We start from the raw sequence: 64,253 nt of genomic DNA, 5'->3' as shown, positions 1-64,253 counted from the left end.
GATTGCACTTCCAGGTCACGTGACTAGTCCTGACCAAAGAGTGTGCATGGAAGGAGTTTGTACCATTCCTGGGTGGAGCATTTAATGCTAGTGAGAGATGAGCCTGAGATATGTCTCTCTGATAGGAAAACAATAATGCCCATTAAGATGTTTCCTCCATTGAGCAGAGCCCTCTACCAAACTATCATGGTCGCATAATGTGAGCAAAACACAGATCTTTTTGATTTTAAGCCATTGAAATTTGGGGGTTAATATCTATCATAGCCTGCTGTAGTCTATCCTGACTGATTTAACTAGCCTCCTATATCCATAGTTCAACCAGTTGAGGATCAAAAACTTTCTTTAAAAAATTTCTTTGGTGGCTGGGGCTATAGCTCAGTGGCAGAGTGCTTGCCTAGCATGTGTGAGGCACAGGGTTTGATCCTTACACTGCATAAAAAATAAAATAAAATAAAATAAAATAAAGGCATGCTGTTCATCGACAACTACAAAAATAAAAGTAAAAATATTTTTTTAAAAAAACTGCATTTATGGGATAGGGTGTAGCTCAGTGGTAGAGCACTTGCCTAGCATATGTGAGGCACTGGGTTTGATCCTCAGTCTCACATTTTAAAAAATAGATAAAACAAACAAGTAAAATAAAGGTATTGTGTCTATATGCAACTAAAAATATTTTAAAAATTGCATTTTTACTGAACATGTATAGACATTTCTTCTTGTCATTATTTCCTAAACAATACATTAAAACAAGTATTTTCATAGAATTTACATTGTACTATTTTTATAAGTAATTTAGAGATAATTCAAAATATACCAAAAATAAGTATAGGTTATACAAATATTATGCCACTTTGTATAAAGTGTTGAACATCCATGGATTTGAGAGTCCAGGAGAGGTTCTGAAACCAGATTCTCAAGGATACTGAGGGACAACTGTACATACAGTATGATTGTTTACTCATTGATTCAACCATTTTTCTGCCCAAGAGTGAAATCTCAAGCCAAAGTCCTGAAGGTCCTAGTTTAATACATCTGGGATGCAGAACAGACCTGTGCAGCTTTCTGGTACACCCAAGTGATTCTAATGGTCTAGTAAGGCTGAGATTCCTGCATGGCTAAATCTTGTGATGATAGATTAAAATATGGTGTCTACACTTGAGGGCTACCTAGACTGAGAGGACAAGCTCAGAGCCAGAATAATCACACTACTAACAGGGTAAATGACCTGAAATATTCAAAAGTAAGTAAGAATACATAAGCAATTGATGAACAATAAAGCTTTACATGTAATAGAAAGTAGATATGCTTCTTGGAAAATCCATTCATCCCATGTAATAGAAAGTAGAAATGCTTCTTGGCAAATCCATTAATCACATGTAGTAGAAAGTAGAAATGTTTCATGACAAATCCATTCATCACATGTAGTAGAAAGTAGAAATGCTTCTTGACAAATCCATTCATCAACTCTGTGACTCCAGACCAGGTACCCAAGCTGTCAGTTTAACATGTAGACTATTATCTGTCACTATGCTTCCAGTTATGTAAAACAAAGCTTAAAAAACCTCTAAAGATGTGGCCCAGGGTCAAAATAGTTCGTACATGGCTGAATTGGACTCCAGATCCAGGCTTTTATCTATCTAGGGCCCAAGGCCTTGACTGATTCATTTAAGGCCCCTGCTTCTCTTTCAGTTTTCTCTCTTTTCTCCCTTTATCTTGAAGCATGTATTCTGGCTGCATTAAACTGCCTGTCACTGCAGGCCCACACCATGCTACTTACTACACACTACAGTGCTTTGACTCCTGCTGTTGTGTCTGTCTGGCATGCCTTACTTCAATTCTCACCACCTTGTTTCTGAACCCCAGCCAGGTCATTGAATACGTGATTGGGTTACCCAATCCCTGGTGCTATGACTGCCCCCATGAGCACATTCCTTTACTGGCTCACTGAGCACCTCTATCATTAGATTCCAGTTGGGTCTCAGTTTCTTTTCTCTGAGTCATGTAACTAGCATTGGGGACACTGTGCTAAAGCACCATCCATAGCCCCATGCATGCTTATTACTTCAGCTAAATCAAATCCCTGCAACCCAGAAGACAGATCCTTCCGACAAGACCACACAGTATCATATTTATGAAAGGCCTTTGTTTTCTTGTAGTTTTGTGATCACTGTACAATTCTCCACCTTTGTGAATCTCAGTTGTCAGATGTAAAATGGACTAATGGGAGTACCTGCCTCACAGTTGTGAGAATTTATTAAGATGAAAACTTAAGTGTCTTACCTGTTCATAAGGAAGATGTGAACTAAACCCCAACCACCTTGGTTGTTATGAGTATCTTCTTATTAAACCACTGCTATTATCCCTACTCAGCATGACCCAAAGACATCATCATTAATATTATCACTCATACATCCCACCAAGTCTTAGTGACTGTGCTAAACATTCCTTCCTAGAATGTATAGTATTCTCAGAATCCTCAAAATGAGTTCTTCACATTCTTGTGATGGTTCAGTGTCCCAATCATGAATTATCTCCCTGTTACCTCCAGGAAGCTGCCCAGTGCATTCTCAGGAAGTCTGTGGCTACTAAACAGTTCCATTCAAGCTCTTTGGATATGGCTAAGAAAACATAGGTTCTCCTTAGGCTCCCACTTTCACTGACATTCTCCCCACTATGGATGTTTCCAGTTCATTTATGGTCAGCCCAGGCCACTGTGTAGATGTCCCCCCACCTCTCCCTGCAAGAGGGTCAGGGTGGCAGTCAAACAGTTCTGTAGACTTCTGGAATCATTGATAACTCTAAAAGGAATAATACCTGCACCAAGCTTATTTTCTTTCTTACTAGAAGGAACTCAAAGAATGGGGATTTCAGTTGGGAATAATAATACTCCATAGGCCCTCAGAGAGATCTAATCTTGTTTCCCTTCCTTCCTCATTTTTCACATATCTGAAGCACAGTAGGCAAAATTGGGGTTTTGGTGAGGCATTCCAGTTGAGGTTCCCTGTTGAACAAGTCTGGTCTGTTTTAGAAGGATGGGAAAACAGTTAATTTTCCCACACATCAGAACAGGCAACCTATGAGGGAAACCAAAGCTCAAGCCACAAAATAAAGAAAAATGTAAATTTGGCTTTTCTGATTAAAAGGATTCTGAAGACCCAAGTTGATTCAGCGGTGTTTGCTGAGACCCCACACTGAGATGAACACTCAGGGAGTCTGTGGAAAAGGAAATAGACCCTCATTTGTAGGAAGAAAAGGAAGCGGCACTTATGTTGGGATTGTTGGAATGAGAAGAGACCAGAAATCAATAAAGAGATAAAGAGTAGCCCAAGAGGCAGGTTGCCTTCAGGGAGGCCAGTGGCCAAAGTGAGAGGACCTCAGAGTGGAAATTTTCCCCAGAGGACTGGAGCAAGAAATAACTTTTTTTTTCAGAACCATGTTGACAAATAACTGCTTAAATAAATTTTCAATCCCATATCATCTGTCTCATTTGGCTGGAACAATAAGTTTACATTCCACAGCCTGGGCTGACCCTTCTGCACCCCACTGCCAATAAAGCATAAAGAGTGTGATTAGTTCTTTTTGCATGAAGAAGGACCATTAAATCAGTTGGCTTCTATTTTATGTAGCTTCTTACAACATTATCTAGCAACCTATCTTGTGTTCTTGTGTCAGGCACAATTGAGGAACATTTTTCACAATTTAGCAATATGTAAGCAACAGCCTTTTAATTAAAAAAAAAGAAAAGGAAAAATGAATTCCACAGTCACAAGTAAGGAAAGAGGACATTTGGTGGGTGCAGTAGTGCAGACCTGTGATCCCAACTACTTAGGAATCTGAGGCAGCAGGATGGAAAGTCTGAGGCCAGTTTCAGCAACTTACTGAGACCCTGATGCAAAATAAAATAAAAAGGGCTGGGGTTGTAGCCCAGTGGTAAAGTACCCCTGAGTTCAATCCCCAGTACAAAAAAAAAAGGAAAAAAAAATATGGTGTTAGGATGAACACTGTGGTGATGAATTGAAATTAGTAGTAAAAATATGAGCTAAAGATTTTTGAAGAAAGGAAAAAGAAAACAAAAAAAAAAAGAGATGTATGTGTATGCATGCATTTACAGATTTAACATAGTTCCAAATTCTGAACACTAAGAAGACTTAAAACTTTTTTCCATAGCAATGAGCAGGACAGATCTCCACCCAGATATGGCTTCTAAATACCATTCTCCAATAATAGAGACCAGGTCTCTTTAAGAAATGGTTGATCCCAGAACTGGAGCAGGGAAAATATAAAATAATCCTGGAACTCGTTGTGGTGGCAGAAAATAGAGACATGCTTAATAAGGAATAGGGGATTGATTTTTTTTTAAATTGGTACATTACAATTACATTTATCAGGAGAATTTATTGTGACATATTTGTAATGCATGCAGCATAACTTGGTCACTATGATAGGGACTTATTGAAAGGATACAGGAAACAATCTGAAAGAGTTCCCAACAGCCAAGTTAGAAGAATTTGAGCAAATAAATAATGATAATATTTGATTATAAATCATAGAATTAAATATATAACCATAGCCTATATGAATAGAAAAAAAATAGGAAATAAAAGAATAGAGAAAGAGCAAGTTGTTTCCTTAAAGAGAATTACAGTTCATAAATAAAAAAGGATGAGGGAAATAAAAACAAAATAACATTTAGGAGACCATAATAATAACTGTTATGGATAAGATCTGTGAATGGATGCCAAAATTTAAGTGAGCAAAAGCAAAGTTGTTTTTTTTTTTTTCCTCTACTACTGGGAATTTAACCCAGGGCCTCACCAATGACAGGCCAGTTTCCTACCACTGAGCCACATCCCCTAAGTGAGTAAAAATTGAGGGAGAAATAAGATATTCTCAAGGTATCTCCCAAAATATATTTATTAATGACAAAGAGAGAAATAGTAAGTTCATAGTAAGAAATCCAAAAAGCATCACATTAATCAAATAATTGAAATTAATATTTCTCCTAACCAGTCATGCTGATGTGTTCTTCTTCCCACCAAATAATTCCATAAGGACCTTTCACCTCTGTGACATTTCCCTATAAAACCCATAACTCTGCCCAGTCATAAGTAAACACCAAACCCAAGAGGAGAGATCTTGTACAAAACATATGACCAGCATCTTTCTAAAGGGTCACAGTCATAAAAGACTAGGAGAGACCGAGGCATTGCCACAAATTTGAAGAGAGTAAGGCATCATTATGACTAAGTGCAACACAAGATCCCAGACAGAAACAGGATCTTAAAGGAAAATTGGTGAAATTCAAATAAAGTCTATAGGTTAGTTGATAGTTTTGTACCCAGTTTGATGTCTTTGTTTTGATCATTATACTATAGTTCTTTATTTATGTATTTGTATTGGGGATAGAAACAAGGGGTGCTTGGACACTGAGAGAAATCCCAAGCCTTATTTAGTTATTTATTTTTTTTATTTTGAGACAGGGTCTTGCTAAGTTGCTTAGGGCCTCGCTTACTTGCGAGGCTGGCCTCAAGCTTTCAATTCTCCTGCCTCAGCTTCCTGAGTTGCTGGGATTACAGACATGCACCATTGTGCCCAACCTATTTAATCTTTTTAAGAGTCAATATTAGAGGAAACTGGGTGAAGGGACTGTGGGAAAATTCTGTGGATTTGTAGAGGGGAGAAGGAAACTTCCAACAGCACCAAGACAAAACTAATAAATGAATATGTATTTTCTAAGATAACCCATTAAAGGTTATTTTTTATTTAGGTTGAACAAACAAAAGGTTAAGGTTATTTTGTCATAATCATAATATTGTACAACTCATGGGATTTATTTTGATAATTTTATATTGCTGAAAAATTGGTATATTACCTTAATTATTTATATTTCTTTTTGTTAATAACTAGTTGCTAGTTATATTTAGTATATAGTGGGCATGGTTTGGCCACCATTCTTTGATAAAATCAATCATTTAATCATAAATATGGCTTAAGAATCCTAAACTGGACGCTTACTGAGGCTGGGGTATTAGTGGCAAATATTGAAGTATGAAAACAATAACAAGGACTTTGGAAAATGTTTACTTTTCTCTCTCTTTTGCTGATTGATACAAGAATCTATCTATATGTCTATCCATTTATTTATTACATGTTTAATTGGAGATTGAAAAGGCAATTTGATATTATAGCTTTTTGTATGACAAGGGAGGAAACAGTCACCTTGTAATCTACGGAGGTCTTGAAGATGTGTGTTCTGTCATCTCAAGTCATCAAGATCTGAACCATTTGCTATTTGGGAACTGAGGCAATTTACTTATATTTTTCTGTTCCTATTTCTCTATCTGAAAGGTAGCAATAAATATAACAGCTTGTTTATAGTATTTTCCATTAGTTTTAAATAAATGATGTGGAGACAGCTAACATATAGTCAGTGCCCAACAAAAATAGCAACTCTTACCACTGTCATCCATCTTGTGGTCCTTTGTCATCATATCACAACAGTGCTGTAGGATCAGAGAAATTTAATCCCTGACAGTATCATTGATTCTCTGTGATCTAAATTGTGACAGCTAATCTTTTTGGGTTTGATTTGTCATAAATAAGTTGGTGATGAATGGTTCCTTTCCTGCACAGATGTTTGAAAAATTTTATGCATAGTTCATACACTGTTGGGTGATATTTTTGGAACACATTCTACTTCAGCTATTTGAAATGTTATTACTAACAGCCTCCCACATTGTCTTCATGACACCTATCTTATCTAACTTTTCTTATTATTTTCACTTACATCAGAAATTTCTTTCTAACAAATATTTACTCTTGTCACATTACTTCAGATGTAACTTTAGGATAAAAATACAAACAAAAAAGAAACTAACAAATATAATGAATTCCTTTTGTTAGTCAATAAGCTAAACATACTATAGAACTTCTCTAAGTTAGTTCTTCCAGTGATTCTTTAGTATAGGTGATTGTTTCCCGATTTTAACAGCTGAAGAGATGGGCAGAAGTAAGATGAATCATGTTCTAGTGGCATCATCTTCTTTTTCTTATTCAGACTTAATGAAGAATCTCTCAGTGATTTTCTGCTCCTTGCAACTTAGAACTTAACATGCTTTTATGTACTGAAAGTAAATACTAAAAATAAAAGCAATCTCATGTTACACATCTTTATTAAGGGAATATTATAATAAAAATCCTAAGTATCAGCAGTCAGATATAAGGTAAAAAAATCTTTTTAATATCTGCATCAGTAATTCTGGGAATAATTTGAAAAAGTGATCTAAGAATTTGAAAAAAAGCTACAGAAATTCACGGAAATAAATAGCACTGTTATTATTTTTGTGGAAAAAATAAACACTCAGAATATTTTGAATTAATAAGGAAGTTATAAAGTTAAGCTGGAAAGGATAATACTTAAATAGTTTAAATTTAACAAAAACATTTGTATAGGATGCATAAGTATTATCAAGTATAACTAATCATAATAGAGATAGCTAGAAAATAAAAATGAGTAGTTGCTACCAAATATTTAACTGTATCATGATACTATAGTAAAGCATTTTAATGTGGACGCAAGACAAGATAGCAGATCTATTATATGAGAGTAACAATGGAGACCTAGAAAATTTCAAATTCTTAAAAAATGAATCTGATAAATTAATTATAGAACTTGAAATTTTTATACTATTAACTTCATTTCTAGAAATCTTGCCAGAAGTTACAGAAAAAAAGTTGTGACAACTTAAACAGTAGAACACATTGTATATTCAAGTTTTTACAGGCATGACACTAAGCACATTGCAGCAGAAGAACAAGCTATAGGTAAATTCTTCTCAGTGACATTATCACATTTATCTTTTGTATAACTGCATAAGCATCTCAATAAAGTTTAGAATCAATGCACAATTAAAGAAGGCTGACAGTAATTTTTATGCAATTTTTCATTGGCCATATTTAGAAATGTAATTAATATATAATTTGCCTACAATAAATATAACATTAGCATTTCAACTATTTTGCAGAAATATGACTTCTGTCTCAACACCGTGAAAACTTTAATAAGCTTAGTATAATCCTTAAAGCATTTATTCATATACATATATTCATATACAATAAGCAATGTAAATAACAATAGCTGCTATTGTTTATGTTATTGCTGTAACTGTTCCACTGAGTATATATCATGAAAGCTCTCATACTTAGGAAGGTGATCTTCATGCTATAGGCAATGAGAAATCTTGAAAGACGTTTGAGCATGGAAACAAATAAATAAAATCAGGTTATTTAGGTCATTAATAAGGCAAGTTAGGAAGACGATCTGAGAAGGGGAGAGTGGAGAGAATAGCAGGAAAAAACTTAAGGATCTGATATAGTTTTTAAAGCATACAGGCAAAGAGAGTTAGGTATTGAGATGTCAGAAAAAATGGAAAACTATGTGATTGAGAAAGTACCAGTAGGACTCAGAGGATACTGAGACACTTGTGGGAGGTTGGGAGAGTGCTAGAGAGTTTCAAGACTGAGTATCTGAGAGAGAAACATATTGAGCCACACAGAAAAAAAATAGTTAATTATCAAGGAGAGGTTGGCATTCAACTCAGGATATGCATTTCTCTGCAATGCTAAGAAAGCAAAGATTGAACTCTATGGAAGGATGAAGTGCAATCACCTCTTTTTGATTTTCAACTATGTCACAGCAAGTAGGAGCTCAAAAGTTATTTTGAATGAATAAGTGAATCAGCAAAGGAAAGAGCAAGTGGGTGAAAAAGCACAGCAGACAGTGTAATAAATGCAGATTTTGAGCCAGAGAGAAAGATCTGCCTAGAGGCAAAGAATCTGGAGCATCAATTCAATTCTGTCATAATGTGAGTGAAAACCCTATAGGTGAGAGGACATAGGAAAAGGTCAAAGTCAAAAAACTGGGCCCTGCTGGGCACAGTGGGGCATGCCTGTGATCCCAGCAATAGAAAGGCAGAGGCAGGAGGATTGCAATTTCGAGGCCAGTGTCAGTAACTTAGTGAGGCCCTGAGCAACTTAGTGAGAACTTGTCTCAAAATAACAAAATAGGGGCTGGGGACGTGGCTCAAGTGGTAGCGCGCTCGCCTGGCATGCACAGGGCACTGGGTTCGACCCTCAGCACCACATAAAAATAAAATAAAGATGTTGTGTCCACCAAAAACTAAAAAAATAAATAAATATTTAAAAAATAACAAAATAAAAAGGGCTGGGAATATGGCTCAGTGATTAAGTGCCTCTGAGTTCAATCCCTGGTATGAATGGATGAATGAATGAATGAATAAATGAATGAATGAATAAATACTGAGCCTGAGGAAGCCTGAAAGGCCTGAAAAGTGATCGGAGACTAAAAATAATACAGGGTATGGTGTTATCTGAGGCATGTGCTAGTGAGTGCCAAGGAAGCTAAGGGGAAAGAATATTTCAGAAACAAAAAAATGTGTCTAATGCTTTAGGGTGTTAATAAAAAGATTGGCAAAATGTCCAAGCAGATCAGGGCCATAACTACATGTCCAAGGTCACAAATTCTCTTAATGATGAACAGAATGATTCAGGAAATCAGGTAGTGAGGATAAGTGGCCTATAGATTGAAAAGCTTATTTCCTAATTTGGCAATTCTAAGAACAGGAACTCAAGTAGTGGGGAGGGGGATTGGCTCAAGTTCAATACTGAGCATCGATGGATAATTATAGACATGGAAATTGCCGACGGGCACAAAACAGCTACCATGGAAAACATGACCCAAATAGCCAATGGCAGATGTGGATCCTTGGAGTCAGTGAAGTGCAGAGGAAATGAGTAGCTGTTCCACATGCTTTTACATCATTAATCTTCTAAAAAGTTGCTAATGCACCTCAATATTATAGGTCAAAGACAACTAATTCAAAATTCATGCCATGAACATTTTTAAAGTAGTTCAAAGGTGTTACAAGTGTCTCTAGATATTATATAATGTATCTTTCTGCACCAACAAAAAAAAAGTCACACATTCTGGGGACATACCTCCTTCCATGGCCTATAGGCTAAAATCAAAAGCTCAGAGAGAATATAAGGTTGATCTGGATGAAAATCTGTTTTCTGACACGGGTGTGGAACTTCAAGAAGTCACATCATTTCTTTGCCCCCAAATCACCATCTATTGACTCCTAGAACAGTTACACTCAAAGAGTGTTTGCAAGGATTTCATAAATAACTTAATGAAACATGTTGTCAGGGTGCTAAGAAAATCCTCTACAAATGGTAATTCTCTTTTTCTTATTCAAATATCCAACACATAGGAATTTCTTCTACCTTGCCACCAATTCACCAATTTCCTTGATATAAATGGAAAATCCCCATTGTGTATAGTAATTTTTATATTTGGATTTCTCTATTTTTGCTTTTTATTGCTATAACTGTGTCATATATATTTAAAAATATTCACCTATAATAAATTATGTATTGTATATATAACAAATATATATATATATATATATATATATATATGTATGTATATGTATATGTATATATATATATATGTATATGTATATATGTATATATAAGCGCAATGATGTTTTAATAAATGTATAAATGATGCCATGGTCAAATCAGTGTTATTAGCATATTGAACACATTAAACACTTATCATTTCTTTGTGGCGAGAAGATTCAAAATGCTCTCCCCTTGCCACAAATAGACAATACATTATTGCTAGCTATAGTCACATACCATGTGGTAGATCACTAGGCCGTCTTCCAATTAGACCATTGTATCTATTGGCCAACCTCTCCCCAAATTTCCTGCACTTCTATTCTCCCCAGGTTCTGATAAACACCATGCTATTCTCAACTTTTATGAGATGAACTTTTTTAGATTCTACATTTTTTCTTCTTTCACTTTGCTGATTTTCCTTAACAAAATATCCTGCAGGTTCATTGAAGTCACAAATGCATATGACAAAACTTCATGCTTTTGTATGACTGAACGATATTCCATTGTGTATATGTGTGTATGGATATATGCATATATATAGTCCTTAACCAAAGTGATCAGTATAAGTGCACATCCAAATATCATGTTTGCATTTCATATATATATATATATATATATATATATATATATATATATATATATATATATCACATTTTCTGTTTTCTTTATCCATTCATCTGTTGATGGGCATTTAGACTTCTTCCACATCCTGGCTACTGTAAATATTGCTGCAATAAATGCACTAGTGCAGATGTCTCTTCCATCTACTGCTTTCTTTTCCTTTGGATATATTTAATGGTGGAATCACTGAATCATGGTAGTTTTACTTTTAATGTTTTTAAGTGCCAAGATTATGGTTTTCCATCATGGGTATACTAAATAAAATTCCTCCCAATGGTGCATAGGAATACCCCTTTCTCTACATCCTTGTTAGCATTAGTTTTTTTGTTTTGTTTTGTTTTGTTTTTTGTTTGATAATAGTTTTTAGGGTGAGATAAAATCTCATTGCATTTTTTTATTTGCATTTCCTTGATGATTAATGATGCTGAACATTTTTCCATATAGCAGTTACACACCTTCACAAGGAAATGCCAGTTGCATTTTTTTAAAAAAGATATGTCCTCTCCCACCCCTGATGTGTGCTATTAATGTAGGTGTGTTGAATAAATGTCTGAAGGAGATGTCATCATTTCCATACTTTTCACACTAAAAAAAAATGAACTTGAATTTATAAGCCAAATTGGGTGTTGTTTAGTTTATTAATTTAATAAATATTTATTTTAGACATCTGCCTTTGATGTGTAATGTCCTTAGTGGAAGGAGGCAGTGATGAACTAGAATGGGCTCAGCAAATAGCTCACATTAAGAGCTAGCTAGTAAATAATTTAGGCTGTGCCAGATGTAGGGTCTCTGTCAAAACTACCCAACTCTGCACTTGTAGCATAAAAGCAGCTACAATAATATATAAATGAATGGTTTGACTGTATTTCCAGAAAACTTTATTTACAAAAACAAGTGGTGAGAACAAAATCGAAGGATTCATATTTCTTAATTTCAAAATGCACTAAAAATGCTATCATAGTCAAAACTCTGAGGGACTCACATAGCAACAGACATATAGCTGAATGGAATAAATTTGAGGCCAGAAATAAACCAATACATCTATGGTCAATTTTCAGCCAGGGTCTAAGGCCACTCAATAGAGAACAATCTTTGCACAAATGGTGCTGAGACAATTAATATTCATATACAAAGTAATTAAGTTGATTTTCTCCCTCACAACATAAAAAAAACTCATTTAAAGTAGATCAATGACTAAGATGAAAGAGGTAAAACCAAAAATTTGTTAAAGGAAATTATCAGTGTAAATACGCATGATCTTAAATTAGGCAATAATTTCTTAAATATAACACCTAATAGCAGAAACAAAGAAAAAAAAAATGGACTTCATCAAAATAAAAGGTTTTGTGCCTCAGAGGAGACTATCAAGAAAGTGAAAAGATAGAACAAAACCCTAGCATTTTCAGGAAAGTGAATGGAACTTGAGAGCATCATGTTAAGCAAAATAAGCCAGACCCAGAAAGTCAAGGGTTGAATGTTTACTTTTATGTGTGGGAAATGGAGAATAAAAGAAAAGAGAAAAAGCAGAGAGGATCTCATGAAAATAGACGGAAACCAGTAGAGGAAGAGAATCAGGGGATGAGGGGAGGAGAGGGAGAGGAGAAATAGTGTAGAATAAAATATCCCAAATTATGCTGTGTGCACATATATTATGCACTGCTGTGTATAATTATCATGCACCAGTAAAAAAAAAGAAAGTGAAAAGAGAAAACACAGAATGAGAGAAAATATTTACAAGCCATATTTCCAATAAGTATCTTATGCCCAGAATATATAAAGAACTTATAGAATTCAACAAGAAAAAGACAGATCACCAATTACAGAATCGACAAAGGATTTGAATACAGATTTTTGTTTTCCCAAGGAGATATAAAAATGACCAATCAGCACCTAGAGAGAGATGCTCAACATCCATAGTTGTTAGAGAAAAACAAAAGAAAATTCTAATGATGTATCTTTTTCATACCCACTAAAATAGCTGTCATCATAAGAGACAAGCAATAATTTCTGATGAGAATTCAGGGAAATCAGAACCCTCATGCACTGCGGTCATGATGTAAAATGATACAGCCATTGTAGAAAATGGGCAGTTTCCCAGAAATTTATTAGAGTTACTCTATGACCCAGCTATTCTACTTCTAGGTATATACCAAGAAAAAAGAGGTATTTAAAAATATGCAAATACACACACACACATATATTCTTATCATATATATAAATTGCAAATGTTTTATCTTTTTTTATTTGTGCATTTTAATTATTTTAATTATACATAGCAGTGGGCTTCATTCCCATTCATACATGCACATAACATAATTTGGTCAATTTCATTCCCCAATATCCACTCGTTCTCTCTCCTCCCTCCACCTGGTTACATTCCTTTAATCTACTGGTCTCCTATCTAGTCCCATGAGATCCTCCAATTTTCCTTTTATCTTTTCCTTTTTTTCTCTCTATAACATAAAATGTACATAGCAACATTAAAAGAGCCAAAGGTGAAAAATACCCATATGTTCATCCAGATGACATAGTTAAAATACAGTTTAGTCCTACAAGAAAATATTTTTTTAGTAATATAAGAAAGTTAAATAAATATGCATTCTCCAACAAGACTGAACCTCAAATCAAGTAAACAGGAAAAATGTATTTATGTAAGACCACATATTGTATTACTCCATTTATAGGAAATGACCAGAATAGTAAAACCTACCAAATAGATTTGTGATTACTGAGGGCTGGAGGCTCATTTACAGGGTGATAGAAATGTTCTGGATTTAGTGGTGATGGTTGAACCATCTTGTAAAATATACATAAGACCAAGAACTGTACACTCTGAAAGGGTGAATTGTATGTTTCATAATATACAAATTTCCAGGAAGCAAGGAAGAAAAGAACAATAACGGTGGTCAGATTCATCCTGTAAGCTCTAGTCCATTGCCTCCTGAACCAGATAGACATGTAACCAGCACTCTTTGTTGTCACTGGTCAACACACAACCATAGATGTCACCATTATGTAGCAGATGTGACCATGATATGAAATCAAAGCTACCAGGCAGGGCTGCTAGTCTATCTCTAGGGATCCCTGGAAGTATTGTTAGAAGATGTGACACCTAAATGGATATGCACAAAATGAGCACAATGTAATGACTTAGAAAGACAGTTCAACTAGCAGGAAGAACAGGTAAATAATGGGCATTGGGAGAGAGCAGAAGTGCTTCAGAAAATGGCACTGAGGTGAAGGCATTTGAAGAAGATCCATAAACCAAGTAAAAGAGTCTAGATTATTTCAGAGAGGGGCTGCATTGTGGAACAATTCCATCACTGACATTTTGTTGGAGGTATGGTGTGATATTTGGATGTGCACTTATAATGATCACTCTGGCTACAGGACTGATGATAGAATAATGGCTGGGAAATGGGAGGCAAGGAGACCGCGAAGAGTCTGATGAAGGAATCTAGGCAAGAAAGAAATTGGAGGATCAGCCTTGGGGTGGAGAAACATGCTAGAATCTGGTCCCAGAAAGGTTTCAGGCAACTGTAAGTAAGTTTCCACAAAGTAAATGTCTTAATCCATGGCTCAAGTCCCTTCTCAGCCCTATTCCTATTCCTCTCTCATCCTTATCATCAGCCTCACCAGATGGGATTGGGGAAGCAGGATAGTTTTCTAAGTAACCCACATGTTTTTCATTATGATAAAAACATGCTAATGGTATTTGGCCCATTGTTAGTTGTTCAAGGAGCTCAGCCACCATCCCACAGAATTTCCTTCCCTACCCTCTTGCTCACAAATGGTATCATTCTGGGCCAGTCACTACATCTCACAGAGTTTCAATTTCCTCTCCATTTAAGAGGGAACAATTCATGTAACAATAAAGTTAAAGGATGAATCAGATCACATTTCAAACACACCTACTAGAGTAACTGGATCAGAGAAAGATATTCAATAAATTATAATTACTATAATTATTTCATAATCACTATTTATACTTTATCAGACTTCATTAACATAGACAGGCAGATCTGGTGGTTATATCAGGTTATATCATTTAGTATACATCTGGAAATCTGCTCCAGAGAGAAATTATATCACTTGAATAGACCTATCCAAAAAGCTAGTAGCTGAGGTGAAGGGAAGCTCATGTCTTCTAAGTCTGAATCTTGTTTAAATTTTATTGAAGGTTAAAATCTGGACACTGCTGGAATGGAATGGTGTGTGTTGTGGTATCACTCAAAAGCTCCCATGTGACACAATGCAAGAAGGTTCAGAGGAGAAATGATTGGGTTGTGAAAACCTTGACCCAATTAGTGATTTAATCCCTTGACAGGGATTAACTGAGTGGTAACTGAAGTGGTAGGGGGTGACTGGAGGAGGTGGGATTTGGGGTGTGGCTTTGGGGTATATATTTGTATCTGGCGAATGAAGTCTCTGCCTCTGCTTTCTGATCACTGTGATGTGAGCTGCCTTCATCTTTCAAATTCTCCAGTTGTGATGTCCTGCCTCACCTGGAGCCCTGAGGAATGGAGCCCTCTGTGGACCTCTAAAATGGTGAGCTCTAAATTTTCCTCCTCTACAATTGTGCTGGTTGGGTCTTAAAATCACTCAGCGAGAAAGTTGGCCAAAACAGTGTGGTTCCCCCAAACTTCTTTCCAGCAAATTCCCCATATAATCTTTTAAAATAAATGCATCTTTACCTTATTGGGCTGTTGGCAGCATCGGGATCTTTGGCATGCACTCTCCCAACCACTGTGCCAGTGGCTGCATTTTCTTGGACTTCGTGGATATAACTTGGGGCCAAGAACATGGGGGGTTCATCAGCATCTTCTACCGCAATCTTGACTCTCACAGTGTCCTTGAAAGTTCCGTTGCTGATGAACTTTGGGTCGATGTGCACATTGGCTGCCTCTACCTTCAAGCTATATGCTCTCTTGGTTTCAAAATCTACAGGCTGGCAAGAGTGAAGAGAAGATTGACAACCAATTCCTTTAAAGGATAATGGAAGAGAAAGAGCTGATTGTTTCATAGGGCAAAGTAAATAGTTCCTCAAGGAGAGAAAATCAGTGTCTATTCAATATCCAATTACCTGTGCCATTTGATCAGAAAATCAGACAAATCAATTGTTGAAATGTTGAGTGTGCTTAGTGGATAATTCGAAGAGAAGGACAGACATGGAAATACCATGCCTTCTAACAGGAATCTCATCCTGTATAACAACACTATGGTTGTCCAAGTCTGTCATTCAAAGCCACCAGAAGAAGGGAATTAAGACAGGAAAAAATAAATTTTGAAGTCCATTCTATAAAGTAATAAAAACCTTGGTAATAAAAATACCCCCTGAAATTGAGCCAGTGTGATGAAATAATGTGATGTTCCTTTCAAGTGCCACACCACAAACACTAGACATCCAGCTTAAACATAATTGACAACCTCATGTTTTAGATTTCTGACCAGACTGTTTTTCCCAAAGCCTGAAACCCTTAAGGTAGTCCCCAAAATGTTACTTAAGGTAGTTGGTGGGTAACCTGGGAAGGTGGTATCAATAACTACAGTATTGATACAATTAATCCTTTTCCAATTCATTGAATCCTGGATATCTCAAAATAATGCTTATGTATCTATTGCGTTTCCCAATGTCCCTTGGGGGAGTCCATGGTGCAACTCTCTAACTAAACTATAAGGATGTAATTTTGTTTTGATTGCATTCATTTTTAGGTGGCCTTCTATTAATGGTAAGTGACAAGACAATGAAGATAGTGCTTCCCTTTGAAGAAATGTATGTATATGATAAATGCCTATTTAAAGAAAAATAAGTATAAGCAATACAGACGTTTTATACAGATACAAAAAAACTGAAAAGTAGCATTTGAATTAACAGAAAACACTTCTTAATTTTGAATGAGGAAGTAAAATGAATCAGTCAACAAAGGGTAAGAAGAAAAATCATGGCAAAAAAAGAAGAAGGTTCCATGCCTAGAAAACAACTCCTCAGCACTCTAGATGATGATGAACTACCAAGTGTTTAGAGAAAGTTGAACTTTTAAGGCTAGCATATCAATCACATGGTTGTCATTTGCTTGGCAAACACTTATTTTTGAATGGGCATACAGGCTTGGAGCTTAGTCCCGCCCACTTCTGCACAACTGGAAACCAAGGACGATTCAGGAAGGTCATACACATTCAACATCCCTGGCGCTTCTTCTATCATCTTCCCACCTACATCTCAGCACTCAGGGAACACTTCCTTTTCCTGCAGCTAAATCTGTCCCCAGCCTCTCCATAATCCTGGGTGGGACCCAGCAGCTATTTTATCCTTGGCTATGCTCCTGAGAAGCAGAAATAAATGATATTTATAGGCTAACGATAAGAGATTGCTGTGGTTTCTCACAAATCTCTGTACTTACTAGACAGAATCAAGAACTTGAATATGATAGTTCTGAAACCAGGTAATATGCAATCAGAAAAGGTGACATTTTGTTCAGATAGCTGACTAATGCCCCTAAAGCAGAACCTTTTGAACTTGTGTGTAGGCCTATAGCTAAGGACCCAAACATATGTTCCCAATGGAAACAGGTTTTCTGTAGTTAACCATTAAATCCTGACACAGAGTTAGAACTCAAGAAACATTTTTTTTAAATTTTTAATCTATTAAAAAAATGAATTATGTATTTGCAAGACCATGGAGATGCTAGGGTCTCACTGATACATTTTATTCATATCAACCCAAGCTTGGACGTTCAGGACTTTTCCCAGGTTGGTAAGATTCTGATGAGACTTCTGGAAGTCAGAACAAGCCCCATTGCTTTATGAAGTCCTTTTCAACAAGCACAGGCATATTTGTATGGTCTCAGCTGCCATTCAGTAGCTCTCACAGCCTTCTTAGTTAGCACAGGGGCATTCCAAAGGAATCTATGGAGACTTGGTGATCTTTGCTGCTCCAAAGCCCAAGAATGGCTGTACCAGGGGATGATGTGCATCAACTGTTTTGACTGAATGAAGAGTAGAGCTGATGAATGCATAAAATTTAAGAATATATTTACAGTTTATTCCCTTCCTCCTCCCAAAAAGGATTTGAGGTAGTTTCCCATGTGAACATTTATATCCATGTTATGAGTAGTTGAAATAAAGCTAAATGAGGCGACACACTGCATAAGCCATAAAAATCTTAATACCCCCTAGTTTACTAATCCCCACCTCTGAACATTCTCCCCGAGGGATTAATTCAACAGAAAAACCAAACAAATAATATTCAAAAATGCATAATATTTGTGAGATATAACAGAGGGTTATATCTAATCTGGGAAAAATGTACATACAAAACACCAAATCCCACTGTGAGATTTTATTAAGGAAATAATGGTCCATCAATAGGATGGGATGTTATGTAGTCATTAAAAATGATTATGTATATTATATAACAGCATGTAAAATGTTTATGATGTGGCATTAAGTTAACAAATCATATCACCCTACAATTTCAACCATGCTAAATGTTATGGATCCATGGATCCACATCTAAATACATGTGGCCAAAGCACATAAAGAAAAAAAATCAGATGTAAAATATAGTTTCATTTAAATAAAGAGTAGTTAAGATGTCTTATAAGGATGCTTTCACACTGCTTCACAAGTTTATTTGATTGAAAATAAACAGCTTAGAAACTGCTGGGATTTCTTTGCATTCGATGGGATTCCCATTTGGTCAAGGTATTGTAGTGAACAGATTGGATTTTTGCCTCCTGACCCAGCCCAATGACTGCAACAGCACCTAAAATACTCATTTTTATTTTACACAGGTCTTTAAACTAAACATAGGGATCAGCTAAATACCCTGAGAGCAGGTTTTCTGTAGTTAACCATTAAATCTTGACACAGAACTCAAGAAACATTTTTTTTAATTTTTAATCTATTAAAAAATGAATTAATGTATCTATTAATCATTTCTTGAATTCTTCTCCTTCACTACCAGCCCACTACCTTTTCTGTTTCTTTTTTTTTTCTTTTTATAATGCCCTTGAATTCCAACAAACATTTCTCATTTGGTCCCTCTGCACCTGTCTCAAGACTCTAACACCAAATGCATCGCAGCCTCTTAACCATGTCCTGTTTTCATTGAAACCAATCCTTCATGAGCTCTCTGTTTTGCCTTTTCTCTCTTTATCTGTCTGGAAAAATCCTATTCAGTTATCAAGACTCAACTCATGAACTGCTTTTCTTTGAAGTCATTTGAAATTGCAGTTGATTTTCAACTGGGGAAAGATTTTGCTCTCAGTCACTCCAGGGATATTTGGCAACGTGTAGAGCTATTTTTTTGTTGTTGTTGTTATCATCCCTGTTGGGGTGAGGTGGAGTGTGTACTTACTGACCTCTAGTGAGGAGAAGCCCAGGTTCTCCCGACATCCTATAGTGCACAGAAGAGCCCCTTACAACAAAGGATTACCCAGCCTGAAATGTCAATACTGCCAAGGCTGAGAAAACCCCTTCTATTTTGATTATCTTTTCACTGAATGGTCCTGTTCAACTGTGACACCCCCCCAACCCCCGTGGTCAGGACTCTATCTCTTCTATTTAGGTTTCTAGCTTTCCCCAAATCCCTGACTGGTAAATAATATGAACTCTGTAACTCTTGGTGGAAGAATATATTAAGAAATGAATTAAAATGCTTTAATAAAGAATATCCTTAAAATGCAAAAATGTCCCCATGAGCTCTTCATACTCTTTTATTAAATTGTATATGATAACTTCCACAAGGACCTACAGTTTTACTGTGTTAAATTGACCTTTGATTTTTTTTTTTCTTTCTGGTGAACATTTGAAACGTTGTGCTACAAGTTAAACCAAATGTTTCTTTACATTGTTTTAAACTTAAACATCATTGTTTCAGAGAAGAGTATTTCATTTACTGAAATAAATATAGGAATAAGGGGAGTGCACAAATAAATCATCTGTAGAGAGCTCATTTGCCATGTGTGAGATCCACAGGGGTGATTTAAATGTTTTAAAATTTTAGAGACACGGTGTGTGTTTATGCCCGGAATACACTAAAAAACAGGTGACAACCTTAGCATAACCAACTATCCAATTACTCAAGAAAAGGATGGAATGTTCATGCTAGTGTCAAGCAGGAGGGACAGTAATATTAACTAACAAAGTAAGTTGACAGCTTGAGGCGACACACACAATTGATACAGCTACTATTGCAAAGTGGAAAAAAACAAAAAAGAATAACCTATTCCCTTGGAGCTGATAATTTGTCTTCCTCAATCATACCATTCATCATCATTCATGTAGACTTTTTCAACTATCCAGGGCTCACTCCACTTCCTTATACCCCAATTTCTTTCACTCTTTCAGGACAATCACCATTTCCTTTTTCTTTCTTCTGCATCCCCTATTTTCCCCAAACCCAACATACTTTCCAATGTCATGAAAAAACAGCTTTCCGGAACACACTACTTCTTGTTCCCCCAGCTGAAAGATTTTCTCCCAGCACCAGTCTTCTGCCACCCCACACTTGTCTTCTCTTCTCTCCAGCTACTGGCCCTTTTTAAAATTTTTTTTCTGATTCTTCAAATTAATTTTTTTATCAGTGTTACAGTCCAATCTTTCTCTTTACACCAAGAAGTTTAATATTCATGCTACAAAACCAAGTAGAAAATGAACGCTTGATTAAAACCAAGGTAATCCCATCCTCCAATTCAGATTTAATGCTCCATACACTTTGATGATGGAGAGGTGTTGATTACTCAAGTGGAAAATCAGGAGGCAGGAGAGGGGACCATTTTAGAGTATGCAGTGACAGACTGCTTCTTCACTTGAGAGTGAATCTTATCTGAACTTCCTTGATAAGCCCTTTCTGGCCGAGTTATTTCCAACAAGTGTCTGAAGAAGGAAGTTGTACTAACATAGGCTAGGCGTGAATTCCACATCTGTGGCTGTGTGACTGTCACCAGGTCAAATTATTTAATGCATCAGAGTCCCAGTCTCTAAAATCAAGTCGAGGCATCATTACTCATGTTTTTTTTTTTCCCATGTAAAAATAAATGAGAAGATGTTTGAAGAGGTTCAGGCTATGTCTGACCAAGAGCTCATACTGGACAAATGTTAGATTTATAAAAGAAAATTAGAGGAAATCATAAATTCCTCTTCCTAATGAATTAATCCAAGAGACATGTTTCTAATGATGGTCTAGCTGACTGTGGTAGAGGGTCTATTATTGTTTCTCCACATTCAATGCTAAAAGAAAGTCAAGAACGAAGCTGATTGGATCAAGTTTCAAAAAGAGCCCAGCAGAAGCAGTGAACTTGGATGTTTGAAATAAGAGGGGTTCTGAACAACCTATGTTAACAGGCTCAGTGGGGAGGGCCAACGGAGCTCAGGGCTGCTTTTACAAAATGCAGGCTTCGTCTAACTGTCTTCCATTGACTAGAGAATGGTGCCCAAACATAGGCCATCTAACCAGAAACCTCATGGAATCATGGGCACGATTTGTCAGCTCTCTGGGCAGTAACAGGAAGGAACACGGTTCTGTTATTTCCCCAGAGCTCAGCACTTGACTGCACAGCAAGTGTCTCTCACATCCTCTTTCTTCACCTTCCTTTCCCTGTCACCTTCGTTGTCACCTGGGCAGAACAAACCACATCACCAACTGGAGCCATCCCTCACCCTAACTCACCTTTTTCAGCTTTACCACGCCTTCCTGTGTTTCGTAGTCCGTGGTGATTTCAAAGAGCTCCATACCGTCTCCATCAACGATGTTGTATGTGACTAAACCGTTTTCTCCAATGTCTGGGTCTTTAGCCTTCACTCTGCCTACTTCCTCTCCAGGGACAGCTGCTTCGGATACAGACATCTGGTATACGCCTAGAGGTAGAAGACGACATCTACTCTTATTTCCCTTTTTATTTGGCAGCTGTAAGACTTCAGATTTCATTGAATCCCAATAAATTTCTCAAAGGGGTTTGAAATTGAACTTTCTATTGATTGAAAACATGAAAGAAGTGAATGGCTTGGAAGAAGGTCCCAGATGGCCTGCTTGCCAGAAGAATGCTCTCTACAAAGGATGATAAAACAATATTGGGGTCCTGGGTGTAATGCTGAGGTTACCTGCCACGTGTGAGGCAGGAGAGCCACACTCAGTTACATTTCTCAACAGACAATGGTGGAGAACCATACATGATTTCAAATAGCTCAGTCTTCTTTTAAGTGCCTTTAAGGACCAGTTATGGCATTGCCAATTGCCCAGAAAAAAAATAAACTAAAATACCCTTCACTATTTAAAAGACATTGACAAGCTCCCTATTTATTTTAAAATCAAATGCAAATTTTAACTTTCAAGGTCAGGACACTTTGAACTCAGAATGTGGCTCGCCTCTTACTTTTGCTCTTCTGCCACCAACTGAAGCACTACCTTCTCTGAAAAGTTTTCCCACAGTGTGGCCCTTCCATCGATATTTATTCAACATTTATTGGAAAGCTAATATGTGCCAGGCACTGTTCCATTCTGCACAAACTCAGTGGCAAGAGTCAAGATTTCTCCCTTGAGGAGATAGGCAAAAGAGAACAAAAATCCACAAATATGTACACACTAATGTCACTGAACTGCCAGGGGTTTAGGGTGATGAGTGGGTTGTGGTTATGTGTGTATGATTTATGCGAGGGCAAGTGTGTATGTGTGAATGGGTAAAGGGGTTGTGCAAGTGGGTGTGAAAGTGTGTGGTTGTGTGTTTGAATATGTTGTGAGTGTGTGATGAATGTATGACAGATATTCATGGAAGTGTGTTTGTGTACGCATATGAATGTGAGTGAACACACAAGTGTAAGATAAATCTGTATGGGTGAGAAGGAGAAAGAGATTAATTTTGAAGAATGAGGCCAAATATGTTTAGAGGAAGATATCTAATCTCAACCAAAGGGACTGAGCAGCAGTAACAGTGGAGTCACTTAAAGCCAATGGCAGCACCCTGGTATATACACATTAGCTAGAAATCTGGTGAGACAAGTGGGCCTTCTGTTAGGAGATGATAGTATGCAGGTAGGTTGTGGCTTAGTTGTGTAAAAAAGGCAGTGGAAGGCAAATGAGTTAAATTCTTTATGTTTTATTTTCCTCTTTCATAGTTTCCTACAATACTGTGTATTTATATTATTTGGCTTCAGATATTTTCAGTTCAGAACCAAATTCAATTTCATCTCATGTGCCTTTCATGTTAAAGGCATGGTGGGAATATCTATAGATAATCATCAACATAGGGAAATGCTTAGAAAACCTGGTATAAGTTGAGTTCCTACAAATCTCATTCAAGTTCATGACCATGAAACTGGTGCAGCTGGTACAGCTACACTGTAACTTTACTATAGGATTCTCTATGAGCAAGAACAATAACAGCTATGCATTAATAATCCCATGTGCCCTACTCCTTCCAGCACATCAAACAATATTATAATGTGGATAATGAAGCATGTGGCTTTTAAAATGTTATATGGGCCTTAATCTTGTTGACGATGCTGAATCTTGTACCTAACCAGGCAAAGCAGTTTTTCCCCATTTGGGAGACCCTATGAGAACTGATGGTTGCCTCTAATCTTCCACCTCAATGTTTCCATTTTCTATACTGTTCTTTGGACTGCTTTAAGTAACCATGGTGCCTCTCTGGGGCCACATTTGGTTTTCTTTTTTATTCTTCCATTTTCAGTGCCATCTCTCTGGTAATAAATTTATGGATTTCTCAAAAAAGAGATACCTTTGTGGTGAACCCCACTCCCTGCGACTAGCATTGTGATCCCACTCTACCCTTGTATTCACCTCCATATGAGTGGATTTGTGTTCAAAGTTTGACTTTGATACAGTCCTTTGGCAACTTATGCCACTTTTGATGGAAGCCAGTTTGATCTGTGAAATGTGGGGTTTTGCAGGGATTTATAATATTAGGGACTTATCATGAAATAATGGAAATGATGGTGGTTGTAATCACAATTATTAATCACAACCTTCCAAAATCATTTTTTTAATTCCCTCAGCAATTCGATAAACTTTTTAGAACAACCCAGATAACAGTGGCTGACGTTTGTTTGTCATTTTAAGACTTTACACTAGCTTTTATAGTCCTAATTGTAATCCTACTAATTAGATACTGTGGAAGAAGGCATTTTCACAAAGAGCTCAAGAAATAATTCCTATCCCACATACTTTTCAACACGACTTTGATGGTTCTCCTATGGAAAGGTGTGGTCTATAGCAACCCCACTCTACTTCTGGGCTACTTCTGACCACACTGGAAAGGTTGCGATGTGACTTCAAGAGGCTAGGTCACACGAGGCAATGCAGTTTCTGTCTGATGTCCTTGGGGCTCTTGTCTTTGGGACCCAGCCACCGAAAGTTTACAGGGAGAGGAGCCAAAAATCAATATGGGCCCACTAGACATGTGAGAAAGCTATGTTGGAAGTGGATCTTCCAGCCTCAGTGGGGCTGAGCCCAGCTGATACTGTGGAAAACAGGGAAGAGCCGTGTCCTATAAGCCTTGTCCAAATTACAGACTCATGATAAAACAAACAAACAAAAAACTCATAGGCAGTTTGTTACATAGTAACGAATGATTGATTTAGATATTATCATACCCAGGTTAGTAATAAGAATACTAAGACAGAGGAAGGTTAAGTACTAGATCACAGTGTTAGTAGATAAAATCCCTAGCAAAACGAGTCATAGAAATTGTCATGCCTTCTCTTTGTCCCACTACCTTTATTCCACTGAAGTTTTGTGGTTGTTGTCATCTTGCCTTTGCCTTCTGCAAGAATGACATAAAGAGCTCCTAGTTTTCTGCATTTTCCTTTTCACAAGCTGAGCAAAGCAGGAAGGGGTCAATATAGATGGGGGGCTGCTGGTGGCAGTGAAGCCAAGCCCACCTACTTACTCTGCGGAAACTTTGGTGGGTTGTCATTGACATCAGTCAGTGTGATCGTCACTTTGGTTGTCCCTGAGAGTCCGCCCATGTGTCCACCCATGTCCTTGGCCTGGATCACCACGTGATACTCCTCCTTGGCCTCCCTGTCCATGTTGGGAAGGGCTGTTCTGATGATACCTGGGCAGGTGAGCAGGAAACATCACAGATACTCATTTATAACATTAGAGCAATGAAATGTTTTAAGCACCGGATGAGTAAAACAACCTGTTTTCTGAAAGAAAAGTCATTTTAACATGATAATTGTAACTGAAAGCAACCACACCTGAAGCATCAGTGTCTTTTCAAGAAAATCATGAAGATTATGTAAACTGCATTAATTTTCATTTTGTTTGCTTCACTGTGCATGCAAATAATAACCTCATTTTTCTCATATGTACAAATTCTGAAGTTTGAGTTCCCTCCCGCATGGCTGTCCATGGCTAAACAAATATCTTTGAACTTCTAGTTGATTTTTGGAAATCTATCTCTACATGTGATCATTAGAAACATTTTTATTGCTCATATTCAATTTAAAGTGGGAGGCATATATTTCACAGAATACTGTAAAATGCTAATATTAATTTTTTGAAAGAGCAAAACAAATGATTTAGGAATATATGCAATGCTTATACAAATATGTACTGTCTACTATCACTGACAACAATAATAAATTCCTGATTGAATTCATCATAATCCCTGGATACTGGAACATGATTGGCATGACCACTCTGCACTTCAATCTCAAGGAGGATGTGCAATGTTTTTCTCTCTGAAGATAAGGTAGTACTTGTCCTAAAAGTATAAAAGGAACACTGAAGAAACTCAGTCCTGATCTGTCTCTTTCTCCCCAACACTTGTCTGTTTCTGAGCAATACCTAGAACTCATTTTTTTTCCTTATATGTTAAAAAATTTGGTAGGTTCCAACCAGTAGTTTTTCGTGCATCCCTGAGACAAAGAAGGCTCCAATTTTTAACATGTCGACAATCTAGATGAAGTCCCATATGTATTTTTGGTTATCCTGGAAAGGGTTATGAGAAATGCCTTTGAGAAATCATAGCAACTAACTGCATAAATCATATTCTGAGCAAATAAATGAATACTTAGGTAAAAGGAAATTATACCAAGTAAATGAACAATATCTGGTAGGCTATGTATACACATACATATACATATGTTATCAAATTAGTGATAAGAAGAGGCACAGATTATTGGTAAATATCTTTTAAAATAATGGGACATACAGGCCCCTGAAATAATATTGTGGATGATCAGCTTTGTAGGATTGTAATGTTTATTGTAGTCAAGAGTTAAATTTGGTATAAATAAAGTGACAGATTTTGTTTTCTGTTTTAGTCATTGTATTGATTCACTTTTGGGGGTTTGCTCTTGTTTTCTGTAAGAAATGTATAAATTATTTATCTAGATGCTGATGTCCACTGGTAATCTATGCTCACAGCAGGGGAGATCGAGAAAGTGCTGTCTCTCTCCTGAGGCAACATGAATATTAACACCGTCCTCTGACACTCCCTAGCTTGCATAGTGGTCTTCAAAGCATGCTTTGAGAGCTACTGGTATTTACACCAGACTCCAAGTGTGGGGGTCTCTTAATCTGAAACCACAGTTCAAGACCTTTCCGACATTCAAGTTGAAGTTTGAAATCATTTGTGGTAACCAGGTGAAACACAGACACAACAATAATAAATATGTCACACTGTAAGCCAACTGTTTGCCAGGCACATGCATGGAGTGTCTAATCCTCACAGGATTCCTCTAAGGTGGCCCTCTTTATTTTTATTTCAGATTTGGGAAAATTTGGGAGACCAATAGGTTTTGTGAACAGGTGTGAACTCCTTATTCCCAATGCATCACAAATCACAATGAGAGTGACATTCTACAGTACCTGTCTGTGCCTCCACTGAAAAGTAGGGCTGTCCTTCAAGGATACTATACTCTAATTTAGCACTGTTTCCATAGGTGGGATCATCTGCATCAGAAGCTGTCACCTGGATTACTGATGTTCCTGAAAAGGGGAATAAATTAATTAGAAACATCCCTTGGCTTTTCAAATTACATTCTTGTTTACAAAGTTTTATTTTAAAATGAAACTCAGAGCAGGGCCTCACAATCAGTCAACAGATTCTCCATTTCCTGGAGTTGAGATGCAAAGTGATCTTTATTTTTCCCTTTCTTCCTTCTCTCTTTCTTTCCTGTTCCTTTTAATTGCATGGTTTAAAACAAAACTTTCTATATTCCTATTACATTCCGCTATGCTTAGTAGTTAAAATAATAATATGAACATCTTTGCCCAAACATTCTAAGGCTCATGCATTTGAAATGCTCAGTATATCAAATAATTAAATAAAAATCTTCCCAAAGAGCATAATAAATGAAAATTAATGATGAATTGCATTTCACGAAAGGACAGAGTGCAACCTTCCATCTGTAGCCTGGCAATAAATATATCATTTATTGTAGCCTTGCATGTAATAAAATTGTGGCTAATACTACATTTTAATTAATTGATGGCTATAAATATTGTGCAGAACGTTGTTGCCTATTGACATGAAAACAGCATCTTTCCACCTCTAATCAGTCTAGCAGCCACATGACAGGAGCTCACCAGCAGGCACCTAGTATGATCTGAGGCATGCATTCATGGGTCCCAAAGAGGATAAACCAGTGAACTGTTCTTTGCTGCTCACAAGGACCAAATATCTGGGGTATGGAACACTGGAGAGAGGAAAGAGGAGCTGGAAGTAGAAAATTGTCAATTTCCCAACCTCTCTGCACCAGGCACCATTTGGGACTCATTCCATGCATTCTGCCAGAATTCCTCTGTTGGGTGTTTTTTATATCCATTTTACTTGTGGGACATTTGAGTGAGAGGTATGATGTTTTGCAATCTCTTTCACAAATTGTTTATGGCCAGAGTCAGGAGTCTAGCCCCAATTCAGCAAGCAAAGAAAACAGCTGGTTCCTTCCGGACATTTTCATCAGAGAAGAAGGATCTGTGTGGGAGGCAAGGAGGCCCAGAGATGTTGTTTCTAAATGTTCTTACTTTACAGTGTTGTCAGAGACTTTCATCTCCTGTCCAAGTAAATCTCACTCTTTTCTGGTTACCTCCCATAATTCATTGTTTATGCGAATGGTCTTTTTTGAACTCTTCCCAAGTTCAAATCTCCAATGGAGACTTTACAAAGGAGAAAAGGATCATATCACAGCTAAGCAAATTACTAATTTTCATGACTAATTTACTTCTAAAACTTTTGCTAAGTGCTTTTCAACTCTTTGTATTTTAAATCCATTTTACTTAACCTTTTTTTATGGATGATGAAATGCAAACTTAGAAAGGTATGAGAAGTTGCCTGGGTTCATGTGGCTGGTCAGAGGTACAGCAAGGATTGTGTCCCAGTACTGTCTGACACTCAGGACTTCACTTTTATATGCCATTGTGGACAATCTGGGTGCTATACTGAAGCACCCAGGACCATAGTGCTGAGAACAATAAAAATTCCTGTGGGTTATTCTTTTAGATAGCTAGTTTTCCCATACCACCTCTCTGCTGTTCTCGCAGCTCAGTTCCTGACTCTGCCATCCCCTATTTATACAGATTTAGTTGATGTCTATTATTTCTCAGTAGAATCCAGACCTGTTTATTGAGAAAGTTAAAAAAAAATCCTCTGTGGGAAGTGGGAAGGGAAGAGGTTGGAAAATGGCTTGATCTGATTTCACAAAGTATGAGAAGAGCTTGAATTTACTTGGAAGAGGAAGGAGGATCCAAGAGGCTCCCATATGCAGAGTGGGAGGGCCTTGAGGCTGTCAGAACACATCTAACATTCTTGAATTAGCTGACCCTCATACTTAGGACTTGGTTTGCTCATTCATCAAAATGGACTGTGTGATGCTGATGGTGCCTACATTCGTTTGAGCTCATGTGATCACATGCACCCCTGATCAGAACAGGCCTGCCCACTGTGTGAAAGACGGACCTTTTGTCATCTGAGGTGTGCTTGTCAAAAGACTACAACCGCATGTGTGCTAGAAAGCCAAATGGAAGTTATTACCAGAAAGTGGCCACTCGCAGAATGCCTTCAGAGTCTTACCACTTAGCAATGCAGTCTGCCTTCAAACACACTGGAATGACACACCTACTTCTAAATCCACAGGTATCATAATGTGGTGAAGTGAACTGTGCATTCTGGATCCACTTAATCATGCAGATGACCCTGGGTAAATTAGTTAACCTACTTCTGCCTTGTGTTTCTAATCTATAAAATAGATGCAGTTGGACCTGGTACATTGCAAATAAATAATTATGTAATCACATAAAAAAATTAAATAAAGCTGGGCTCGGTGGTGCACACCTATAATCCCAACAAATCGGAAGGCTGAGGCAAGGGGATCACAAGTTTGAGGACAGCCACAGAAACATGACAAGGCCCTAAGCAACTTAGTGAGACCCTGTCTCAAAACAAAACAAAACTAAACAAAACAAAACAAAATTAAAAGGGTTGAGATGTGTCTTAGTGTTTAAATGCCCCTGGATTCAATCTCCACTATACCCACCCTGAAAAAAAATTAGATAAAATATTATTAGATGGTCTCCATCCAACAAAGACTACCATTGCTATTATTTACTGAACACCAACCAATATGGCCCATTCCCATTTCACAGAGGAGAAAATGAAGGATAAGAGACTAGATATAATTGATTCTGATTCAAACACCTGAGAATACAAAGGTCAGAATTACCCAGACTCAATCACATTCTTCCCTCTTCTCTGTCCTTTAAAAAACCTTCAGCTCTAATACCTCAAATCCATTTGAACTTCCCACTACACCAGTGAAAAATTGGGGTTTGTTATTTTTTCACAAAAGATACAGCACAAGTTCTACTTCCTGACTGGGGAGGACAGGCACCAATTTGGCCACTTGCAGGGACACCAGGTAAGAAAGTGGAGCAGGTCTTCCCCACTTACGCACCCACATTGGACCTCTCAGGCACATTGGCATGATAGGTCTCATGCAGAAACTCCGGAGGGTTGTCATTAATGTCCTGGACCTTGACGATGAATTCCGATGGTGGTTCCAGTGGCCGGTTGGTGTCCCTGTCCACTGCCTGAGCCATCAGTGTGTACTGGGCTCTCTCCTCTCGGTCCAAAGTCTTGGTGGCATGAATGTTCCCTGATTTGTCATCAATCACAAAAATGGTTCCGGCTCCTTCACCTGAGAGAATGTATTTAATGTTCCCATCACCAGAGTCAATATAGGAATGAAGCTAGGAAAAGAGAAACGGAGATTTGTAATTTCACAAGTGGTGGAGCAGGGAGAAAGTGACCCACTCTGATTGCTACAATCTCTGCACACACATATGTGCATGTGCACACATACACACATCATAAGAGTTCACCCTTATTTTACAAATGAAGAGACAGAATCTTAGGGAAGATCTTTGCCTTGGCCAGGGTCACACAGCTGAGGAACAACCAGGCCAAGGTTCAAACATTTTTCTTTTTCATTCTAAGATTCATTCTCTTCCTTTTCTTCATTCCATACACATGTGCACATTCAAAATATACACACATACACATATATCATAATATTCATTTTGAAAGAAATGCATCATATTTTTAAAAATACATATATGCATTTATGTAATCATAAGTCTTTCTGGTTTCGTGCTCCTTATCCTTCATCTTCTCTGCTCAGAAGTCACCATTTTTTTACCAGATTCATGTGAATTCTTTGGAAGATATTCTCATCTACACAGTTGCAAGTAGATCTCTACACTCACATGTGTCCTCCTAGCTTATTTTTACCCAATAAAAGTCAGAGCACACACTTCATTCCTCACCTTGCCATTTTCCTCTAACAGTAAATTCAGGTGCCCTTCTGCATGGATACATCTAGGACTACCTCACCTACAGTGTGCATATTATTATCACCTCTTTTGGGGCTCCTCTTCAAGGGACACTTGGGGTGTGTCTAGGACTCTGTTATCTCTAACAAGTCAACTGATAAGATCTCCGCAGAATTGCTGTTGTGCAGCACTCTGATCTGCAGACACATCTGGGGATATGTCTTCATAGAAGAAAATTCCATTCTGACCACAGGGGATGGTCAAGTGGGATGGGGTAATACATGTGAAATTCCATAGACCCTAGAAACAACCTTAAAATCCTTGAGGTTTCTCCCTCTGGGCAAAGCCTAGAGACAAGGTGAAACCTTCCTAAATCCATACTTGCCAGGCTAAGAAATCACCCAGGTTCCTTGACTACCAGCCCTGTATCTTTTGACCTTGAGTCAGCCCTGCTTTTGGAACATGAACTACCTCCAAAGACCTCATTTGATTTTCCTGTGCAACGAACTCTCTACACTTTGTTGTTCCATTTCAATTTCGGAAGGCTTCATCCTAATTTGAGTAGTTTGACCCTCATGATGCTCTTTGTGGGAGAAGCATTATTTTTCCTGTTCTCATCGGCTTCCACAGCAGGCAAGTGAACAAGAAACCCTTGATTCTCCCTGCTATATAAGAAAACCCATGACAAGCTGAAATGTTTTATCCAAATGACATTTACAATAATAAAAAAATAATTGTTATTACTAATTATATTTAATATTACAATGTTAATAGTATTATTAATGCTAATGGATTATTATTATTACTACTCTAATTTTAATTATGACTATGAAACACAAAGCATAGAGAGCCGGCCCCGTCACAAAGCAAGATTGAACATGAAGCTTTTTAAAATTTCCAAATTATTTCAGTTTCTGAAAAGATACCTAATGGATTCGTGGTGTTTCAAATACACCAAATATTTCAGTTCAGAGGAATACATGTGGGGAGGTATTACAAAGGTCATGATGTCTCAGGAAAAAAAAATAAAACTTTACTTCGGAATTTCTTATTCACCACGAGCTGTGTGTTGTTGTGAAATCGTGGCTGACACACTTTCAAAGAACAAGACCATTTGTGAATGACATAGGAATTTATTTGATGGTGTATAGCGAATGGACAGAATTGCTCCAATCTTCATAACGTTTTCTCGTACAGAGGCGAGGTCCCTCCCTCCTGGCCCCCAGCCCTTCCCAGGGTGGTGGGGGTGTGTTCCTCTGTATTCTCTGCTTCCAGAATTGTCAAAAGTTAGGGGATCTGTCCTGTGGCTGAGGAATGAAGAAACAAGTCAAAGTGGCCAGAGACTGAAAGTTTGTGGAGGTCTTCCTACAGGACACATGAATCTGACACCTTCCTTAGGAATTAAACCGAGAAATTTCATGAGCAGCCAAAGAACTGAAAATTTTACAGAATACACTCCTCCTCGCGTTTTTTTTCCTACTTTGTTTTCAGATTTGCAAGTCAGATATGAATTCCCTTTCTCTCTTACAAAGAGGAGTTCCAGGACTGACAATGATATTTATCAGGCTTCACACAGAAACCAGTTTGGGCAATGAGTGGACTCTTTCAAGGGATCAGTCGCTGTGCCACGCCTAGCCAAGCCCTGACTCACAGATGGGTGGTCTCCCTCCTCAGCAAGGCACAGCACAATGCAGACTGCATTTCCTACAAGACATCTGAACCTCTATGGTTTGCCAAATATGACTTTTTCAGAGAATCTTGAAGCACTCAACCTTGAATGTCGTCAAATGAAAGGTTGTTACAGAACAAGACAGCTTCTCGATTGCTCTGATTTATGGGGAACTAGCCCAGCACCATTTCAAAAGGAAAATTCCTATGATGCAGCCAGTTTTTCCCGCCCACATCCATTCTGACATGAGACTCATGCTCAGGTGTGAGCTGTGGACACACTTTGACTCCCCCTTTTTCCTATGTTCCCTTCTAGTAGCCATGATCATGGCTGCGTCCACAGAGATGATGACAGGGCTCCCCAGATCCTGCCCTCTGTGTAGCCCTCCCACTGTAACACATCATGGCTCCCCAGTGAGACAGTCCCACGGCAGCAGGTTCTGTCTTCTCGGAGCTATTTACATGGAACTCTGCACACGGCTCAAGCTACATAACCTCTGCCTCAGCTGAAGTCTCAGAGACTGTCTCTTCTACTTAATAGAATTTCCACCTCCTGGGGCTATATCCATAGCTTTTCATTTAAGGTACAAATGAATAAAATTCCTTTGGTACATTTTTTTTTTCAAAAACATGTTCCCAGCCCTAAGCAATATTACTGAGGCTCCCAAATCCCCTCCAAGTATGCCAATGATATAGATATGAAATGTTTTCCTTATGTTAAGGAACAAAAGAAGATAACTTTGTTGGAATCCAATGGGTTCAAAAATGCCTCGGACCTCTGCCCTTGCCTCTTTCCCCCTTTGTTGAGTAACTTCTGCTGGTCTTTTAGATCCTAAATCGTCCTTTCATTGAATTTCATCCATCCTCCTTCTCATTTTAGTTTTTCTCTTTTGGCTGCTGAGGAGACTGTGTCTTTCCCCCTACACTCCAAACTCTTTCAAGCCAGGAATTATTTTTAACCTGGTTTAACACATGCCTAGCACTGCACCTACACATAGTAGGATTTCACTTCTGATGCTTATAAATAACAATCTCCTTGTCATTCTTATCACTATCATCTGAAAAATACCTGCATATTTTACCACAAATGAGAGTGGCGAGTCAGTTTCCCAAATACGTTTTGGACCCTCTACCCTTAAAGTTTTTTTGGTAATGCTACACAAAAGAGGCAGAACCTGAGTACGGCTAGGAATCTGAAACCACCTCCCATGGGATTTCCCATCCCTAGAGCAACAGGGATAAAATGATGCCCATCCTGTGACACCCCCTCACTGTTCTCTTCAAAGTCAGGCTCAGAACCAGAACCCGGAAACACAAGCACAACCCTTTCTCTGATGCAAAGCATCTTGGGGTTTAGTGAGAAAGAGAGAAAAGTATAGATATGTATAATACAGCAAAGCAAGGTATGATAAAAAGCACAAAGAGAGTTATGAAAATACAAAGGAAAAGTAGCCGAGTTGGGGGAAGAACGTGATCAAGGAAATGCCCCTCAGTTGGAGAATGATTAAATAAATTATGATCAGTTCCATTACAGTAGACTATGAAGCAGCCTTTAGAAAAAAAAAATTATGATATTGCATTAAATGGGAAACATGAGTAAGTTTATATCTTGGGGAAAGACTGAGAGGATGTGTGTGCATGATGTTGGGTTTTCACTGATGTCAGATCCTGTGTGTTTTCCCTATCTGTTTTTTATTTTTATTGTCCATATGGTATTGTTCCCATGGGGGAGGGAAACAGGTAAACGTCACATGAAAGTCAGCTTACCCTGCCCACGAGCACAGGGTCAGGCCCCGTGTACTCCTCTATCACAAAGAACTGGTTCCAGACCCAGCCTCTTTTGGAGCGCTGCAGCACCTGCCCCTCCTTGCCCTTCTCATGATGTCCATAGAACGAGGGCCGCAGGTGGCTTCGTCGCTCCAGAGCAAATGCCTGGCTGTGGCACAGCATGCTCAGGCACACCAGCGCGGCTTGTAAACAGTAGTTCTCCTTCATTTTTGGTTACGTGCTAGGCACAGGAGAATGCAGCTGTCACCCTTCCGCCAGCCCAGCCGAGTGGTATGCCTTTCCTATGGTAAGTCTCCAGGGTACGTCAAGCAGACCTCTCCTGGAACGGAAGGTCTTCACTCTCTGAGCACATCACATCAGGGCTGCCCACTTCGCCAGGTGGCTTCTGCAAGCAAAGAGAGGTTTGATTAGCTGCAGGCTTCACCCTCACCTCATTTCATTTCCATTTAGTAAATATGTTTGAGTGTCAGTCTTACCACTTGTCAGCCTAGGGAAAGTTAATTGATCTCTTCTGAGTTCAACTCACTCATTTATGAAACGGGGATAAGAATCCTACTCATTGCAAGGTTGTTGTAGGGATTAAATGAGTAATACACATAAAGTCTCTTAGCACAATACCTGGTTCACGGTATTTATCTGTTAGTGTAATTGATTGTGCATGTGTTTGGTTAAGTTCTTGTAATAGATCAACTTGGAGTATTATGAAAGCCCAGGAGAGGAACAGATAATCCAAACTAGAGATGGCAGAGTCTGGGGCAATTAAGGCAGATTATCTAGAGGTAGAATGGATGAGCACAAGAAGGGAAAGAATGGGATATATTATGGTTTGGATGTAAGGTATCCCCACAACAGCTCACGTGTGAGACAACGCAAGAAGGTTCAGAGGAGAAATGATTGGTTTATGAGGTTAAGAGTTGGGTCATTGGGGCAGGACATCATGCTATATATTTTGTATCTGGCAAGGGTAGATCTCTTTGCTTCCCTCTGCCACACTCTTCTGCCATGATGTTCAGCTTCACCTTGAGCCCTGAGGAATGGAGTCTGCTATATATAGATTGAGACCTCTGAAACAGTAAGTCTCCAAATAAACTTTTCCTTCTCTACAATTGATCTGGTTGGGTCTTTTGCTCAGAGTGTTGAAAAAAGCTGACTGAAACAGGATACCTTACAGAAGGACTAGCATGACCCTAACCCTACAGGTAGTGAAAGGCACAACATATTCCAAGACTTTAGTATGACTGGAAAATGTAAGGAAAGCAGGCAATGGAGCATGATAGAGACAAGAGGTCAGGTCCAATCCCAAGGATGATGGGCAATAACTGTGGAAGGTAATTAGACTTGAAGATCAGATAGGCCTGAATTGAAATACCACTTCTAGATCTTATAAGATGAGTGACCTTGGACATGTCAATCAGTTACTATGAGCCCCTGGGGTCTCCTGTGAATGACAAGGAGGACGAGAACTTTTGCACCCACATAAGACTGAAGACCGAGTGGAAAACTGACACATGTTGGCTTGCTTCCACTTTTCCTAGAGGGCCACAATCTACGCCTGCAGGTCTCCTTGCTTTAGGCGTGAGTGCAGATGGAGGTGCCCAGAAGAGGTGCTTTCTCTAAGGGAGAAATTGAAGAACAGGAATAACTCAGGATACCATAGCGATTTGGCCTTGGTAGTCTAAGAACTAAAGAAATTAGAGGAATTCTAATTTGTTCTAATTCCTTCCTTTCTGATGGTCTTTGACTCTGCCAAGCCAGGCCCCCTCTTTTTTTTTCCTTTTTTTTGTAATATGGCAAAATGATATTTGGGGAACTTATAGATACAAGATAATTTCAGGAGTCCAATCATTGTTCTCGACATCACTTGTGATGGTAGCATGATAGTTACTTCTCAAATAATAGAAAGTGTAATATTCAAGATTTGTGATATGCGGGCACTTGGGTGGGTAAAAGTGTAAGAGAGAAAAAAGCAGGTAAAAAATGAAGTGTTTGCCATTTAACAGTTCCAACCTTAAACACAGCATTTTAATAAGACACTAAATGTTTTTTATATAGCAAGCCAAACAGACAATGTGGAAAGAGCACAGAGAGGCCCCAGGAGTGGTGAGATCCCAAAATGAGGGAAATAGGAAGCAACAGGAAAGTCTCTGGGACTACATGGTGAAGAGAGAGATTGGGTGGGAATCTGCCCCAGCTTATCAAGGAACCTCATTATTTTCCCTTTTGTGACAATCTGCTTCATTCTCAGCAAAATGAAGCCCTTGATTGAAATTCTCTATACAGGACTCCATCTTCATATTCGTGGTTGGAGCTCTGGTGAGAGATGGCAGGGGCCAATTTTTCCCCCTGACTCATATTATGTCTTTACTAGACAGGAAATCAGCCTCTTAATAGTTGAGTTTATATCTTATTTGATACATACCTGGGATCTGAGCTCAAAACAGTCCATCCACAAAATTCGAACATATGATTTAAACCACATACTTCAAGTTCAAAATTAATATTGCCTCTATAGAAATTCAAGAAGCAAGAGAAAAGGCAGAACATAAGGTGCTGTGAGATCCCTGCCCATTTTGTACCATGCCAAGTATTAAACGTTCATTCACATGGTGATAAATTATTCTTGCATATAAACTGTGAAGTGTATTTGAAAGAAAGGGTTTAATTAAAGTTGATATTTCTGCACCTCTCTATTCTGGCTGCCATTTTGCTGTAAAGTACAATTATTTCTGACACCAAAGTGTTGAAACTAGATGACAACTTTTTCCCCCTTTTTAAGCAAAACAATCTAGCTTAATGTTAATGCGTTTAAGAGTTTCCATATGACCAATAAACAATCAACCTTACCCTTTGTTAGACAGTAAAACTGTCTGCTTATTTCTGTTGGAAAAGACAGTGAAATAAACTTGCTTGTGAATGTCATTGTCCAAATTCATTATGTTAAGTGCTCAGATGACTATGCAATATATAAAAATTTTAATGATTCCTCTAGCTTTGTATAAGATGGGTTTTTATCCCTTTTTGTTTATTCACTTTGAGAAGGAAAATCTATTTACAAAAGTAATTTTATAACCATTATTCTAAAAGCTTTACAAATATTAATGTGTCTGTTGATTTCTATAGCAATATTGTAAATGGACATGCTTCTTGTTTGAAAGGAGAAGGAAACTGAGGTCCAGATTAAAAAAAAAGAAAAGAAAAGAAAAAGAAATTTATGCTAGGTTAGGCTTCTGGTATGAGGTGAGCTGGGATTTGAACCCATGCCATCTGAGTCTAGTTAGTTTTTTGCTAATCAGCGAATTAATATCTCTTTCCATTTCTTTTATATTTCATAAGGAAATTATATGGACACTGTAATAAAAATGATAACCTAGCAGCCACCTGAATGTGGGAAGTAAGCCAGTAATTGGGTGTACACCAATAATAAGATTATAATGAAAATATTGAAAAATAGATAACATTTCTCAGGTGCTATCTGCTCAATGTTCTTGCAAGGGATTTCCATGAATTGAGTCACCCAATCATTCCAACAACTCTACAAAGCAGTACAAATATTATTCCTGTTTTACAAATAAGTAGTCTGAGGTGCACCAAGAAAAACTAACTCACCCCAGGTTACACAGCTAGGAAGGAGGGGAGCTGAGATTGAACCCCCTGCATTTTGCCCAAGTACTTACATTACTATCCCTATGATTCTACCTGTCATGCCTATTTGAGAAAAGACTGAGGATGAGATTGTAGAAACACAACCCCAGGAACACATAATAGACTGACCATGACAATAATTTCAGTTACAGGAGCAGGAAGGCTTGGGGTAGGCTATGATAAAAATTATAAATTAAACCCAAAAGAAAAAAAAAAGAAAGCATTTCATAGCAAGACCAAAGAGGAACAGGAAGTAATTATATCAGCCCACCCACACAAATGTACACCCACGCCTTAATGAATTCATAGTGCACAAAAGTTAAGCTTTTTTAAAAATATTTTTTCATGTTTCTGAATTTCTACATTTACAGGTTAAATATGAATATATAAGTTAAAATGTACTCAAGAATCCTTTCTTCAGGTTTTGTTTTTTGTTCTTTTTTTTTAAAGGAAATGTTTCTAGAATCTGGAGAAGTGATTGATGTATTCAGTGGTAGAAACTTTGTAGGAATCTCGCATGAAAATTAATAGGAGACCTCCCTCCTAAGAAGACCTTGATGTTGGTAATGATTAGGAAAATATATCAGTGTTCTAATTAGCTTTAATAAAGACCCCCAGGGAAGTTCTTGAACAATCTTTCCATTAAAGTACTTTCCATAATGCCTAAGCATGGGGGTTCCTCTAAAACATATAGGAGGGCTTTATTTTATGAAGGGAGCATATTGCTTGGAGGGAAAAATAAATGTTGTTGAAAGTCACAGGAGTAATAACATGACAGGAAAATGGATTTGCAAAACCACCAGCCCTAGATGGAAAGCTCTCCCCTCTATCTGGAGAGCAGATAGCCCGTCATAAGCTACTGCGCCCTGAGCATAAAACTCTCTTGCTGTGCCTGCTTTTGTCTCTGTAAAAGAAAATGACATATACGGGTGTTTAAGTATATTTGGACTCCTGCTGGAAATTGTTATGGGGTAGAGAAGGAAAGAGGAAAGCACTTAACAAAAAGGAAACGGATTTGAAATTTCAGCTCTCTCCTCCCTACAGAGCTGGAAGGATCAGAGAAGACGGACCCATTCTTTTTATTTCCAGGTAGCTAAAGACAGGTTATCATTAATGAGGGATATTACCAAGGCCCGCACTAGAATCACAATCCATTCTGTACGGGTAAAGTCCCCTTGTTGGTGAGCTCTGGAGCTCCGATCTCCCCTTCAACAAACACAGCTTTGTAACCAATTTGATTCTATTATGCAAATTAATGCAAGCATATTTTATTCCCCATTTTGATCTCATCATTCAGCACTGAGCTGGTCTCTGGTTTCAAATCAAATCACAGGAATTATGTTTCGTCTGTGAAAAATCACTGAGGAAGAGAAGAGGAAGAATTACAAGAATTATCGAATCACGGGTCTTCTTCCCTGATTTCTGCACTGGCACGAACTCGAGGCAATCACTTCTTTTCAGGTGCAAAATATACAGTGTAGACTACAAAAGGATTATGGTGTATATTACTCCACAATAATACCAAATTCAAATGTTATGTATGCAGAAAAATGGCCCCTTGTTAATGACCAGCGAGTTCTTGAAAGATGAATGGAAATGTCACTACTGCTCCAAGGTAAGTCTGACTCTAGAGAATGTCCGGGAGCTCAGCTTTGGAAGTAGAAAGACCATTCCCTGCTGGTGTATCATGCAAACCTGGACTTAAAACCTAGTTCCACCATGTACAGTTTAGACAAAATTAAATTACAATAGTAGATACTAACTCTGGCCAGGCTCCTGGTTTTCCTGAAATTGGACAGCATGCTCTGGGCTCAGTACACACCATTTTATTGTGTTTTCACCACAGTTGTATGAAAATATTACTCAGATCTTTATTCATGAGAAAACTGAAGCTCCAGTTGTAAAGTAACTCATCCACCTACAGGCTGAATCACTGGCAAGGTCGCAATTCAAGTTCAAATTTATATGATTACAAAACCTGTGTTTGGCTTGGGAATATTTCACCCGCCTCCCAAACTCTGAGAGTTCACATTCCTGGTCTTCAGTACAAGCAGACTGCATTTTCCATCTTCAAGGATCATCTCAACTATACAATTTTATTTGATATTGAAACTCATCTTTGTCAGATGGGAATTCCATTATGCTCTATGTCTGCATAATAAGACTTTATATTCTTGGGTCCCCTAGCCAGAAGGTATCATAGGAATCCAACGTAAGGCCCCTGATGTCATCCTTGTGTAACCATTTGGTACTTATTTATATCTTTAATAATTAAATCATCTTCAAGTGATAAGACGGTCATATGTTATGTGTGCACTGAAAAACTTAATATTGTCCTCTGTTCAGTCTTTAAGACAGACTTTTTCTCACTGCAATATTTTTCAATGTTAATTATTAAGATGAATAAAATATATCAACACATATAAGAAATCACACTGTCAGCAGTGTCAGCTTTGACTGTGCTCTCCATGAATGTGTGGAAAGGGAGAAGGATTTCATATTTCATTTTCATTTTTTTCTTCTGCATAAGTTAAACTGCCTGGGTGAAAATGAGGTCAAAGTGGCAAAGATATACAGATGCTTGACAGCACCTAACGTCACTGTTGATATGAAAGTCCTGTATAAAAATGCCCCATTGTCTCTGACCAGCAAATACGTATAAAACTTTATTTATTTGCCCATTCCTTCATTTGTCCATAACATTACACAGTGCCGGGTTTGGGTGGTACTTTGGGAATAAACTGAAGTCAAGTAGTAGCTACCTGTAGGATCTGTCACTGTCTTCTGCTAATAGTGAGAACATGACCTATGCAGATGAGTGATGGTAGGATAGGGTCAATGCAAACAAGACCCTGTCAAGGAGCAAGAATGAGTCAGGGACCACAGCCCTACAGATGAATGTGTGACATATCAGCTGACATTTGCCTACTCCAGTCTCTTCCAAGTAAACCCCCACACCCACACCCACCAATGCCTGGAGCATCCTCCCTCATACTCTGAGGAATGACCACCCCTACTCCTGTGACAATCAAGCCATAAACCGACCACTGACTGCCTCTACCTCTGCCACGTGGCTCATAATGATAAGCTGGGTGAGTCAGATTCTCTTGAGAACTTGAATGCCAGAAAGCAGGAATCCTTTGCAGTTGGTAGAGGGCGCTGAACAGGTAGGTTGGGAAGGAACTGAGGAATGGCACAGCCTCTAACTGACAACCAGTGGTGGCTCAAATTTTAGTGAAATTAGGACAAGAGCAAGTCAGTCAGAAACCAAAGAGAAGTAAAGACAGCCTCTGTTCCTATGCTATGCCATTGGAAAAGTGTGGGACCCTGTTTTCTGAAGACCTAGGCAATCGGGGACTGCCCTCTAGCTGCTATCTCCAAGGGTCCCAGCCCTGCTGATTTGTTTCTGAAGTTGTATGAAGTCACATGCAATACTGTGTCCATCAGATGACAATACACTGCCTTTTTGCTGCCCTTATGAAAACAGGACCTAAACCAGGCACGGTGACTCATGCCTGTAATGCTAGCAGCTTGGGAAGATGAGACAAGAGGATGGCTAGTTCAAAGCCAGCCACAGGGAAAGCAAGAAGCTAAGCAACTCAGTGAGTCTCTGTCTCTAAATAAAATACAAAACAACACAAAATAGGGCTGTGGATGGTCAGTGGTTCAGTGCCCCTGACTTTAATCCCCAGTACCAAAAAAAAAAAAAAATCAGTGACCTAGTAAACTATGAGAATTAAGACAAAAAAGTCAGGCCTGTTCAAAGGTACATTACTGTAGTTGAGGAGATCACTTGTTCAGCTGTAGAAACTGCCATTTTCTTTGGTGCTGGGAATGCTAACAAGTGTGAGGCACTGGGTCCATTCCCTTAGCACCACATAAAAATAAACAAATAAAATAAAGGCATTATGTCCATGTTCAACTCAAAAAGATATTTTAAAAAAGAAAATGCCATATTCTCCTATGAATTTCCAAGTAAGATGAGGCAAAAAAGAAAAACACCCAGATCTCTAGACCAAAAGTCAAGATAATGTGGTCTAGCATAGAGGTTCTACAAGTGAACTAATGTGTAACTTCAGGGAAAAAAATGCTTCTTTCTCAGGGACTAAGTTTTCTTTTCATAAAGTAGAAACCTGGAAATTGCCTATTAAAGGTTCTTCCATAGCTACAGGAAACTGTGAGTCTGTGCTTCACTAGACTGAGGGACCTTCTGGGATGGAGATTTTCATCTCATTCTAAGGTCTGTGCCCAGCTGATGGGATAGTCCGCTGCCCATCTCCAGGAAGTCTCACAAACATACAACATGATGGGAGTAGTGCCCCCTCAGCCTGGGCAATGCAGAGCCCTGTTAATGTGACAAGTCTTGAATCCTTGCCTTAGGAATGAGTCTTTTCTGATGGACAATGGGAATCCATTAAAGATTTCCAGCTAAGAGATTGGCAGGATTCAGAATATCTAAGGCATGCAGGAGAAACTAGGGTGAGCAGTAACATCTGCTAGGAAACAATGAACAGCAGGGGCTCAGGAAGAAGGGCTTAGAGGAATGGAGCTCAAGTTACTACTCACTGGATGTATGACTCATCCTCTGTGAGTCCAGGCTGCCATGTTGGAAATGGGAAGCACACTAGCATGGGTCTCAAAGTGGGAGTGCAAAGATCAAAAGAGGTGATGCCTTGAAAGAACTTTGTAGGGTACCTGTCATACGGGGAACATTCAAAAAAATGTTAAGTTTGTAAAGGTAAGAGCCATTTCTTTTCTGATCACTATTGTAAAACAGTAGACACCCTGGAACACAGTAGGTAACTAAGCTCAGTGAGGGATGCTGCTCCTTCCTCAAGTAAACAAATGCCTATTGTAAGCCCAGGATATGTGCATTGGCACAGCATGGTGCTTGCCCCATGAAGGGCCACATACTTCTAATAGGAATTGCTAAATGTAAAGATAGATGTGCATGAGGGTGCTGAGATAAGTAATCCAGTGATGTCCAATCGAAATATAATGTAAGTCACATGCATAATTTTGAAATTTCTACACAATATGTTTTAAAAGGTTCAAACATGGATGAAATGAATTTTAACCACATATTTTATTTAGTCCAGTATGTACCAAATGATATAATTTTATCATGTATTCAATACATAAACTATTGAGATTGCCTGATTTTGTGTGTGTGTTTGTTTTGTCTGATGTCCTGGAACCACTGAAATAGTTCAGGGAAGAGGCGTCCTAAACTAGAAACAGAAGGCTTAGGAGGAGGAAAGGTTCTAAAACCCCTTTCTAGAGCCTTGCAGATGCAGAGGCCCTTGGGACTGAGCAGGAGGAGAGAAGATGAGACAACTGTAAGGGGAAACTGAAATCATAACATTGCTGACCCTGACCTCCTCAGAAGGAAGGCAGGTTTGGAAAGCAAAAGCACTGAGTATTAAGCATTTTAATCTATGTGAAGCAGGTGGACAGGAGGACAGGTAACTCAAGTTCTTCCAAGGGTCACCATCATGAATGCAATCCTTTGTGTTGAAGCGTGGAGATTTTGTTACATTACTAAACTAGAACCTCAGAAGTGGATGACCAGGGAGGGAACTTCAACTATTGATCGTGCACTTAAATAGACAAGTAGAAAAACTGAGACACAGAGCTGATCAATCACTTATCCAGAATGAAAGGCAAGGTGAGGAAAAATCTCAAATCCTCACTGTACACAAGAAAAACAAAGGAACAGGAAGAAGTTACCAACAGGAGAAAATATTCTAACATCTTCCTTTCCCACTCTCCCCCAAACCTGGATTAAAAGCAGTCTTCTCTTTCAAACCATTTTCAGAAAACAATGCAGCCCAGGCTCTATAAGGGGAAACAGAGAGACTGTCAGAGGGAAGGGAACAAGACCAGGGCCAACCGTCTGCATATTCTCCCTGGAGTCTGAAATCCTGCAGAGAGCCACTGTGTGTGGAACAGTCCATTTTTATAGGTGTAAACAATGTGGAGGAATCATGCTAAGGTGGCCTGGATAACTAACTGATAGGGGCTGGATGTAGTCTTTTGAAATAATTACTAAAGCCAGGAGAGAGAGAGAGCATCTCAGACCCCCAGTGCTCAGAGCCTTTAAATTCTGAGAAATGCATCCTGTGACCCGAGTTCACTCAGAGCCACACACACACACTGGTCGGGTTTAATCAGAGTGTCTGGATGCCAGCGAACAGGAGTGGGGTGCAGTCAGGTTCTTCCAATTATTGGAAGCCTGCTTTTCACTGGAGTGTGGGTGAGTTGTTCTGAGAACTCCTTCCTGGTGCACTTCCCAGGTCCACTGCATCCTGCCAAAAGCAGACTAAACACTGCCACATTTTAAATGACATTTTTGTATCTACATATAGTACAGAGGGTTTCTTACCCCCCTTTATTTTTAGGAAACAGACACCAACTGTAGCCTCATAATTATCTCTTTAAAGCCCAATCCTTTCTTTTCAATGTATTAATGTCATTTTATCTAAAGAAATGTGGGTTTTTTTTTAAATGAAGGATAAAAGAAAAGTAATGGGATACAGCAAATGAGTCAAGTGCCTTGTATGTGTTCAGAGCATTTTCTGAAGCATATGCCAAGCCCTCTCAGACAGGCAGGACTTTCAAAGACAACGTTAAGTGTCTTTTGTGGGTCTCAGATGATATGGTTCACTTAATTAGATTTTCTGTAATCCCAGGTTAATCCTATTGAGAATTACAGACGTGAATTTTGACATGCCTGCCAGAAACATCTATTGTTCCAAATGTATTTCTGAAAAAAAAACTTATTTTTAATTCATTACCAGAAGCATTAGCACCAAGACACCCTCTCCCTCTCTCCTCCCTCAGGTGGAGGTGACCATTTTGTTTCCTTTGGATCACACTGTCCTTTTACAAAATTTAAGAAGGGCAGTTTTAATAATTCTTTGTCCTCAATGACATCACCTCTTCCCCAGGACATATTAAGTCCTCTTAAGATTTTGGATGGCAGCTAACTCCTCACTGAATTCCTTGCCACTGGGAACAATGGAGTGTGGAACTGACATTGTATCTGCCATCGTTGACTGGACTGATGGCTCTCCACCTTGACTGAGCATTAGAATCCACTGGGGAGCATTAAGAATTCCATTGTCCTTACCCTAAGCCACATAAAATCAATGAAAGTCAGGGCACAGTATTTCTTTTAAGTTCCCTGGGAATTCCAATATACATCCAGAGTTGATAGACACTGGTTTAGAGTTACACTATACAGCGGGATAGCAACTAGACAAAGGTGGCTCTTAAAATTAATTAACAGATTGGAAATGGAACCACCATATGACCCAGCTGTCCTACTCCACTCCTCAGTATTTATCCAAAAGAATTGAAATCAGCTTACTATGGCAATAACATGCATTTCACTGTTTAGAGCAGCATAATTCATAATAGCCAGGTTATGGAACCAGCCCAAGTGTTCATCAACGATGAATGGCATGAATTCCCACAGTGGAGTTCTCTACTCAGCCATAAAGAAGGAAGTTATGCTATTTGTCAATAAATGGATGGAACCAGAGAAAATCATGCTAAGTGAAATAAGCCAGACTGGAAGAACTGGGAAATAAAATTGATGAAATTATGCTATCTGCATGTATGAACATACTCCAATAAATCCCATTCTATGTATAATTATAATGCATTAGTGAAAATGCATATATGTACATAAATAGAAGGAAGACCCAAAGAATAGAGGAAAAGGGAGAGGGGGAAGAAGCATGGGGTGTAAAAGGGAAGTACTAGGAAACAAACTTGAGCAAATTACATTTTGTGCATATATGACTATTTCACCCAAACCCCACTATTATGTATAATTATAATGCATTAATGAAAAACATAAAAAATTTAAAAATTAACATAAATTTTAAGACAGTTTATCAATGCAATAATCCCATTTGAAGTGTTCAGCCTACTCATTTCATTTCAAATGGTTACTTCTATCACTGCTGCAAATGACCCTATCTGCCAGTGTGGATTTTAGGATCTAAAAATCATCATCTGAATCATAAAATATCTGTTTGATGGCTGAGTGTGTACAAAGAACACAGTCGTAGGTATTCAAAGACCTGCCCCTATTTCATGCAGTGTCCAATAACTGAGACCACAGTTTTCCTATCCATGCAATGAAGGGTTGGGCAACATGGTGGGTGTTTCTCCAAATGAGATCAGCAGTGTACCCTGAAAACTCAAGGGATGATGGCCTACAGTGGGTAGGCTAAAACCACTGGCTCTGATGTCCACCACAAAGAGAACAGATGGCGAGGCTCAACAAAATTTCTCTTTGAAAAGCCTGTCTGCTATGTTATAAAAAAAGAGAGAGAGAGAGAGAGAGAAAGCAACACTACGTGTGATATTTTGATCCCTAACAGACTCTCAGCAGCAAGTTCGTAAATTCCTGCTTCAATGCCCATAATCTCCTGGTACGGTGAGGAGACCTCAGTTCAGGGAGCCAAGAGCACTGACAGCTGACAGCTCACTTCTCCTCACACGTCTTCTTTCTCTTATGAAGGAAAGGACGAACGATGCCTGACCTCCCTCCTTCCGGAGTTAATTTGAGGGTCAAACGAGATAATGGATGGCGAAGCTCTTTATAAAAGCATAATGTGGGCTACACAGGCGAGGAGAGGGATGAGAGAGGCTGAAAGCAGTGGCAACTTAGATTTCTGTAGCTAATTTTAAAAGCTTTGGCTTTTAACCTTTGGTATTATGGACTGTAGATAAATGTAAATTATCTTTTGTTATTACAAGAAAGGGTATGGGATTCTTTCCTTTTCTCGGATAAGGACATAAAATCGGCCCGGATGCTGCAAATGGGTCCCTTTCATGGATGTGGCCACCCTTTTGTTGGCCCCAGGACATGAAGGGATTCTGTAGCACAGACATGTGAAGGATGCTGAGCTCCGGTCCTTGGCAAGGGGATGGGGTGCTTGGTGGGGAGAAGCAGATGGCTGAGTCTGATAAGGAAAGCTGATACAAAGCAGTGACTGACTCAATGGGGAAACAGCTTAGAAGACCCTCTGCAGAAACTCTAGGCCTCTCAATTATCCATGATATGGGCTGATAATGGAGCAATCATGGGAAAGCTAACAAAAGACACCAACAGATAGAATGGGCTTCCCTGGCCAGATTATTTCTAGGAGGTCATCTTGTCAAATCGCTCATCATCCATCAAATTTCTATTTGAAATAATCCCATCCATTGGTGGGCAGGCCTATGACTGACTTACCATGTACCTCTTAGCTTCTTTCCAATGAGGACTGGGCCATGTCACAGACACTATGCCATGTGATTCCTGTACATTCTTGATGACCTATTTCTCTCCAGCCATCTTCATGAAGTTGGTGTCATTGCCTCCATAAGGAATTCAGGTAAGAAAACAAGGGCATGAAGCACTCTAGTTTGTATTTAGTTTATTTCATGGGTTAGCCATTGCCTAAAATGGAATTTGTGGCTATATAGGGCCCACGGGGAAACCCTTTCCCTTCCACCCTTTGACATTGAGCTAATATCTACTTCTCTGCTAGTCTCCTGAATTTTGTTCTCTGGAGATGCTCAGAACTCAGCCAGCCTTCTTTTTATATAGCAACCTTTTGAAACATACTTGTGAGCACTAGGATTTCTGCAGTAGTTAAGTGCTAAGAATTTCGTGAAACATGTTCTTTGTCTTCAAGGAACTTACAGGTTGCTGGAATTTTTAGAGCATAAACCTTCCTCTTAGGGTGCTGCATTCCCCACCTTAGGCATGACCAGCTCCTTCCACACTTGCTTAGAGGAATTGTCCCATTATTCCTCAGATGTCCCTCATCCTGCCCACCTCTTTCTCATAGTCCCTGAATGAATGAATCCTGATTTTCAAACCTGTCTCCCATAACCTTCTCTTACTAGAGCAAAATTTTGTTCTACCTGTTTCCCTGCCTAAGTCTCCAAAGAAGGTGCTAATAAGAAATAAAAAACAAGGTCTGCAGGGAACTGGATGAAGGCAGCAGATAATAAATATCTTCCAGCAAATGGAGTCAGCCTAATAGGAGACAGCTCTGTGAGATGTCATAAGCTAATGGCTGTGGAGGAGAGTGGATATGTTGCTCATGAGGCAGTATGTGGTATCAAAGGGGTAAGTTCTACCTAGGAAAAGCATATGCAGTCAGGGATATATTCCCTCTGCTCTCAGGGGTCTTCCACGTTACTGACCAACTGCATCTTCTTCTAAACAGGTAACTAGAAGTCTAAATTTGCATTCCTTGGCAACACTGGCTGGTTGGAAAGTACTCTTTGGCATTATTCCCTGAGGGGAAACCTCTTTGAAATACAGGTGCCTGAATCAATCAAGGGGCAGATGAGGAAAGATCCCCAAAGCATGGTTGCTAAGCATGAATCTGTCAACAAGGACTCGCTACCCTCCTGCTAAGACATCCGTGACAGAGATAACTACTCTTTCCTCTTAAAGAAGACTGCCCAGGACATCACAAAAATATGGCTTGGTCTCCTGCTTCAGAGTCTGTTCCTGCCTCTGAACCCAACCAAAGCTTTAGCTTACACTGTCTGCAACCCTGAAGACTTTTATCCTCTATCTGTTTCATGCCTAGAGATTTTCAGATATCTCCAGAGTTAAACCCCAGCATTCTAATCTTGCTCGCATAGCACCAACAAAGGGAGGAGGAATTCATCACTTGATAGACAGTTGACGTAACAGGTATTTACACAGAGAAAACAGCTAACACCTCCAGAGAAAGTCAGTTCATTAAAATGAATGACACATGTAAATATTAAGAGAGGTCAAGATATATTCAGAATGGCACAGAATCTTCACAAGGAAAGGACCTAGGTCTGAAAGAATTTAAGTGGGAGTTTTAAAAGGTAGAACTGGAAGAAAGATGCTGTAGCCTTTCCCATGCCCTGGCACTCATCTGTAGCCATCTTTTCTGTATCACAAATTGATGGCTTATTTCCTGGAAAACCCACTGCCCGGTCCTCACAGTGGCTGAAGCCCAGTTTGACTGCTTAGGGCTTTGAAGTTCTGCTTAAGACATATCAGGCTTTTCTCTTTCTGCCTCTGACATTTTTTTCCCTGAGGGGAGGTACTAGGGATTGAACTCAGGGACACTCCACCACTAAGCTGCATCTGCAGCCCTATTTTGTATTTTATTTAGAGACAGAATCTCACTGAGTTGCTTAGCACCTCGCCATTGCTGAAGCTGGGTTTGAATCCACGATCCTCCTGTCTCAGACTCCTGAGCCACTGGGATTATAGCCTGCCTCTGACATTTTGACCTACCACTTGGAGTCTCACTTCTGTCTGGACAGAGGAGATAGTACATGATGCTGCTTTGTGCCCTAGTCTGTCTATCTCTGGTGTGATTGTCCAGCCTCCCCAGATTAACACAGATCAAGGACTCTAGGATGTTAATAGTGTCTATACTCTTAGGTAGGGTTGTTATAGCTCTACCCTTACACACACAGACACACCCAAAAGCCTAAGCCTGACCTTCCTTCCGCTCCTTAACTCTGCAGCTGGCCCTAGGACTGAATCTGCAAGAAGCTTTACAGAGCAAAGAATGAACTGAGCTCACCATGGCTACATAACTGAAATCCTTTGCTTATGGCAGTATTTCACCAGCTCGCCCAACTCCCTTCAATGGATACTTGATCCTCAGTACTGGGGTAACCATTAATATCTTGCTGCTGAACATGCAACAACACTGTACACATTGAGAACGTGACGCAGGGTAAAATGTCATGCAAAGACAAATCCCGCATGATGCCACTTATGTGAGGTATGTAAAATATTCAAATTCAAAATGTCCAGGAGTGGAATGGTGGTTGCTAGGCCCTGCTGCAGAGGAAATGGGGAGTTAGTAATTTACTAATCAACAGGTATAACATTTCAGTTAAACAAGATGAATATGCTCTAATGATCTGTTGTACAGCATTGTAGCTACAGTAAACCATGCTGTATGGCACACTTAAAAACATATTAAGAAGGTAGATCTCATATTAAGTTTTATTATCACAATAAAAGAACATTTTATAAAATGAATTCAAAAGCTGGGCACAATGGTGCATACCTGTAATCTCAGCAACTCACAAGGTTGAGGCAGGAGGATCACAAGTTTGAGGTCAGCCTCAGCAATTTAGCAAGACCCTCACCAAATTAAGAGAGACCTGTCTTACAATAAAAAATAAAAAGGACAAAGGTGAAGCTCAGCAGTAAAGCACCCCTGGGTTTAATCCCTAGTACTGAAAAAAAATTATATATTTATTTGTTTTTAATTTGCAAGCTAAGGAGGAAAAGTGTAAGTGTTACACAGCTGCTAATTGACAAGTTACTATCAAGTGAGCACAGTCCTGGCTTGGTGACATGACAAGGTGTGGAGATGTCACTTTGAGAAAACTCAGCAAAAAACACCAATACTATCAAAACCAGGAGCCAGAGGAAATGTTCCTGGGGACAGCAGAGGAAACAAGCAGACTTTTTGATGAACATATTTTAAAAGAAGCAAAGGCTCTTTCAAATAATTACAAATTGAAAAGTTGGCCCCGAAACTGAACTTTGAGTTGACGGATGAGAAAAGATGAAACTTTTTCTTTTCCCCTGCAAATAGTACTAAGGATCTTTTCACAAAGACATGATATTTTTCCCCCACTGAAGCCCCATTGGAAAAAGAAAAGCATGATGAGGAGAAATTCAGATTACAGAACAATAGCGACAATTCTTTCACTTGTTCCTGAGGGAAAATTTTCAAGTTAGCTTCTTGGTGAGTTGGAGAACTACAGGTTTATGTGGGAGACCACTGGACATCTTAGACACTGGTAGATGGATAGCTTTAGAGTAATGGCTTGTCCTTATTTTTTTTATGTGACTTTGGTTATTCTATGCAGATTTCCTTTGGTTAGCTTTCCAATGTCCTATTCAAAGACCATCTTCAGTATATTTTTAGAGAGGTCCTGGTCTCGATAGGAACTTCTCTGACATTTGCAATGAGGTATGTGGTGCATCAAATGGGCAAAACTTTGACACAAATGCTCTTCGTGCAACCTTCTTCTATGGCTTACTTCTCTGAAGTTGGCTCCCAGGGTGAATTAAACTCTTGCTTTGCTCACATGAAACATTTCCAGAAATAATCATCCTGAATTTGAAAGAAGCACTTTGTGCTAGAATAGGAAAATTTCCATTCCTAATCACAAGACTTTACAAGTAAATACTGGTTAGGATCATTTATATTTAGAAATAAATTTAGAAATTTGATCAAACATATTATATAAAACCTTTCATACAATAATAGATAAATCATTAATATGTGGAAACTAGGGGTAGAGAAATCAGATCTAGAAAATAAAAATAGAAGATCTCCAATTCAATTTTAATTTCTAACAAGCAAATACGTATGTACATATTATATGTGTGTATATATATTATGTCTCTGTGTATATATACATATATACATATGTCCCACATAATTTGGAAAACTTGTACTAAAACAAATATTTGTTTATATATGAAATTCAAATTTAATGGGAGTCCTATATTTTTATCTAGCAATTCTATTGTAAACTCATCTGCCAAAATAATGAACTGCACTAGGTAAGTCAATCCTTAAACTCCAAGTTATTTTTACTCTAAATCCCAGAATCATTTTCTTTGCAACTATCATCTCTATGAACTGAGAATGTTCTTGATGAGTCTCCACAGAGGCAACATCGTTGGGCAGAAGAGATCCAATTTACAGAAACACTGACAGTTTGAAAACTTTTCACATCCATGTAACTGAGGTCAGAGAAATCCAGGTTAGGATCTTTGATTTCCCCAGAGAAGGCAGAACAGGCCTCTGATGCTGACAGGTGACCCACAATGTAAAAGGCCTAAGGATGAAAGGATTATCCATGGTGCTAATTGATTGAGGAATTAGGGCTAATGTTCTCTTTCATCCTCTGAGTTGCCACTGGTTTTAAGAAAACAACTAAGACCTAAATCCTAGGGTAAGGATCATTTATATTTGGAGCATGTACCAAACTGGATTAGTGGGTAACTTTTAAGATCTTTTCAGAATTCAGTCCTCATAGATGTTTGTTAACACATACCAAAAGTTAACCAGTGCATTCATCACACATTCCTGAGGCTTGGGCTGGGTCGTTCAGCAGAGGCAGTATCAAGAAGATGTTGTCATGGTATTAGAAGAGAGTTTGCCCTTATTCTTCTTTGTGGCTTTAATATCCTGAGTAGATTTCCTTTTGTTACCTTTTCAATGTCCTATTCAACAAAATCCTCCAGCATTTTTTCAAGAGGGGTCCTGACAGTTTGGTGAGCAGCCCAAAGAATAGGTAAATGCAAAAGAATATTATGAAATGGGCTTTGATAGGGTCCCTAAGAGATGCAGAGAGGAGTCATACAAATCAAGGTATGAAGGAGTGGTTGTTCAGTCTTAGTGAATAAAACAGTAAGTCTGAAGTAAGTCTTGAAATACACGAATGAGTCAGATGTTCAAGGTGAGGAACAGCAATCCAGGCAGAGGGAACAGCATGAGCGAATACCTAAGACATGAAATTAGATCCTATGTCCAGGAAACCATAGGAATTGCAGCTGTGAAAACACAGGAACCATCTGCTTAGGAAAGAGGAAAGAAGTGAGACTGGAAATGTAGGCAGGTTTTTGTATACACAAACATACACACACAGACGGATCATATATAAAATAGACAACAATACCTTTCATTGTTTGGCCAATATAAATGAAGAAATTGCTTAGTGTCGTACCTATATGGAATCATGCAAAGATATAAAGACAACAGTAAATTAGGTAACTGTGCAAAAAAAAAAAAAAAGACCAAATGTTCATAATTTTCGTGTCCCTCAGTCAAAATAAATGGCTTGGTGTTTCAACTATTCGGTTTGTATTTGGATGTGTTGAGTCCTTAAAATTTGAAGGACTGTCATGCCTGTGACTGATATTTAGGGTGGGTCTGTGACTGTTGTGGATAAGGTAAAATACCTCTGTCCCACCTTACAGAGCTGGTGGAGAAGAAGATAAGGAACCTAGGGAAAGAGAAATAACATTCTATTTTCTACCTATAGCACTAGCTCCTGAACTGGAATCATGAGAGACACTTAATCCTTACAGACATTCAAGGTAGGGATAATTATTTTAACTTGAAGAACGAAAAGAGAATCAGAGAACTTTAAGTTCTCCAAGTTCTGACATCAGATAAAGTGGCATAACCTAAATTTGACCCCAACTACAGGAAATGAGCCCACATACATGTGCCAAGCGTTCTTTAAATCTTTAGCGAAAACAGTCAAAGAAAAGTGGCTCGTGATAGAACAGAGGTGATGCCTATGCAAAGAAGGAAATTAATTTCATTCTGATTTCCCCTGATTTGTACTCTATGTACCAAATCACAGCCCTCTTTGCAAAATTAAGGGCATTGGTTATCTTTGCATTCAGTGGTGGTGGCATTATACTGGCATGCAAGCATTCCTGGCTAAAGAGGAGGAATATCAGGTTTTTATAAAATCATTCATCAAGAGGTGAGACCTAACCCTGATTAGCGTTTCAATAAGAAGGCTGGGACTAAATAGAGACTAAGCACAAGATCACAGCAGCAATTAGGCATCTTCTAGACAGCCACGCTTTCCTCAGACCAATTGAGTTTGAGCAAATGAGATTTTCTTCCCCTTTTTCTCTTTTTTTCCCCCTGCTGTGAAATGAACTGCCTTAAATAACTGATGAAGTGACAGCAAGCCTGTTAAAGGAAACGTTTGCCCATTAAGCGAGGCTTTAATTAAGCAGAGCAGAGGCTAATCACTCTTCCATCTAATAAGTGATACAACCTGGTTAAAATCACCCTGCTTACAGGGCACAGTCTAGACACCTCACCAGTAAACTAGAAGCAAAGCAACCATAAACTTTGAGAAAGGACAAGACACTTTGCAAAGCCATGGATGTCATTGGAGCTATGTGCATGCAAATAGTTAATCAAACATTAAGATTTGTCTTCTGATTACTCTTTCTTTAGATTTATTTGGAACTATGAAGCTATATTCACTTTTCCTTTAGATAAGCCACTTGGAAATTAATGATAAAAAGTTTGGCTCTAGGACCATGAGCAATTTGAATGTCCCCAAGTGTGCATCAGCAGCCCCAGGAAAATGGGGATTACAGGTGTCTTGTTCACCATCTTATGTCCAGTGGGTAACAGGGTATTGAGCATGTCAACATCATTCAAAGAACACTTGCTGAATGAGAGTGTGAGAAAAAATGATTTATACTTGTACACACTCGTGGCTAAAGGTATCATCCTAGAAATGGGCTTGGATGGCATTACAGGTTTAATTGTGTCTCCCAGAATGATGTTAAAGTCCTAACCACCCCCTTTCCCAACCTCCGAATCTGTGAATGTGACCTTATTTGGAAATAGTTTCTTTATAGATCTTCATGTTAAGACAAAGTCATTAGGGTGGGCTTAAATGTAATATGGTTGGTGCCCTTTAAAAGGGAAGTTTTTGACACAAAAAGATCATACACAAAGCAAATAAATCCAGAGACTTCTGGAAGCAAGGAAGAAAGAATGGAACAGTCTCCCTCACTGCCCTCAGAAGAAAGCAGCTCTGTCCACACCTTGATTTTGGACTTCAAGTCTCCAGTAGCTTTGGGACAACGTATGTCTGTTAATTGGGCTACTAGTTTGTGGTAATGATTTGGTCCCTTGGAAGGAAACCAGTCTACTAATAACAGGGAAGGGCAAAGTGTGGACTGATCCAGACTGGGGAAAGTCCACTGTCACGATGCCAGTCACCTCCTGCAAGTCTACAGGTACTGCTGCAGCCAAGAGGCCACAGCCCACCTCTGTTCTTCCTGACCGTGAGGTCACATTTGAAAAATCTGACAAACAGCAGAATACACTTCTCCTTGGGTTAATGTGAAGATCAAACGAGATGATTCTTGTGAAGTGTTAAATATTGTGTATAGCATGGAGTGAGCACTCAATGAATACTACCTTTATGATTACAGTTTTAAAGCTCTGACCCAAGAACTTAATGACACTAGGTCAATTTTACATTTTTCAGGTTTGTCATCCAAGCACCATGGACACGATTATATCTGGACGGAGCAGATGGAGCTGGCTGGTAATGCAGGACTTTAGGTAGTTCCCTCCAAATCCAAGGGATATGACCACAATTTAGGCTGCTTTAATAGCTGGCTTTAACAGCTGCAAATCTCCCCACTCTCATTCTCTCTCCCACTCCCCAAATTTATCAAGAGGAGGCGATGGAATCTGAAAAGACCTAGCTGTGTTGGAATTAAGCCTGGTGGCCTGAAGGTCAGCAGAGCCAGCAAAGTGCTGGAAGTGGGGCTGCAGAGGCTTTGGGCGGTGATGATCTTCAAGCTCCTGAAAATGCAGTTGGGGATGAGAGCTTGTGACTGTGATCAGTGTCCCCCCCCCCCCCCCGAGAGGCCCGAAGGGAAAGAGAATATCTGCCAATCACAGCCTTCTTGACAATTAGGAGGCTTCTTCGTCCTCTACGCTAGGGAATGTGACCTAGGCTTTGATATCCTTCTCTTGTTTACTCTTCAACAACTCGGTGACACAGTTATTACCACCTTTATCTTAAAAGTGAAGGAAGTGACATTCAGAAGACTTTTGGAAATTCAAAGTCACAAAGCACATCAAGAAGGTAGTATTCCCATCCAGTGTAACCACAGGCTGACTGAGCTAACCATTGAGCTCCACTGCCGCCTGGCACCCACAGCGCTGCCCCTGCGAGAAAGTGACTCTTCTTAATGGGCTGTTCCTAACATTGTAAGCCGAGCACTGCATTATCAAAGCCATCTGCTGATTGTTTATAGCTATGTACTTAAAAAGGCATAAATGCTTTTTGAATACCAGTAGTATGTGTCCTTAATTTTCTGTATTGTTTATGAAATACCTGCAGTGGAGCAATCACAATAATAATTCATACTTTATAGCACTTTGTAATTTACCAAGGGCTTTCATGAACATTAACTCGTTTTATACATCACTCGACTGATAAAGGTGAGGGTTATTATTACCCTCATTTTATTGATGGAGAAGGAAGCAAGTCATACATGGTCTTTGGCATTTGCAGATCCTAATGAACTGAAAGATGCTACTTGGGAGGAAAACTGAGGCTGAAAGTCCTTTCCTGAGAAATGCAAGTACTTCCTTCAGGGAAAATACAGCCCCAGAATGAGAGTGGATGTCTCCAAAATCGGTCCCAATCTAGCTGCCTGCTGAATGCTTCTTATCCAGGAGGACGTAGCTGATGAATCATAGCCAATAATGACAGTGGCAAATAACTGTGTATTTATTACATACTTACTAATGTGCTAAGCATTCTACACCATTTGCTTTCTTTAATCTGCACATAGCCTTGTGGGATTTTTTTTTCAAATGATGTTTTTCCCTTGTTATTGGTGAAGGAATTGTATCTTCAAGTAGTTAAGTAACCCCAACAATAACCTTGACCATCTGATTTTAGATATTTTAATTTTAATAATTTGAGTTTACCCCATTAAATCCCAAGTTTTCAATTCTGCAAACATAATTATTTCAAAGTTATCCTCAGTTGTATATGTTCTGCTCAAATGAAATTTTTATAGGTGTTCCACATCTGAGATAATGGAACAAAATGGATTATGAGAGACGGCCCAAATTGTGCAGCCTCTTTAAAAGCTGTGTTCTTTCTTTCATGTTCCTCCACTCCCAGAGTCTCTTGGTTTTCCCCTATGGCTTGCACTAGGTCAGAAATATGACTGGTGGCCTGATTCAGAAGTTTGGCTTTGGACTGCTCAGTACTCAAGAGGCTCTGGGTTCAGTACTGCACCTGCCTGACGGAAGGTGCCTGTTAGGTTCATGTCCCATAGGGACTGCAGTTTGCAATTCAAGAGATTGATTTTGTGCAAACACCAGAACCCATGCATCCAAATATCCTGGTGGAGACAACTTTGGAGGCACAAAACAAATGCAGGTCTATCTTGTTAGGGTCACAAATCACTGTTCAAGACAACACGTGTTCAGGGCACATTCTTGCTTCCATCTCATCTTTGGATAACTTCAGATGGTTTATTTCCTCAAGACAGAATTCTTGCCATTTCCTAAAGGATTACAATCAGTGTTCCAGAGAGATCATAAGCCAAGGCAGTGTCAAAGGGCACTAGAGTACAGCCCTCAGTGGGAGATTAACTTTGAAGGCCACAGAATCACTTGGGTGCTTACATCCCAATCTGTTTGCACTACTCCATCCCTTGATGCTCTGTCTGAAATAACTTGAAAAGGAAGGAATCTGAGATGAGAAGACAAAGGGCAGAAAGAAGATTGGGCAAACTTATGTTGAAAAAGAAAATGCAGAGACAAAATATACTATGGCCCTGGATTTATGTTAGAGAGAGTGGAGTCATTTAAGGGGGGTAACCAAATTTCATCATGGGGGTCTGTTATGTGTACCATCACTGGACAGAGAAAACCCGACAGCTCAGGCTGAGGCAAGGCCCACCATTTGGTCTACGGTGCTCCATTTTGAATTTGAAGTATTAGCTTTATTCCCTTCTGCTCATGTTGCTCATCAGCTGTAGGACACCAGGCATATCATTCAAACTTTCTTACATGCCCCAGCATAGGGCAAAATGGAAGGAACTAAATAGGTCCAAAACTACAAAATAATAAAGTACTTCATGTTATAAGCATTAAGTTTGTGGTAGTTTATTACAGCAGCAATAGCAAACTAATAAACATATTTAAAAGATGAGGAAACTGAAGCTCCATGGGGTTAAATATCTTGGCCAAAGTCACATAGCTAGCTCACAAAGACACTAGAAAGATCCACGCAGGCCATTTCACAGCTCTTGCGCCTATGTGCTAGGCTATATTGCTTTGAAGAAGGAGGAAGAGACACAATTGCCCCAAGTTTAAAAATAATGTAAACCTTCCACAGCCCTGCAAGGTCGTAAAGACCATCACTGTTTCTCTTTTTCTCTTTTCTCTTCAAAAGGAGAGCGTGGCCCAACAGACTAACTGTTCTGTTTGAAATCTCACAATTAGAAGCAAATATGAAATGGCAATCTAGTTTGGCTGGCTCTTTGTGCAGTTCACCACGGTCCCCATGCACTGTGCTGTTTCTGTGTTCTTTAAGGTGTTTTAATTGCCACGGCCCTTTTGCAAAGAGAAGCATGTGCCAGGGTGACCAGTGTGCAGAGCCTGCAAAAGCCCAAGAGGAGCCCAGGACCTTGCCACTTTCACAAGCTGAGATGGCTCCCACCACAGGCTGCAGAGATCGAGATGTGACTGGATTCTATCAATCACTGGGGATCTCTGTCTATTCAGTCCTGATAAGTGGAACTGTATAGTCTTATGTCTTACTGGGACCATCATGCCAGCTCCCCATTTTGGAAGCCTCCAAATGAGACAGGCAATGGTCTAGGCACATCAGAGGTAACTCAGTCACACAATCCCTATTGCATAAGCACTGATCATTGCATGATTTTAGTGATCACCCCTTTGTCAACCACTTTTGACAAATAAGCAGGGAAACAGCAGTTACTAGTCTAGCAACCCGTAGATAAAAGATAAAAAGTAATGTTGACCCAGGCAACATTTACTCCTAGGTCAGGGCGTGTGTCCAAAAATCAGCAGGAGTATAATTTAAGAAGAATTCACCATTTTTTCTTTTTTTTAATCCCATTTTATTGTTTAATTTCTTTAAAGCTAACGAAACTACAAAAAATGGAGAAAGAGGATGTCTGCTCCTTAAGACTTCCATTTCCTAAGTCCTAGCTCTTTTATACACAGAGAAGATCTAATTTTATTTGTGCTTCCTGAATGCCACCTAACAGTGGGGGAACTGGGGCTCTGCTGGGGGATGGCAAACAGAGCTTTTGTTCTGATCTCACTGCTTAGGTTAATGCATCCTGACTCCTCCACTGTTTCCAGGGATGCTGGGATTCCACTGTCTGTTGGGGAAGAAAATGTCCCTGTGAGAGAAACAATGAGATGAAGCAGTATTTACAAAATTTGAGTCAGATTCCCATCCTGTCTAACAGGATGGGAATTTGACCCATTATTTACACTCGTAAGCTGAGAATGACTTCAAAAGCCCTCTTGTGAACCACAGGGGAGAGAATGATTTAAGCAGCTTTAATGTAGACATGGACTTAACAATAGAAATGTGTGTCTTCTTCTACAAAAGAGAAAATCGACAACATTTACTTCCATGGTTAACAGGGCATTTAATTCTAAGCCTTGTTTCTAAATGTCTGTGGATCCCACGTCTCTAGGATTTCCCAGAGAAATTCCTCTTGCATTGGGGAAATAAGGATGCACAGAAAAGTCTAGGGAGAGATCAAGCTGAAAATAGAGAAGGAAGCAAAAGGGAAAATACTTTGAATGCCTGGAAAAGAGAATGTAGCATTCTTTATACAGCCTGAAAAAGCAGGCTGACTCCCTCCTCCCCATACCCTCTTTTCCTAAGGCTTGCCCCACCTCTGTAGCCGCACCGCACCCAGCTCACAAAGAGATTGTGAGAGAAGATGAGAGTAAAGAGGTGAGGGTGATTTCTGAATTTTGAAATATTCTACAGAAGCAAATCATTGTTTATATCATTCCCATTTAAGTTATTCCTAAATTCTAGGGTCTGTCTTTTCTGAGAGCCAGCAGGATGGAGTGGGAAACATCTGGACATTGGGGCTAGAAAGGTTAGTGGTGATGTCCCAGCTCTAGTATTAACTAGTTCCATGGCCTCTCAGGCAAGGTGCAAGCTGATCTAACTTTTGGCTTTCTCAACTATAGAATGGGCATGTGCTTCCTCTCTTACCCCATGAAGGAAGTCCTCAATCAAGTTCGGTCAGCTCTATTTTTTCTATTTAAACTAAGCCCATTTCTCAGAACATTCAAAAAAAAATTGACTATAGTTTAGTTTGTAGAGTTTGCAGAGTACTTTAAAATAACAACAACTGAATTGGAATATAATTCACTTTCATAATGCCCACCCCTTTAAAATATACAGAGTTTACTAGTATTTTTATAGCATTGTACATAGACTACCACTACCTACTTTGAGAACATTTTCATGATCCCACAAAGCAATCACTTAGCCACTAATAGCTACTATTTTTAAGACACGTTTTACTAATGAACATCTTCCAATACCCCAAGGCCAAGGGAAATCTCTAAATCACACAAGGAATTATTTCTAAATGTGCAGTCAGACCCTAAGTGCAAAGCACTTGTCTTCCCCTCTGGGACTTCCAGATGGACAGGGGAGATCTCCCCAGCATGCCCATATAAACGGTAGGTTTTTGGAGGGCAACGACCAAGTTTCCTGACCATTCTTTTCTTCTTACACCTAAGCTCAGCACTGAACACACAAGTAGGTGCTTGATAAACACACGGGTGCCAATTGATTGGCCAAATGCCACTTCTTCTGGAGACCAACACGTTTGTCATCTGTCTGCTTCTCTCAATGCTGAGGTTCTTCACAAGCTGTCATGTTCCATGATTATTCTCCCCAAAGAATGTGCTGTTAATTTTTCATCTTAATGAACTGTCCAATGAGTTTAGCTACAGGAATAGTGATAAAACGTAATAAAAATGGCTTCTGCCTGGCTATTGTCAGAAACCTTCTCTCTACAACATGGGCACATAATTGAAATAAAATATCTCAATGGCTACAAACACCATTTGTCAAGAATAAAGGAGAATAAGTGCTATTTCAAAAATTCATACTAACAGACTTTATAAACATGGATTATTGGAACATTTCTCCGATCGATACCCACTCAAGCATTTAAGTGCATGGCTATTATTCTCTTTTGTTTGCTTGAGTGAAACCACTTTGGGCACCAAGCTACATGTCAGCCCCAATTTTCTAAAGGATTATGGATGCAGAGTCTTTCCTGTTGGAGAGATGGGTCAGGCAGGCAGTAGCAGGCCTGAAAGGCCCATGTTAATGCACAGATGCACACCTAGGAACACCATTATGCAGCTATGAGTTTCTCAAGAGAGGAGTGTTCCCAAAAGACATGCCATTCAAATGTGAGCGATGGTCAGGAGGAACTCAGAGAGAGAGAGAGAGAGAGAGAGAGAGAGAGAGGGGTTTGAAGATTCTGCTCATTCCAACAATGTGCAGAAGCCTGCACTCCAGCCTTCTGCCCCAGGATATTCTCTAAGGCAGGCACGTTGACCACAGTATTCCTGTCTACTCATAAGGGAAACATTCAATAATCATGAATTTGCTTTGTTATTCCACTCAAAAAATATTTACAGAGCTATTACTGGTGTGGACAGCCATGTTCTTGACACTTGGGACATAAAGAGGGCAAGGCACATCACGTCTCTGAACATCACGGGCTTATAGTCCCATGAGGGAAATAGACCAAAAGTCAACCATGGAATGAAAACAATATTCACTAATCATGGTAACTACCATGAAGGATTAGACAGAATGACAAAATGATGAAGGACTGGAGAACATGGCTTTAGAGGCTATGAGGTCAGAAGAGTGTGTCAAATGGGGACATCTAACATGAGCCCTAATTGATGAGAAGGTGTCTGTCCCATGCAGAGACTCCACCAAGACTGGGAAAGCTGGTAATGCAAAGCCCCTGGGGACGGGAGGAATGACTTGTGGGAGGGGTGGCAAGGGTCCTGCACAGCTTGGTGGATAAACTAGAGGAGAGGTAGAGAGGTAGGGAGTGACCACAGCAAGGACAGTACTGGCCACACAGTGAATCTGATTTGATTCCAATTTATATGGGATGCCATTAAGTGGTGTTGAATAAGGACCAGGGCGATGGCAAGAAAACCTCCACTTCACTTATTCCTGACCTTTACCCCATCCTGCTGAAAAGTAAATCTAGACCTGCTTCTCTTCTATCCCGTCCTTTTAATTTCTGATCCTTTGCATCTGAACCTCAGTCCAACCTCTGAAAACCCATCCTGGGCAGACATGCCAGGCTCTTTTTTTCTGTGCCAGCCTGAGTCCCTCCTATCTCTGATGGTGCTACCTGAGTGGACTCCTAGGATGGATGAGGTAAAGACCATTTAGAATAATATTCCCAGTTTCTAGGAAGCAGTATTTATTCTACAAAGCAATTATCAGTGCTCAGGCAATGGGAGACTTCTTTTGTCCCTCCATCTAAGGGCTGACACAGCTAGGGTGCTCTGGGAGATGCAAAATTAAATTGAAAAATCAAGAGTAAAATGTGTCTTCAAAGTAGAAGTCATTTAAGTTTCATGTAAACAGAGATCCTTTACCGTCTTGCTCACTCTGCTGTCTTGGTACCTAGCCCCGCACTGAGCATCTGTTGAAGAAGCAAGCATTTAATGAAAACAATGAATGAACAAGTAAATCTGATGTATTCATGCAGAGACACAGGAGGCTTGTTGCAAAATACTCAATAGAGGTTGTCGCAGCTTGGATTATCTGGAAGGCAAACTCTGAGATGGAGTTTGGCAATGGGGATGCTTATTAGGGGGAGCCCTTGGAAGGAACAACTAGGGAAGGAAAGGTGAGGAAAACAGAACTCTACTAAAATAGAAGGTGATGTATGATGCAGCCCAGTGACAGCTCAGACTGCCCTCACGGTCTTCTGGGCTAAACATGACCTTTCAAAATCACCCCAAGTACAGCTGAGATGGACAAAACTTTACTGGTCAGTCCTCCAATGGAAGCTAACTGAACAAAGGGCATGACTTTCAATGAGCCAGAAACTGCACATGGAGCAAATCTTGGGGGTGCTGAGCCAGAAGTTATCTGCCAAGAGTACCCCCAGAATCCAGGACTACCAGTCCTCCAAAGAAGCAGAAACTGGTTCTTAGAGTAGTAAAGTTTGGATCAAAAGTGTCAGTCCTCCAAATGTCCATGGGCAAAAGGCTTGGTCACCAGCCTGTGGCACTATTAAGAGGTAATGGAATCTTTAGGAGATGGGAACTGGTGTTAGAAAGTTAGGTAACTGAAGTTGTGCTCTTAATGAAAATATTGGGGGCTGGAGATATAGCTCAGTTGATTGAATGCTTGCCTTGCATGCACAAGGCCCTGGGTTCAATCCTGAGCACCACACAAAAAAGAAAATATTGTGACCCCAAGCCCTTTGCTCTCTCCCTTTTGTTCCCCAATTGCCATAAGGTGACCTGTTTTGCTCCACTACACATCCCCACCAAAATTTTGTGCTTTACCACAGGCCCAAAAGCAATGGAACAAACTTGGAAAGAGGGAAAGCTCTGAAACAGTTACCCCCCCCAATAAATCTTTACTCCTTTAAGTGGATTTGTCTCACGTATTTGTTATAGCGATGGGAAGCAGGCAACAAAAAAACTGGTACCTGGAGTGGGTCCATGCCATGACTATAAATGACCATGTGGTTCAGAAACCTTTGGGATTTGTTTATAGAAGGAATTTGGAAACGTTTGGAGAAGCAGGCTAACAGAAGCCTGGAATGCTATAAATGGAACTTAACTGGTGAATCTGGTGAGGGCTCAGGAGTCAAGAAATGCTGATGGAAATACAGGATGCAGATACTAAATGGCAATGAGGTTTCAGATGGAAATGAGGAGCTTACTGCGAACTGGATTAGAGGCCACACATGTTGCATTCAGGCAAAAAAAAAAATATCTACAATTTGTTCATACCCTGAGAGCTTGTGGGAACCTGAGTTTGAAAGTGATGGACTAGTTATCTGACAGAGGAAATATCAAGGTAGCACAGCATTCAGGCTGTGGCATGTTATTACTGGGTCCTTTCAGCCAAATTTACAGTGAATCTCAGGAGCAAAACTCAGAGGGAGAAGATTTTAAAATCTTGCAACTTAGCCAGCAAAGAAACACCCTTAAAGTTCTGTCCAGGGGAGGTGCAGATGTTAAAAGAGATTGGCGCCATTAGAAAGAAACTAAGTGCTTTGCCTAGGGATAGGAAAGATGCCTCTCAGGAATCACCAGGACTCCACCCCATCACAGGCACAGAGGTAGAAAGGTGTGAACTCCTTTCAAAGATTATCCTTTGAGAAGAGAGCACCAGGGTACCTGCATACACTGGACCAACTAGGGAATTGTTTCCCATGTTCAGCAATCAAGGCACTCAGAGGCTGCTATAGCCACAGACTTCACAAGTCCTGGCATAGTCAGCAGACCTTGGCATTGTCTACTTTTACAGGCATACAGAATATAAAATTTATGAGGTCACAGAGACCTCCATCAAGATTTCAAAGGATAACCGGGAAGAC

At 39.2% G+C, this 64,253-nt stretch overlaps 1 protein-coding gene across 1 annotated transcript; it reads right to left on the bottom strand.

Moving 5' to 3' along the window:
- Positions 1 to 15,796: 15,796 nt before the first annotated feature.
- Positions 15,797 to 34,567, bottom strand: LOC143389220 (cadherin-11-like). Its single transcript, XM_076842421.1, has 6 exons — positions 34,340 to 34,567; positions 30,028 to 30,322; positions 26,945 to 27,064; positions 25,014 to 25,181; positions 21,779 to 21,966; positions 15,797 to 16,054 (listed from the first exon to the last, which is right to left on the bottom strand). The coding sequence occupies exons 1-6, from the start codon at positions 34,565 to 34,567 to the stop codon at positions 15,797 to 15,799; spliced, it is 1,257 nt and encodes a 418-aa protein (XP_076698536.1).
- Positions 34,568 to 64,253: the final 29,686 nt, after the last annotated feature.

Source organism: Callospermophilus lateralis, unplaced genomic scaffold, assembly GCF_048772815.1.
Source record: "Callospermophilus lateralis isolate mCalLat2 unplaced genomic scaffold, mCalLat2.hap1 Scaffold_550, whole genome shotgun sequence".
Lineage (NCBI taxonomy): Eukaryota > Metazoa > Chordata > Mammalia > Rodentia > Sciuridae > Callospermophilus > Callospermophilus lateralis.
This window is presented reverse-complemented; position numbering and strand designations above follow the sequence as displayed.

Excerpts from the sequence above, each read along its gene's own strand:
- LOC143389220 (XM_076842421.1), bottom strand. The coding sequence starts at position 34,567 with ATGAAGGAGAACTACTGTTTACAAGCCGCGCTGGTGTGCCTGAGCATG. Across the intron at positions 30,323-34,339 it reads ACCCTGTGCTCGTGGGCAGG|CTTCATTCCTATATTGACTC; the intron begins GTAAGCTGACTT and ends CTCTTTTCCTAG. Across the intron at positions 25,182-26,944 it reads TTCAGTGGAGGCACAGACAG|GTATCATCAGAACAGCCCTT; the intron begins GTACTGTAGAAT and ends TCACCTGCCCAG.